Genomic DNA, 70,609 nt, shown 5'->3' on the forward strand with positions numbered 1-70,609 from the left:
TTTGGGATTATTTTGGAGTGGCAGGGTTCATTGGGGACTGTGCCTTGGGGGCCAACCCTTTGGTTTTGTAATGAGGAGATGGATGGTTTTGTTTTCAAGCAGGGGAGCCATGGTTGCCTGCTACCAGAGATCCATAAGTTGATTCTGATCCCAAAACTGGAGGTGCTGCATGCCTAGAACCATTTAAAAACCTCTGTAGCTTGACTGTCACCTTATCCTGAGTGATTTCTTGGATTGTCTGGTGATCTAGAAAAGAGAAAGAATGCTAATTTCTTTAACAGAAAGAAATCTATCTTTCAAACTTACTCCCATCCCCGACCTCTCATTTATGTTTTCTTTTGGTTCCCCTAACAAGTGAAAGGCAGAAGACACCGATTTAAATAGGACTAGACAGAGAAGGTGAAGGGATTAGTGAAATTATATATACATAACACATAATACAGGCCACAGGACAGCAAATCCTGGAAGGAAGAGGGAGAGGGCGTGTCGGGGGAGTGAGGGTGTTGTATTGAGTGGGACACTTGAATCCGTGTTAACACAGTAAATTCAAATAAATAAAAAATATTTTAAAAATAAAATGAAATAAATAGTACTAAAAACTTTCAGCCATAAAAATTCTTGATGTGAATGGGAAGATTGAGGGGTCGGGGGAGGGGAGGAGTGGGGAAGAGTATAAGCTGATGATCTCTGAAGTAGGATGGGGGGTACAGAAGTAGGATGGGGGGTACAGAGGAGTGAGAGGTTTCTGAAAAACCACAGGAGATGGCCAATTCTAGGACCTCAGAAATCAGCACTGAGAACTCCCCTTTAACCCAGCAGCTGGCTGAGGCAGGGCTCACCTCATGTCCTTCCTTGGTCGCCAATGGATTACTTTGGGTTCAGGAAGAAAATATTACAACTTTGCTTTCTATTTATTTTTAACACATTCCTTTTTTTTTTTTTTAGAATGTCATAAGTTATTTTATTTATTTATATTTTTAAAATTAATTTTAATGGGGTCACATTGATCAATCCAGGGTACATAGGTTCAGAGAAAACATCTCCAGGTTATTTTGACATTTGATTATGTTGCATACCCATCACCCAAAGTCATATACTCTTCCGTCACCTTTTATCTGGTTTTCTCTGTGCCTCTCCTCTCCCCCCACCCCTTCTCTTCCCCTCCCCACTCTCAGTAACCGCCACACTCTTGTCCATGTCCCAGAGTCTCATTTTTATGTCCCACCTATATATGGAATCATATAGTTCTTAGTTTTTTCTGATTTACTTATTTCACTCAGTATAATGTTATCAAGGTCCATCCATGTTGTTGTAAATGATCCGATGTCATTATTTCTTATGGCTGAGTAGTATTCCATAGTACAGGGGTCAGGAACGTTTTTGGCTGAGAGAGCCATGCCACATATTTTCAAATTAATTCCATGAGAGCCATATAATATGTTTAACACTCAATACAAGTAAATGTGTGCATTTTATGTAAGAACAACACTTTTAAAGTACAATAAGTCTCTGAATTCTTTTTAATAACATTGTTATGCTGTTGCTAACCAATGATGAATAAAGTACTTCTTACCATTAATGCAACTTCTGGTGCTGCTGATGACTTTGTAGTCTGGTTGATACATGGTGAGGTTAAGCTTCATGCAGGCGTTGAGACTTCCATCCATTAAACATGATCATAGGTTGGTCTTACCATTCTTTAGATGTGAGAAAGACTGCTCACATGCATACATAGAGACAAACATTGTCAGTACAGCAATACTCACACGCTGCAGTGTGTGGTATGTGATGGGAAGCGCGTTCCAAGTTTTGACAATCAGCTAGTCTGCGGGTTGAAGTTTTTTCATTTCTCCCCACTTGTGTTTGCTCGCCAACTCTGCTTGCTGTCGTGCAAGTCTTTCCAAATCTTCATTCAGTGACTTGAACTTATTCACTCATATATCTGAGGCCTTCAGGTCAGCAGCTTGTAGCTCAAAATCTCTGACAGAGACACTGTGGATGTAACTCAGGTTGGCGCTGTCCACTGCACACTCGTGTGTATGGGTGATGATCTTAAAAAGACGAGTGAGCTTACGAAATTCTCTAAAGCACACTTTGAATGACTGCAGGAGATTAGATGTGAAGCCCGCTCGCTGCTGGAGATCAAGATGTTGAGCAGGGTCAGTTACTGTGCATGCATCTTTAAACTCTCCCAGTTTTTAAAAGTGTAGAAAATGACCTGTTTCAATGTTGGCGATGAAGAGTTCCAGCTTGTTTTCAAATGCAAACACTGCTTGTTGAAGGGATAAGACTGTATTTCCAACGCCTTGCATTTTCACATTGAGCTGGTTCAGATGTTCAGTCATGTCCACAAGATAAGAACTTCAGGAGCCACTCAGTGTTAGCTAACTCAGGATGCTTGACGTTTTTCATTTCAAGAAAAATCTGGATTTCACTCAGACAAATCACGAAAAGGCTGAGCACCTTCCCTCTTGACAACCAATGCACATTGCTGTGCAGAAGCAGACCAAGATAATCATTCCTAGCTTCATCCAGCAGTGTTTTAAACTGGCGATCATTTAAAGCTTGGGCAACAATAAAGTTGACCACCCAAATGACCAGAGACATCACCTCACCAAGCTGTTTGCCACACATCTGAGCACAAAGCTCCTCCTGATGTAGGATGCAGTGAAAACTTAGGATGGGTCTCTTTTCATGTTCATGAAGAAGCACTATGAATCCTCTGTTTTTCCCCACCATGCACGGAGCACCATCAGTACACACCGAAATAAGTTTATCCATCAGTAGATTTTTTTCTTTAGCAAACTCAGTGAAAGACTTGAATAAATCCTCTCCTCTTGTTGTCTCTTTCATAGGCAAAACAGCAAGACTTTCCTTATGTAATGTGTCACCGACAGCATACCTTGCAATCACACTGAACTGGGATAAATGGCTTACTCTGTTGAGTCTTCTAAAGCGACAGAAAAGAATGGTGCTGCATTTATGTCCTTCACTTGTGTTGCCTCAATTTGATTTGCCATCATGATGGTACGATCATGAACAGTTCTTGCTGACAGAGGTATGTCTTTTATTCATTTGATTATCTTGTCTTTATCCGAAAAAGCATCAAAAAGTTATTGGCAACATCAAGCATGAATATTTTGGCATACTCCCCATCAGTGAATGGCTTTCCATTTCTCACAGTTGCGAAAGCACCAGCAAAGCTAGCCAAATTACAGTCACCTTGTTGGGTCCAAACACGGAGTTGCTGCTGACTAGGTTGCACTCTGCACAGTAGCTCTTAACATGTTTTCTTCTTGCTGCCTGCCGCTGGATATTTCGATGCAAATGCAGTGTGGTGTGTGTCGAAGTGCCGCTTTATATTTGACCGTTTCATCGATGCAATTTTATCATTGCATATTAGACACACTGCAGAACCCGCTCTCTCCACAAAGGTGAATTCCTCTGTCCATTCCTGCTGAAAAGTACGATACTCCTCTTTTTTTCTTTTAGCCATCTTCTTTATCAAAAGGGTTTCTGCAATTAGCTAGCTGACTACTTGACTAAAAGGAGGAAAGTTTACTTCCTGACCTCATAACGACCCGTGTATGTTATGCATTATCCAATAAAAATTTGGTATTGTCCTGGAAGACAGCTATGATTGGCTCCAGCCACCCGCAACCATGAACATGAGTGGTAGGAAATGAATGGACTGTAATACATGAGAATGTTTTATATATATATATATATATATATATATATATTTTTTTTTTTTTTTTAACCACAGAATTACAAATATATTTGAATCTCAGACCTGGGAAACGGACTATACACAGCCTTCTAGGGGAGAAGAGAAGCGCCTTATATGTTCTGACAGCACTGCACCTTTGGCTTATTTTCAGTGGTTGGTGGAACATGAATAGGAACCACATTGTTGCTTGGAGACATGTCATTTTCACGTCTGTCTGACATTTGCTTCTGGGAAACAATGCAGTATATCTCTGTCAGAATAGTCTGAAAAGCAGCTTCTACATTTGCAGAGTCTAAAGCAGATGTCTCAATGAATGACAAACCACTCTTTTCTGCAAAAGCTCTTGTTTCATCTGTAGGAACTGCCCTGAGATGGCGCAAATCACTCTTATTGCCCACAAGCATGATAACAATGTTACTATCGGCACGATCTCTCAGTTCTTTCAGCCATCGCTCTACATTTTCATATGTGAGGTGTTTAGCAATGTCATAAACCAATAAGGCACCTACAGCTCCACGATAGTATGCTGATGTTATTGCTCGATATCACTCTTGCCCTGCTGTGTCCCATATCTGTGCCTTTATTGTTTTCCCATCAACTTGGATGCTTCTGGTGGCAAACTCTACTCCAATGGTGCTCTTGTTTTCAAGATTAAACTCATTTCGAGTAAATCGAGACAGCAAATTACTCTTTCCAACACCAGAATCTCCGATAAGGACAACTTTGAAGAGGTAGTCATACTCGTCGTCGCGGGTGCCTATTGCGCGGCCGAGGAGTGAAGGGGCGGGAGCAGCAGTGGTATCGGTGGGACCAGGGCGCGTCGCTGCAGGGGTAACCCGAGCACCGAACTTCGGCTGCCGGACCGGGTGAAGAGAATGTTTTATATTTTTAACATTATTTATTTTATTAAAGATTAGTCTGCGAGCCAGATGCAGCCATCAATAGAGCCACATCTGGCTCGCAAGCCATAGGTTCCCGACCCCTGCCATAGTATATATGCACCACATCTTCTTTATCCAATCATCTATTGAAGGGCTTTTTGTTTGTTTCCATGTCTTGGCCACTGTGTACAATGCTGCAATGTACATGGGGCTGCATGTGTCTTTACGTACCAGTGTTTTTGAGTTATGGGGGTATATTCCCAGTAGAGGGATTGCTGAGTCATATGGTAGTTCTATTTTTAATTTTTGAGGAGCCACCATACTTTCTTCCATAATGGTTGTACTACTTTACAGTCCCACCAACAGTGAATGAGGGTTCCTTTTTCTCCACAGCCTCTCCAACATTTATTATTACCTGTCTTGTTGATAATAGCTAATCTAACAGGTGTGAGGTGGTATCTCATTGCAGTTTTGATTTGCATTTCTCTAATAGCTAATGAAGATGAGCATCTTTTCATATATCTGTTGGCCATTTGTATTTCTTCCTGGGAGAAGTGTCTGTTTATGTCCTCTTCCCATTTTTTTTATTGGATTGTTTGTTTGTTATTGAGTTTTATGAGTTCTTTGTATATTTTGGATATTAGGCCCTTATCTGTGCTGTTATTTGAAAATGGCATCTCCCATTTACTTGGCTGTCAGTTTATTTTGTTGTCAGTTTCTCTTGCTAAACAAAAACTTTTTAGTCTGATGTAGTCTCATTCATTTATCTTTGCCTTCACTTCCCTTGCCTTTGGAGTCAAATTCATAAAGTGCTCTTTGTAACCAAGGTCCATGAGTTTAATACCTATGTTTTCTTCTATGTAATTTATTGTTTCAGGTCTTATATTTAGGTCTTTGATCCATTTTGAATTAATTTTAGTACAAGGGGACAAACTGTAGTCGAGTTTCATTCTTTTGCATGTGGTTTTCCAGTTTTCCCAGCACATTTGTTGAAGAGGCTTTCTTTTCTCCATTGTGTGGGTCTCTGTGACTCCTTCTGGTCTCACATTAGACCTGGTCTCATAGAACAGACCAGTTGTTTACATCCTTACACTGATTCAGGTCTGTTTACCAGAAGAAATCAAGACCTCCCTGACCTCTTCCTATCTGGCCAGATAATCTACTTTCTCAATCTGTGGTACTGGTCCTTAGGAAAGTCACCATGTCCCTAGCACCTGGTGTGGCCGTGTCACACAGTGTTCAGGCAGGGCACCTTTGTACACAGCTCAAGTTCTGCAGAGTGAGGGCTTCTACTGCCCAGGCTGACCTCCTGGGCCTGCTGCCTGGAGCTGCCTGCAGTCCCCTGGCCATGCCAGCCAAGACCTGAGAACCAGTGGGCAGGTGGATTTTTGTCTTTGAGAAGCCAGACTGGCTGACACTGGACTGCAGATACCCAGCTGACCAGAGCAAGGGCAAAAGCTTGGGCAGACAGGGGTGAGCCCTAATGAAGTCTTTTCTCCTTGTTTTATGCCTCTTTCATGAGGTAAGAGTAATGTGCTCAATTTGGTGTGGAGGGGTCTCCTCAGCTATGCAGCCAGTGTTCCTCTTCTGCTGCCCGTGCTGTGATGCCAATGTGTGGTCCCTGTGGGCCTGATGGACAGCTTCTGTTGTGTTTCTTTTTAACCGAGATGAATTGGCCCAGCTACTCTACTCAGGCACCAGTTTCACCTCTTCTCTGGTTCCCATGCAGACGGGAAATACCTCTTTTCAGTTGGGAGAAATATGAGGATGCTGCATAAGTGGTGATAAGTTAACAACAGTTGTGAAATTTTATTTCAGTCTTACTCTTTCAGTCCTCCTGCTCTTCCTCGGCAGCTTCGGATGCTTCCCGGTACAGAATGCTAGGTATAACAGTAAATATCCCAATGTATCGAGCACTTATGACATGCCACACTTTGTTCTGGATATGAGCACACATTCACTCATTCAGGCTTATGGAGTAAGGATCCCCATTTCACAGATGGCGTAGCTGGAGTATGGAGGGGGATGGACTGGCCCAGAAAGATAGCTTGTCGCTGCTTGAACTGGAACTTTACCAAGGCTGTCTGGCCCCAGGGCCCTTATCTAGGAGATGGTTTTGTTCCTGTACGTGTAGATACACAAAAGTCACTGTGGATAAAGAAAAACCAAAAACCAAGCCAACCCAAAATAGCTTATGTAATGCTGGTGGCCAAGGCCAGGCAGGTCCACACTGGATTCGGGCAGTGAAAAACTGTGGAGCCGGAAAGGATTGGGCTGTTCCGTTTAAGAAAGTCTCACAACAGCGGACAAGCACACAGGCAGAGGAAACTGCCCCTCAGGCAAACAAACAGCAAAATGGCCCCTCACAGTGGCAGGCAGGCACCCTGCCATCCACAATCCCCCATCTCTCTCGAGCACAAACACCCATAGCCTTATACTGTATAGGCCCTACACACGTGCCTCTGCCACTGTGCTCACGCACTAACAAGCAAAGTGCTTGCAGCTGTTATATCAGTGAGCAGGCCCAACACAGCTGCCCCACAGCCTAAGAAAACACAGTTGTACATCTATGGTGTTTATAAAAGAAAATATCCAAATGGCCAATAAGCAATGAAAAGTTTCTCTGTCTCCTTGATCATAGGAAATCCAAATAAAAGCTACAATCAGATACTACTATATATGTATTTTAGCCAGAATGGCTAAAAAAGAAAAAGACCCAAGTATTGACAAGACTTTGAATATTAGAAATTCTCATGTGGGAGCAAAAATTGAAATTATCCCTTTGAAAAACTATTTGATGATGTTTACTGAATGTAGGCATGCACTGTGATCCAACAATTTCACTCTTTGACATTGACCCTGCAAAAGTTTTTGGCATTGACCCTGTATGTGGCAGCCCTGGCCGGTTCGCTCAGTGGTAGAGCATCGGCCCAACATGTGGAAGTCCTGGGTTTGATTCCCGGTCAGGTCACATGGGAGAAACACCCACCTGCTTCTCCACCCCTCCCCCTCTCCTTCCTCTGTCTCTCTCACGCCCTCCTGCAGCCAAGGCTCCATTGGAGCAAAGTTGGCCCTGGCACTGAGGACGGCTCCATGGCCTCCCCCTCAGGTGCTAGAATGGCTCTGGCTGTAGCAGAGCAACACCCCAGATGGGCAGAGCATTGCCCTCTGGTGGGCATGCCGGGTGGATCCCAGTTGGGCGCATGCGGGAGTCCAGTCTGACTGCCTCCCCGCTTCTAACTTCGGAAAATACAAAAAAAAAAAAAAAAGCTTTATGTGGCTTTAAGATATGTATAAGAATGTTCCAGCAGCATTACTTGTGATAGCCCCAAAGTGGAAACGATTCATTGTTCCATCACATGGATAAATAAATTGTGGTATATTTGTACAATGGGATACTATAGAACGATGATGACGAAGGAACCATGATGACGAAGGAACCGTGGCTATAAGAGGCTAACAAAATCTTGTGAGCAAAATGTTAAGTGAATAAAGCTAGACCCAATAGAATAAAGGTATGTAATGCCACTGATATAAAGTTCAAACCATACAAGCTAAGTCAAGATTCTGGTTACCAGAGGGGTATGTGACCACACAATGCAAATATTGATGATGTGGTGTAGAGTTGTGCCTGAAACCTGTATAATTTTATCAACCAATATCACCCCAATAAACTCAATTAAAAAGAAAAGATTCTGGTTACCTTGGGGGTGATGACGGGGAGGGAGCACAGAGGCCTCTGTGGCCTGGCAGTGACCTAGTTCTTGAGGGGGGCAGTGGTTGTGCAGGTGTGTTAACTTTGAGCATTTATCAAACTGTGCATTTTTGTATGTGTGTTCCACTTAAATAATGTGTTTATTTTAAAAACCTGGGTGCCAGTCTTAACTGCCACTACCTCCTGAGTGCCCCAAGCAAGTAACCTTTCTCCAGAGTCACTTTTCTGTAAACTTGGTGGCTTGGATTAGATAGTGGTATCTGTCATAACCACAGATCCGTCTCTTCAAACAAAATCTTACCTGAAATCTAAGCTTATGAAACAGATTAAGTGAGTTGTGATGAAACTGGGGATGAAATCAGCTTGGGCGATTCAGACAGCTGTCTGGCCAGGGCTCTGGAAGCAGGTGGGAGCACCCTGACTGCAGAAGTGGGGCCTCCGGCCTCGGGGCAGCCTCCCAGGGCCTGGCCAGCTCAGAGAGCCTGTGGCTCTGGGTAGGGCTTGAGCCGTCACAGAGCTCTTTCAGCACTTAATTGTTCTGTAATGACTCCTTTTGTGACATATTTCTTAGCTCTACAATAAACTCTAACAGGGGAGAGTTTGACTGATTTGATTGGTTTTCTTCCTAGTAGATGGAACAAAAATTCACAATCTACCTGATAATTGAAATTTAGTCATTTACATCTTAGTGTGAATTCCTCTTACCAGATTCTCCTCGCCACACACACACCGCACACATAATAAAGTTCAATAAAATGGAGTTAATGGGAAGTTTCTGAGGCAGGGATGGAGTGGGATTGTTTTAGGAGCATGGAAAACTGTGAGACTGAGCTTTGGGTGCCCGGAAGGATGGATGTGAGAGTAGGTGCTGGGGGTCAGGGGGCGGCTGGTGTGAAGACCAGTTACTGGAGGGACCAAGTTACCCAATGAAATTCTTAAGACTGCAGAATGATGTGGTTTCAGCCTTGGTCAGATGGGGAATTTAAGGAATCTAAAGTCAGTGATTCCCAGACTGTGGGGAGAGCCACATTCACTCAGATCCCAGTTTACCTTTGGTCCAATTGCTTTAGGCCTGTCTGTGAACTTGAGGGTACACACTGACTTGTACAGCCATTATTAGTTCCTTCCTTCATGCATCCACTTAAACATTTACGGTGTACCTACTCTGGACTGGGGATGCTGCTAGTCACCACCTTGAAATCCTTGGAAAATCGTCTCTAGTCCCAGTTTCCTCTTCCCTACCTAGGATAATGTCTATGAAAGACCTCCATCAGCTCCACACTCAGTGTCCTATGGCGAGTTGTTTAATCTCTACGATTGCTTGCTTATCTCTAGAATAGCAATAGTACCTATCTGGTTGGGTAATTATTAAAGATTAGAGATTATCTGTTTAAAGTACCTAATACAGAGCCTGGTATATTCTGTAAGAGGTAGCTGTTATGAATTTATCAGCTAAGAATAAAAATGGTACACTTGAGCTCTATTTTTTTTAAAGGCCTCATATATTTATTACTGATCCAATGTACTAGAGCAGAAACATGTTAACATAAAATCATTCTTCCAATAATTTCTCAGTGAAACACACCAAACTGTCCAGATAGTAGTGATCTTTTCAGTGACGGGTAAAATGCACGCAACCCAGATATAGCATAAATGTATGAGCCATTTGTGTGCGATACCTTATAAACCCAGCTCGGTTCTTCTCCAATGTCTCCTCTTGGAATTGTTCCTGATTTTATTACCACTTTGTATCTGAATCCACTGGGGAATGGGCCAATTTTGCTTTTGTTTCTTGGCCAAGACCTTCTGGATCATGAAAGTTTTGTGAGAAGACATGGTGAGAAGAGTCAACTGCACGCACCGTGATAGCAGAGAAAAAGAGATCTTCAGTTCTACTATTTCCTGTTTTACCAGTGGAAAAGAGAAAGGTAACGAGGAGTTAAGTTCTTGGTCCAAGGCCACACAGCTGGTAAGTGGTGACATGGATTTGAACCAGACAGTTTGGTTTCCATGGGGGAGAGTAGTAGATAAAGGGGAAACAGGCAAAAGCTTGAACTTGCTTGGCACTACCTTGCTTTTGGGCTATTTATTTAACTCTCTTACATTTTGCTTAAAGCTTTCTGATCATTTATCAGCCAACAGTTTGTTCCCTTCTATGCTGAAATGCCATGTCAATGTTGATGTAAGAAACATCCAAATCTGTAGGGAATTTTTATAAGAATTTGAGCCAAGCTGACAACATACTCTGGGGAGCAAGATCTCAGATGCTCCGTGGAGTAGCAGTTTTGCAGCTTCTTTTATGCATTTGAAATTAAGGAGCAAGGATTACGTGGAGGTGGGAACAAGCAAGGCAATGGATAGTTAACAAAATTATGTGCTTACTTGAGGGTGGTTACAGCTTATTTCAAAGATGTATTAACCTAGATGCACAGAAACAATGAACAGGGCTTTGCTCAAGGCAAAGATAAACTCTACTAAGGGTGCCTGGGGCGTGACTGCCTACCACAACTTGCCCAGTTAGAAACTTATGATCTGATCACCCTGTGAAGTTACTTTCCATAGACTCCTTTTATTATCCACAGTGCAGATAGGCCAGAGCTCCAGAAACGCTGCCAGTGTGGCATCAGATATATGAGGGGTGAGACCAGGTAAGATGGGCAAGTGTGAGAGTAGTCTCTACATCATGAACAAGAGGAGGGTGTAGGAAGGAAAAGCAACAGACGGGAGTCCAGTGCACAAGTGGGGCAGCTTGGATCCCAATGCTGCTCCCAGGAGAAGCGGAGCCTCCTGAATTACAGGCCTGACCCTTTCCTCAGGATCTCCACGAGCCAGCTCTCCATGCCAGGTTCTGTTTCACTCTAAAATCAAGTGGGACAAGCAGAGCTGCAAGCTTCTGTCTGGGCACCTACAAATGGACATGCAGCATGCCCTTGGGCCTCCTTTAGGTTCTGCCAGACCAGGCTGTATATGGAGCCTTGGTTGCGGGGCCAGTGTGAGCCAGTGGACGAGGGAGCTGAGACCGCCTCATACTTTCACTGTCTCAGCTGAATGAGGCCCAAGTGTGGGTGAAGTTTGCTGTCCAGGCCAGGGGCCAGGGCCAGGAGGGCAGAGGGCTTAGTCTCTGCCAGACAGTGCAGTTCTTCACCAGTGCCCCACAGACCCCACTTGCTCCACAGCAGGGTCAGCCAGAGTGGCTGTTTGTCCCCATGGACCACCTTGTTCTCAGGCTCAGAAAGTGGACATGGCTGTGGAAGATGGCAGCGGAGAAAGTGGACATGGCTGAGCCCTGCAGTGTCTAGAATACCAGAGCCGTGAATGTACACAGGTAGGCACACGGGCATCGAAACTTATCCCCAGGTGACTTAGTTCTTACACGTCACACCTGCTGCTCTCACCTGGGACTTGCAGTCTCTGATAGGTGCAGGGACTGGGTGGGGTAAACAAGGTTTCAGGGGACTTTTTCATCCTATAGTAACAGGCAGAGGGAATGTTTTCTGGAAACTACCTAGTAGTTTAATATACTAAAAGTTTATCCAGCCTTCCTTCAGAAGGTCAACCCAGTTCTTCCTTCTCAAAAACAAAACAAAACAAACAAAAAAAATGTTTCAAGGCTGCTAAATGGTTTGCTGCTGCCAGCCAGAAAAAAGGCTGCAGGTGCAACAGAAACACCAATTCCAAGGGGCTCACTTATTCTAGACTCTTGATTTTTTTTGTTCAAAGATCTCTCCAAACCCCTCCAGATTCCACAGCAATTTGGTTTATTAATAGTTTCCCATGAATATATCTTGTTTCCTCAACAAGATATAAAATATTTGTAGCCAGGCGCCATATATATTTATGTATTCCCATAGGCCCAGCTTGTGGCTGGCCCTGTGGCTAGGTGTGGTGAAAATCAGTTGGAATCCTTATTGGCTAAACACTGGAATTGCTTGGGAAGCTTAAAAAAAATTGCAAAACCTAAGCCCCACCCAGCAGTTCTGATTTCATTGCTCTAGGATGGGGTATACACATTGGGTACAGTTGGCTCTTGAACAACATGGATTAGAACTATATGGGTCCAATTATAGGTCCAAAAATACAATAAATATATTTTTTCTTTATGAGTTTCTTAATAACATTTTATTCTCTCTAGTTTAATTTATTGAAAAAATACTGTACATAACATATACAACATACTGTATTTCCCCATATATAAGACTCTCCCATGTATAAGATGCATCTTAATTTGGGGGCCCAAAATTTGAAAAAAAATGTATTACATAAAGTTATTGAACTCAATTTTTATTCATCATAAAATTCATACAACTCCTCATCTGTGCAAAAAAGCGGGAAATGCAAATAAAAAATCTACAACCACTGTATAAGACACACCCAGTTTTTGGACCAAATTTTTCGGAAAAAGGTGCATCTTATACATGGGGGGAACATTGCACAATATATGTATTAATTCACTGTATGTTATTAGTAAGGTTTCTAGTGGACAGTAGGCTATTATTAGTTAATTTAAAAATTTTTAAATTGATTTTAGAGATAGCAAGGAAGGGAGAGGGAAAACATCGTTTTCTTGGTTCCATTTATTTACATATTCACTGGTTGATTCTTGTATGCTTCCTGAGCGGGGATCGAACCTGCAATCTGGGCATATGGGGACAATGTTCCAACCAACTGAGCTACTTGCTAGAGCAGTAGTTAAGTTTTTGAGGAATCAAAAGTTATACGTGCAGTTTTAACTGCACGGGAATTGGTGTCCTTAACTCCCACCTGATCAAGTTTCAACTGAATTTTCTAAAAGTTCTCTGATAATTCTTGTTTGTCACTGATTTTGGAAACCAGTAACCTATATCATGGTTTCAGTTAAATACTCATATTTGCATGTTTACTCTTTTTCCTCCCTCTAGATAACCTCACATACCAACCTGGGATCTCAACTTATTGAAATCTAAAATATAAAAAATCTATTTTAAATAACCAGGAGGCCAGGTTTTTGCTTTACATGAGGAGTCTGGTGGAACAAATTCTTAGCTGAACAGATTATGTGCCAGCTGGCATCCTGGTGAATCTCGTATCCTTCCAGTTTCTCCCATACACCCTCATTTGGCCCTAATTGTTTTTGGAAACAACAGCTGGGTTAACCTGTAACCCATTTACAGAGCATCCCCCGATGGGCTGTTTTTGCAAGTGACTCAATGCATCTACTTTATACTGCCGATTAGTGCCCAGTGGTCAATGTGTCTGACCTGGGTCCAAGTTCTGGGGCGCACACTGTTGGGAACCTATGGTCTCTGTTTACTACATAATACATGTGTGATAGCCAATTTGGAGTCATCATTGTAGACAAAACCCTCCAAATTGTACTCCCAGAGTTAGTTCATGATGTGATAGGGGCCAAGGAGTTCTGTTCTCTATTTCATATAGAAAGGGCTAGAACTGGTCCATATATTCTTCCAACAAAGGTACTTCATCTCTGAGACAACACACAGGGACCTGTCAGTTATGGAATCTTTTAGAAGAAAGCTCCTTTTAGTGTGATGTCAATACACCTGGACACATTGCAGGAAGGGATAGAATTCCCCCATCTAGGCACAGCCTTGCTCTCTCCCTGGCTGACCCAAAGCTAAGCTGCTGGGACCCAGGAATTTCTTCTTTTGGTGCCCTTCCTCCAATGTCCAATGAGGGACTCCTGAGTTTTCTGGCACAATTACCACCTCATCCCCCCAAAAAAGAAGGACTCAGAAAACACCCTCTTTTATACTTATTAGTTGTTAATTGGCTAGTTACATGTTTACTGTATCTTTTTTTTTTTTTTTGTATTTTTCTGAAGCTGGAAACGGGGAGGCAGACAGACTCCTGCATGCGCTGGACCCGGATCCACCCTGCACGCCCACCAGGGGGCGATGCTCTGCCCATCCGAGGCGTTGCTCTGTCGCAACCAGAGCCACTCTAGCGCCTGGGGCAGAGGCCATGGATGGGCCCCAGATGGGCAGAGCATTGCCTGGTAGGGGGCTTGCTTAGAGGATTCCAGTCCGGGGCATGTGGCGTCTGTCTCTTTGCCTCCCCACCTGTCACTTAATTTTTTATATATATATAAAATTCAGCATTAGGGCAATTAAAAATTACCATTTTCAAAACATGAAACCCAAATGTCAAAAAGCGCCCATCCCCAGCGCCCGGGGCCAACTTTGCTCCAATGGAGCCTTGGCTGTGGGAGGGGAAGAGAGAGACAGAGAGGAAGGAGAGGAGGAGGGGTGGAGAAGCAGATGGGCGCCTCTCCTGTGTGCCCTGGCCAGGAATCGAACCCCAGACTTCCGCATGCCAGGCCCACACTCTACCACTGAGCCAACTGGCCAGGGCTGTTTACTGTGTCTTATCATTTGAGTAAAGTGATATTTAACCAAAATTTGCATTGGAGGTCAAACTGAGAAGTGACAGCCTCCTTCATCCACCAGGCAAACATTTCAGGACCTGAAAATAGGTGAGAAGGAGAAGTGAAGGTTGCTGACCTCAGACTCACTGGCTGGGAAGTTAAACATCAGGGGACTGGGGTGAGGGGGCTCCCAGATGGCCTCTTCTTCTGGGTGACATGGGGGCTCCCCAGTGGCCCCTCCTTCACGAGGTTCCCTAGCAGAACTTCTCTACCCCAGATGTGCCGATCTTCCTCTTTTCTTGTCCCTTTTAACCAGATTCATATGTATGATCCTTAAAAATGGTTTTATTTTATGAGGCCATTGGGGAATAATGGTGAGTAGCATGGTTAATTTCAATTTTGTGATCCAACACATCTGGATTAGAATCCCTTATACGTTGACTTCTCACTTAGAAAAAGAAAAAATAGAAAAAAAGTTATTGTTGGCACTTTTTGACATTTGGGTTTCATGTTTTGAAAATGGTAATTTTTAATTGCCCTAATGCTGAATTTTATATATATATAAAAAATTAAGTGACAGGTGGGGAGGCAAAGAGACAGACGCCACATGCCCCGGACTGGAATCCTCTAAGCAAGCCCCCTACCAGGCAATGCTCTGCCCATCTGGGGGCGCTATTCTGTTGCTCAGCAACTAAGCTATATTAGCACCTGACGCAAAGCCATGGAGCCATCCTCAGCACCCGGGCCAACTTGCTTGAACCATTCAAGCCATGGCTGCAGGAGGGGGGGAGAGAGAGAGAGAGGAAAGGGAGGGGTAGAGAAGCAGATGTTTGCTTCTCCTGTGTGCCCTGAATAGGAATCGAACCCGGAACCTACACATGCAGCAACAGTAAAAAAGCACCTATTATATTCTAAGGCCAACACCTGCTGAACATTATTACAACGAGACCAGTGGATTGCCAACTTGACATGGGGCCTCTTGCCCCCACTTGTCCCCATTAGATAGGTCCTTTGGCCTTCCCCCTATTCAAACTGGAATAATGGGTCTTGAGGATCCCCCTCTCTCTCAGCTGTCTTTATCATATAATCTTGCAACTATGAAACCTGAATGCCAGCCATTTTCTTGGCCACTGCTGGGGCTGGCGGCTTCCCCTGCCTTCTCAGCAGCTGGAAGCTCTGTTCTGGCTTAAGCTGCTGCCAAAGCTCTAACAGGACTCTATGAGACCTGCTACCTAATTTATTTTTATCTGCCCCAGCCACAATCAAGTATACCCACATCTATGTTAGTATAAATTTACAGGCTTGTTTCTTCTGTTAGTTTGGGGGGCAGCACAGGCAGCAGCCCACATATCCTATGACACCATGCTGCCCCATCTCCCCCAAATTGTCCACCATCTGTGTAACAGTATTGATGGGCTGCCCCACGTAGGGGCTCAAGGTAACATTAGTGACCCAAAAATGGCGGATAGGACATTACAGAGAATAATATCCCTCATCCCTGCTGAAAATACTTTCTCATCTGGCCCATAGGACCTCAGGTTGAAAGCAGCATTCTTCATAGCTAGTTCCTGGAGGACCTGCTGCAGCTCAGTATATGACTGCCACTGACTCATTGCCCCCAGCAAGTCTCCATAATTCTGCAAGATGGTATGAATGGCAGCCATCACCCATTCTAAGAGGGTATGGTTTCCTGAGTTGTCCTGGCAGTTCTGAAGATGATGGCTTAAGGAGGAGTGCATGGTAATGGTGGCTAATTTCTCCATCTCTGTTCCAGAGAGCGTGATGCCATCCACTCCTATGTCCCATAACTGCAACAACCAAGGTGCCAGGGACTCAGTGGGTTTGTGCCTGAATTTCACCCCTAACTCCACCAACTCTGTCTGGATGGAGAGCCAGATCACAGAGTGCTCTACTACTTGTGGAGGGGGTTGTGCCTGCCCCTGAGGTATGTACTTTTGTCTTCTGAGTTTTATCTTTTGGTGACCACTGGCTAGGCTCTGAGTCTGCTGACAACAGTTTCAGCCCAAACCTTCTCCTTCTTCAGCGACCACTTTGGCTCTGTAGCTGCCAGTCTTGGCCTGAAACTGAAACCGGAGCTCTTGAACCTGCAGCTGTGTCTCTAACACCTACTTGTGCCAGTGTTCTGCTTCTAGGGCAAACTGGAGTTCTCAAACATGGGTGGCCTCTCACACAGAGCTTTCAGTTTCTTCTTGCAGGGCTGTAATAAACACCCAGCCCACTGCCCCCAACAGGGTAGCCACAGGGAACCACATACTCAAGAACAATATACACTCCTCTATCCCCCCATCCAACAGTACCGATCTTACCCAAATCCTGCCCACTACACCTAATGTAATGCTGTGTCTGAGGCCAGGCAGATTTACGTTGGATTCAGGTAGGTGGTAGAGGAGTTGTGGTTCTGGAAAGCGTTGGCCCATTCCCGTTTTATAAATTCTTGTAACGGCAAACAAGCAAACAGGCAGGGGAAAACCACATCTCACAGCAGCAGGTGAATGAACAGCAAAACAGCCCCTCACAGTGGTAGGCAAGCCATCCACCAAATCCGCCCTCAGTGAAAGAGCCGTAGCCTTACTCAGGCTTTGCACACGTGGCTCACGCACTAATCATGCAAAGTGCAGGTGAGCAAATCTAACACAGCTGTTTTCCCTACACCGATTAAAACATTAAATATTGAAACAAAACTATTTCTTTTTGGAAGGTGAAGCTTCAGATCACACTTTTGTGACTCCCTGAGGTTTCAGTGATCCCTAGATAGGGAGTACTGGGATAGATGTCAAACTTCTGGTCTGGAGTTTTGATTTGACTGAGAGGTATCATAATAACCTCCAAGTGTCCCAAGATATGAATGGAAAGAAACTGTAGCACAGTTCACATTGCAATGCCAGCAGGTTGCACTTTAAGGGGCTTCACAAAGGAATGTCTCACCCAATTCATGGCTCCAAGCCCCTTGTCCACCCAAGTTCATTAAATGTGTGACTAAATACAAGACCAGCAGCTTTATATCCAGATTCACTTAATTTTCAGATCTAGACTTTACAACTTTACAGCAGAAAAGGACCGTTGAGATCAGAGATCATTCCAGACTTGATGTGTAGAGAAGTGTCCTGCTCAAAGTCATAAAGTTGGTAAGCTGGGTCATCAGGTTGGTGAGTTGGGACTGGCAATCAGGCCCCCACAGAATCCCAAGGTCCCCCATCTTCAGGGCTAGCCAGAGACCACTAGTTTGATTGCCAGCTGTTGTGGGAACCTTTACAAAGTTTTTGACCACTGCACATGTAGCTGTTGCTGGGAATTCTAATGGGGGAGGCAGTTGCTATTTTTCTATCTTATCGTTGTTTGTTGCGGGACAGTAAAGTTAGAAAAGTTACCTCCCTTGTGTCTTCTAGCAAGCAATTTGGTTTCTGCTCATGGGAACAACACAACACAAGTCATTTTTGTCTATATTTGTAAGTGGTTATAATTTTATCTAATAATCTTGTCCTCACATCTAGTTCTTTAGCTATTCCTCACAGAGCATGGCTTCCACAAGGTTTGAGCATCTAGATTTTCTTTCTTGTGAGGAATATGAGTTTTTAGCATTCCCTTAAAAGGTGTCACCCAGAACTGAACATAGTACCACAGTGTGGTCTTAACACTGGTGATTACAAAACACCCACTAATTTGAATGTTATGCATGAATACAGCCGAGCTGTGGTAGGTTTTTCCATATCTAGTTAGCAATGCTTTCTAAAACCTGAACTAAAACAAATATTTTTCCATGATTGGGCGCTATTCTAGACTGTTTTCCCATGGGAGAAGAAAGAAGTATGAGGGGGAACAGAGAAGGGAAAGAATGCCAGTTTTGATGTGTCAACCCCGGAGTTGCACCACTCCACAGCCTTGCATGCACCACACTGTGTAAGCAGGCTTTGCAACATAGTGCCTGTTCCCCACTTTCTCAACCCTGGGCTCAGTCAGCGCAGCACCGTGGGCACTTCCTGCACTCAGCAGATAGTGGTTCGGTTGTCAGGTTTTTTTTTTTTCACCAAGGTCCTGGGGCAGGCACCTCAGTAGTTTCGCCGTGTGTGTAGTGGGGTGAGGTCATCCATCTGTTGAGGAAATGAAGGGAGAGAGACCAGATCCCAAAACAGTCAAGATGAGAGAATGTGTGTTCGGACATCTCAATTACCCAACTTGGGGAAGGCCCGGACAATTTCAAAATGCTAATTTTCATATATTTGTTGATTGCTTCAAAGTGTTTCCAAAGGTACTTTTATTCATATCAAAGTTAGTCGTTATGGCCCTGGCTGGTGGCTCAGGGGATAGAGTGTTGGCCCAGTGTATGGACATCCCAGTCAGGGCATACAACAGAAGTGACCATATGCTCCTCTTCCCCTTGTCTCCCTCTTTTCCGCCCACATTCAGTGGCTCAATGGGTTTGAGCATGGCCTGGGTGCTGAGGATAGCTCAGGTGGTCTGAGCATGTCAGCCACAGGCACTGAGGATAGCTCAGTACTCAAGCAGCAGCCCCAGATGGCGTTGCCGGGTGGATCAGGGTCAGGGCTTATGTAGGAGTCTGTTTCTCTATCTCCCCTCCTCTCACTTAAAAAATAATTATTATTATTTGGTCCTTATTATCACCTTCTGAGGTAGGCAGGGCAGCTATTATCCTCATTTTTCATATGAACCAATTGATCATAACAGTGAGTGACTATATGTCCCCTCTGAACCCTGTGGTCCCTGAAGCAGTATGGACATCCCTCCCTTGATGTGAGCCATACTGGTTCATTGCAGATATAATCATTCTTCATCAAACAAATATATATTGAATACTTCCTATGTGCCTGACATTATAGTAGGTTCTGGTGATACAAAGATGAAAAGCAGTGCTGTTTTGAGTCACTTCTAGTTTAGTAATTACTGTCAAGTTTATACTAATATTTCACTGAGGACAATAGAATCATTGTAGAAGTAGACGTGATGCTTACAGAACATCTAGATCAGGGGTCTCAAACTCGCGGCCTGCGGGCCACATGCGGCCCGCCGAACAATTTTGTGCGGCCCGCAGACTAATCCACGAAGTTCAAAATATTTTGGATAAAATTAAGTAAGCCTAGGGGCCTACTTGTATTTTTCATTTCTCTAGCATCCTAGCTAGATATTAGCTTAGTTAACAGCAGTTGTGATGCGAACTACAGTTTCTGGTCGTTTTGTGACACTGAGTAAACTGCATGTACGATTGTGCTTGTTGTACTGATTTTTTTTTGTTTTCAACTGCAGTGAGAAAAGTGTTGCGTAACAGTTGCCTTTTGTAGACCTACTGCGGCCCGCCAAACGGCTGTGATCTTGCTCTGCGGCCCACATGCTGAGTTGAGTTTGAGATCCCTGATCTAGATGGTTCACCAGCTGATGAGGCAACTAAGATCTAGAAAGGGAAGTTCTTCTACCTGGTATAGACAAGATCAATTGTAGGGTCCAAGCTCCTAGCTCCCAACCCAAAGCCCCTTCTACACACTGTACTATTTTGTCCATGCTCCCTACCACAGTGAACAAGCTTTGGAGTTCAAACACGACTAGTTCTCAGTAGTTGAAAATCTAATCCTACATTATCCATAAATTCATTAGAATTGCTTTCTGCTAGTCATTTGGATTATTTGCCTCATTTTGGTATTTACCATAGGCTTAATGATCACTCAGCCTAAACTTCTCTCTAGAACTCGAGTCTTCTAACATCATGAAGCAGATTCAGTCTTTTGCTTGGCTTTGCTCTGTGCTGTTTACGCTGTTTTAAAGTACAGGAGTGGGCTTCTTAGCCTGAACTGTGCATGTTTTAATGGGAACTTGCTAGCTGTTTACAAATGCTTGAGGGCTGGAAGAGGACACAGGCAGGGTTGATTACAGGAAGATACATTTGGCTCAGTGTAAGAAATGTCTGTCTGGCTAGTAGCACTAAGAATAAAATGAAGGTGCCTTATTAGCGCTGTAGGTAGTGCGTCAGAAGGATAATAATAGAATGAACCTTCTTCTCTAACCCTACCTTACCCACTCAGCCATGTCTAACCTGCAAGTCTAGAAATATCATTCAGATGGATAGCTAAAAACTGAAGTTCTGCTGTGAAGGAAAACTGGAGAGTGGCTATTAGAAAATGTGGTGGTGGTGAATTTTTTGAGTTAACCTGACAGGGCCAAATGTTGGCCATTAAAACATTATTTCTGGGTGTGTCTGTGAGGATGTTTCTGAAAGAGATTAGCACTTGATTCGGTGGACTAAGAAAAAGCAGATGGTTTTCCCCAAGGTGGTGGTCATGATCCTATCCGTTGAAGACCTGAATAGAACAAACAGGCAGTGAGTATGCTGTCTCTGGTTAAGCTGAGTGTGGGGAAAACAGTTGTGGTTAGGCTTGCTCGCTGGTTTCCCTGCTGCACTTGGCTCGCGGGTTTCCCTGCCGCAAGCACTTTGCACAATTAGTGTGTGAGCATGTGGCAGAAAGCCACGTGTGTCTCCAGAAAAGCTATGAGTGCTTTCCCTCGCCTCCCAGATTGTTTTCCCGCCACCGGGAGGTGAGGTTCCCTGATTCCCTCAGAGGCCACCATGATGAGCAGTTTTCCTGATCCCTTGTCCTTACCTGTGTAAAACGTTTTTTCTTTGCTTATTTGCTCACCCATCTCTGGGAGCCTTTAATAAACGAGAATAACCCAACAATTGCAGGCTCCGCAGTTCCTCTACTGCCCGCTCGAATTCAGTGTGAACCAGCCTGGCCTCGACCACCAGCATTACACTGAGACATCCATCTCCTCCTGTCCTTGGGCATCAGAACTTCTGGGTCTCAGACTCAGATCAGGACTTAGACCAGCAGCCCCTACATCTCAGGCCTTCAGACTCAGATTGCAACACACCACCACTTTCTTGGGTCTTCAGGTGCCGACAGCAGATGTGGGACCACTTGAGCTCCGTAACTGCATGAGCCAATTATAATAAGTCTCCTCTTAGCGTATATACATACACATATGTTTCCCTGGAGAACCCTGACTAATACAGGAAGAAGTGAAGACTCCCAAGTACGTAATTGATTTCAGAGTTGGATGGAGTGGGAGAAGCAGGAATCAGGGAAAACTTCTGTTTTCTAGCTTAGATGCCACTACCTGGTTTGAGTTCAGGGAGAGACAGTAAGTAGTTCTATAGAAATCTGAAGTCTTGATTTGCATAGAACTCCTGGCTACCAAATAGTGAGCATACTACATGCCAGGTTCTGTGCTATGTGGTTTTCACAGGAAACCCCTATTTTATAGGTAGGCACTGTCCCCATTTTATCTTGGGCAAAACCACTCTGGTGTAGCGGTCAAACCCACACTCAGGGTAGACACAGCAGTGAAGGTGAAGAAGGTCCCCTCCTGATTTGGCAGATCATCCGTTCTACTGCTCATTGATATTAGTTTCCCCTGCTTCCTTTCTCCTAGGAAATCGTCAGCCAGGAGTGTGGCTCCTATGGACTGCACCACCCCGGGGCTCACGGACACGGCAGGCTGTGGAAAACCTGGGGAGGCCTGCGTTTTGTGAGAATGTGTTATTAACAATATAAAGTTGAGATTTATCTAACAATTTGAATGATATTGGAGATGCAGGAGTATTTCTTCTTTTTCTTCTTTCCCTTTACTAATAAATGAGGACATCTTACAACCTTTCAAGTACACAAAAAATCCAAGAGCTCCTCCACATCTTTTTTTTTTTCAATTTTAAAGGCTGATTCAGGCCCCGGCTGGTTGGTTCAGCAGTAGAGCATGAGCCGCACCTGGTAGGGGGCTTGTTGGGGGGATCCCAGTCAGAGTACATGAGGGAGTCTGTCTCTGCCTCCCCACCTTTCACTTAATAATAATAATAATAATAATAATAATAGAAAAAGAATCAACCAATGAATGACTAAGTGGAACAATAAATTGATGTTTCTCTCTCTCTCTTTCCCATCCACTCTCTCTAAAATCAATAAATAAAATTAAAAAGGAAAGAGAGAAAGAAAAAGACCAGCCTTGGCTGGATAGGTTAGTTGGTTGGAGCATTGTCCCAAAGCACTGAGGTTGTCATTTCACTCTCCAGTTAGGGCACATACAGAAACAGATTGATGTTCCTGTCTCTCTCTTTTGTCCTCTTTTGCTAAAATCAATACATAAAATCTTTAAAAAAAAGTTATAACTTAAAAAACATTTATAAAAAAAAAAAAGACCAGGTTGGGGTAATGTACACATATTAGAATAAAAGTAAGGAACTATGATAGAGGATAGAAATGTGAGGTAAGGCAAGAATATGCCAAATGCAGGCTAGGGATAAATCCATATTGGGCCAGTAAGAAAAGTCTGCCCGTAAATGGGGGCAGATCAACCAAGAATTTCATATCCATCTAATTGTTCTTTATCTCTGCTGACTTGAAGAGAACACATGGAACTAAAGGTCAAGGTCTCTCATTTCTTTGTATGTTCAACAAGTATTCACTGTGAGCCGGTGTACCAGGGGCTATAAGTCAAGTAAGATGTGGTCATAGTCAGAATTATGAATTCAGTTTTGAATTTCATAGTGTCTTTTCATATGTCTCTTTCTCTCTTTCTCCCTCTCACCTACACACTCCTACCTTGTTTCTTTAGAGGTAATGAAGCTGAGACACAGAAATATTAACTTAGTTGCCTCAGATCATATAGCTAATAAGCCAAGGAATCAGAGGTGGATTAAGGTCGGTTGAGGCTTTGGGCACTGAAGAAAATATTGGGCCTCTTAAAAAAAGAGAGACAGGAAAAATAAAAATACATGTTAACCATAATTTTAAGTAAAATAAAAATATTATGTACTATTAATGTTAAAATTGCACATATAAAACCAAACATGGTATCATTAGAAAAAAGTGTAAGGTTGGGATTTTGCAAGGCCTTTCAGATGTAGGGCCCAGGGCACACACCTGATGCGCCCGCCATTATATCAGCCTCTGCAAGAAATAACACAAGATATTCAACCAGCCTGGTATCCCTTCAAGTTTCTTGCAATTAAGTTACTTTCCAACTAGAATGCTCAGTGTTCCTCCCAACACCAATGCCCAAATCAAAAGTTTTCATTCAATGGTTTCAATGACAATCTATAAATTACTCAGTATTTGGTTAAAATGTGAGAATAAAACCAATCTTAAGAAACTAGTACAAAGATTAAGAACTAAACACTTTGAAATGACTCTGCAATGAAAAGCCTTACTTATACAAAACAAAGAGCTAGCCTCTCAAAGATTCACAGACCTTTACGTTTCAGCAGTCATACCTGGAGAACTTTCTCCCTTATGATGCAGAAAAGGCACAGTCACCTATTACAGTAGAGCCAATTTAAAAAGAATTAAGTTTTATGAGATGAAATTGAATCAGCCTTTTATTACTATTATTATTATTAAGTGAGAGGTGGGAAGGCAGAGAGACAGACTCTGACATGTGCCCGACCAGGATCCACCCAGCAAGCCCCTTACTTGGAGATGTTCTGCCCATCTGGGGCCACTGTTCTGTTGCTCAGCAATCGAGCTATTTTAGCACCTGAGGTGAAGCCATGGAGCCATCCTCAGCACCTGGAACCAACTTTGCTAGAACCATTCGAGCCATGGCTATGGGAGTGGGAGAGAGATAGAGTGAGAGAGAGAAGGGGGGGAGATGGAAAAGCAAGTGGTCGCTTCTCCTGTGTGCCCTTACCTGGAATCGAACCCATCCACACACCAGGCCGATGCTCTACCACTGAGCCAATCGGCTAGGGCCATTTGTTGATTCTTGTATGTGACCTGACTGGGGATCAAACCTGCAATCTTGGCATAATGGGATGATGTTTTAACCAACTGAGCTACCCAGCCAGGGACTCCCCCATCTGTGCTTAAAATATATGCTCTTGAGCCTACAAGCTATTTCTTTGTCAAACTCAGTGTGAAGCTCAGCACAGAACACCATGATGACAGCTATTCAATCACCCACTTCTCTTCCTTGACTGGGCCCAATATGATTAAGATTCCAGTGTGTCTTGCAACCTCCAGTGTAGTGGTGTCTGACACACAGCTAGCCTTGTGAGCATCTAATAAATGCTAGCTACCAGAAGAAGATGACCAGAGAGCTTCTCTAGCAGTTATTCATCGTTGTGCCTGGAACATCAGAGGAAAAGGCTCAGCTTTGACCTCTTGGAGTCCTCAATGCAACTTTGAATGATTTTTTCTTCCTCGTTTTGTTTAAAATATGCAAATTGGTGACAAGGACAAGACACCCATCAATATTCTCCCAAAGATCTATATAAACCTCAGAAATAAAATCATCTCCCCTCAATTAAAAACTAACTTGAACTTGATTTCATTTTTTCACAGGTGCCAGATTTGTGCAAATTCTTTTTGTATGTGTCATTTGCAAGAAGTAAAGGTATAAGAATCACCTGCAAATTTTGACCACCATTCTGACTGTTCCCTTCTCCCTCGATGGCTGGATTTACACAATCTATGCATTTTTTTTTTCAGGATTTGAGCAAACTAAACTATCACTGATGTTAATTATTTAAAAAAACTTTTATTTTGCAATACAAGAAGTTACAAAATAGAACATAGAGTCCCATGAACCCATCATCTAGCTTTCTTTAAAGGTAATATTATTTGACTGGAGTAAAATATCAAAACCAGGAAACTGACATCGGTACAATACTGTTAACTAGGCTACAGAATATCTCTTGTTTTTTTAAAGCACAAATATTTTGAAGTCATACAATAATACTTCTAAAGACAAATATTATATGTCTTGATATTGGGTGAAGAGTTTGACATGAAGTGTAAATACTTTGAAAGCAGTAGGCAGGTGTGATGCTGGATATGAAACACCAACAGGCAGTTTTAGGACCATGCTCAGGGCATGCCCTAAGAAAAGGAAAGACATGCAGGAAGTGGAGAAGCGTGGACTGGGCAGAGGGAAGTGGAAACTTGCTGGGTGGTTCAGTGGGACTTCAGTTGCACAGTTTGTGTCTGTTAATCCGGAGCCATACTGTGGCCCCAAAGAAACAGTCCTCACTCCCCCATGATATAACATGTAAGTCTACTTGAATGGAGAAAAGTGTATATGACATTTGTAGAAAAATAATGATTTTGTAATATAGGCTTTATTTTTTAGAGCAGTTTTTGGTTCACAGCAAAACTGAGAGCCCCTGTCTGGTCAATGCACAGCCACCCCCAAAATCAACATCATTATTTTTAAGGATACATCTTTTTTTTTTTTGCAGTGCTTTATTTCTTTTTTTTAAAATTTTTTATTTAAATGTATTGTGTTTACATAGATTCTAGTGTCCCCCGAATGCATACCCCCTCCCCTGTGTTCCCCTCAACATCCCCTTTGCCCCCCTCTGCACAACGCCCTCCCCCATTTTTTTTAAGGATGAACCTACACTAGAACATCATCATCACCCAGAGGTATAGTTCACATTAGGGTGACTCTTGGTGTTATGCATTCTGTGGATTTGGACAAATGCATAATGACATCTATCCACCATTATAGTATCATATAGAGTAGCTTCACTGCCCTAAAACTCCTCTATGTTCCACTCATTCACCCCTCCTTCCTCTCTAATCCCTGGTGATCACTGATCTTTATACTGTCTCCATAGTTTTGCCTTTTCCAAAATGTCTGAGGGTTGGAATCATACAGTATGAAACCTTTTCAGATTGGGTTCTTTCACTTAGTAATATGCATTTAAGGTTCCTCCATGTCTTCCCATGACTTGATGGCTCATTTCTTTTTAGCACTGAATACTATTTCATTGTCTGAATGGACCACAGTTTATCTTTTCACCTACTGAAGGGCATCTTGGTTGCTTTCACATTTTGGCGATTATGAACAAAGCTGCTATAGAGCTCATTGTGCAGGTTTTGAATCAGGTTTTCAATCTGCCCTTGTGATATTGTGTGGATGTCTGTGTCTGTGCTGTATTCCCATTCATGTATAACAGATAAACTTTTTTTTTGTATTTTTTCTGAAGTGAGAAGTGGAGAGGCAGCAACAGACTCCCCCATGCCCCCGAGATCCACAGGGTATGCCCACCAGGGGGCGATGTTCTGCCCATCTGGGGCATTGCCTTGTTGCAACCAGAGCTATTCTAGTGCCTGAGGCAGAGGGGTTGGAGCCATCATCAGCCCCTGGGGCCAACTTTGCCCCAATGTAGCCTTGGCTGTGGGAGGGGACAAGAGGTAGAGAGGAAGGAGAGGGGGAGGGGTGGAGAAGCAGATGGGCGCTTTTCCTGTGTGCCCTGGCTGGGAATTGAGCTCGGGACTTCCACATGCCTGGCCAACACTCTACCATCCGATGCTCTACTGCTGAGCTAGCCAGCCAGGGCCAAGAGACATTTTTTAAAAAGTTGCTCTCTCCTGTCTTTGGATGGGTGGTGAGGTGAGGGTTTATTTTGGTCTTTTATTTGGTGTCTCACTGCACTCTCTTTGACTTAGGATGGTTCATGAGAGCAAATCATGACGCTTTGTGTCTAATTAGCAACTCTGATTGCTCACAGCCTGCCACAGCTTGTTCCTTCTCCTACTCTGTCCCTGGGGAGGTGGGTACTAGCATGGTTTAACTGTTTCAATCTGGCTAGCTGGCACAGAATCATGTTAATGGGGCTGCTTTCTGTTGTTATTATGGCAGCATCAGGGAGTAGGGGTAAGGGTTAGGAATTGGTCAGCAGAGGAAACCGGGCAGAGAGAGGTCCAGGAGAGAAACTACTTCCACCATCCGTTCTGTGCCTCTAGACCTAGGTAAAGAATTCTCTGTAAGCGCCTCCACCAGGCACTGCTCACTGCACAAGAAGCTCTCTCTCTGTGCTTTCCTGCCAAACAGCTCAACCACTCTGGGTGAGTTGTGCTGAATCAGTGTGGTCTCCCCCCTCAGGACCCCACTGAGCACCCCCTAGGGTTAGGCTGTGTTCATCATGAGCCCTTTGGGGAAACTTGCTGTGTCGAGTAAGGGGGAAAAGTTCCTAATTGGCTGTGTTTCTTGACCTTTGACCTAGTTCCTGGAACTCCTCTCATCTCTAAATTTCCCTTTACTCACTTAAAACATGACTGGATTACCTAGCCTTAATAGTGCCATGGATCACAGCCTCCCTGGTACTACTTGGAGCTGTCCTTTCTTTTAAAATATCTTTGTATTAGAGAAAATTTTACACTCTCTGTAGCCTTTTCTGAAGGAGTGTCTGATCACTCACTTTCTGTTGGGAAGCAGAAAGTTGATAAAAAGCCTTAAGCAGTTGGGTGAAGATAAAGCCATTAGCAGAATTAGGCAAAGAGTTACACAGTAAACCATAAACTCTGAACACGGACATTCAGGTGCTGTTCGGTTTACAAAGAAAACGGTTTTGCAGTGAAGTAATTTTATCTCCCATAGGGCCTACCCTAATTTTCTTGGGGGCTGCACATGAAACACCAATTCTAGCTGTCCTCTTTATTCTTATAGTTATTTTAAAATGTCAATTCATCCCTACCCCCCACACATTCCGTTTGTTTGCCATTAGGTGTCAGAAGTGGGAGGGGGATTAAGTGAACTTCCGTTTGCCTGCTCCTCCTCAGGTGTAGGAAGTGATGAGGAAGACCTCTCACTCTTTGCTCAGCAGCAATGGTCGCCTAAGGGGTTACTGACACAGAGGCAGGGAAAGCGCAGGCTCTTTGTGGCGAATGCGAATGTTTAAGCTGGTATCTCTGAATTATGCCTCCTGCTTCGTCGTCAGAGCTGGATCCTGGATAGACACGATATTAAGTCAGGTTCAAGATGTGCCTCCGAAGTTTCAGACCTCTCGCCCCCTAAGCTGAAACACACTACATCTGTTTTCAAACTTAAAGGCTGGAAGAATGCAGCCTCGTCCCTTTGCCCTGTTCATAAGTGTATGTAGAACAATCCAGTGGTAAAGGAGCAGGCATGCAGGTACACTGGGTCTTCCCAGGGAGGCAAGTGTGCAGGTAGCTAGGGGTGCTGCCGCTGTCACAGACACAGCCCCTTCGTGTCTCCAGGGAAACCTGGGCAGCAACTATTCCCGGAGGCTCGGGCTCTGGCTCGCGAATGCTTTTCTCTCTGGATCAGTGCATTCTACTTCAAGGGTAGAGTGGACTCTTTTGAGGTGTTATAGGGTGTCATGTCTGGCATTTGCTCCCGTTGCAGAAACACGTGTCCAATGCAATGCACTTAGGTTTCTCAACAGTTGCCAAGCAGTCAGAATGCTATGAGAGGGACAGCAGGGACTCCGGGGAGGGCTGGGCGTTAAGAGGAGAAGGCGGGGAGATCGAGGGCCCCAGCCTGGTGGGAGTCATTCGGTGCTACAGTCCCCTGGGCGGGTTGGAGTGCAGAGGAAAGGGGAAGCCCCAGTGGGGCGGGGCAGGAGCAGTTGTGCCGGCCGCAGCTGTGCTTGGCTGCAGGGGAGCCGGCTCCCTCTCAGCAGAGCCATGCGGGACGTGAGCTACGCGTGGCAGCCTCTGTTCAGACTATTCCACTGCAGGGTGGGTTCCAGGGAGCGCCGCCTACTTTCTTGCAATCACAGCGCAGCGTGAGGTATGCACCTATGCAAGGTGGTGCAGTGTTTCTGTGCTGATGCGTGGCGCACATTCATGTAATGCCATCCGGCAGGACATGCTAAAAGCACCCCAGATCTTCACAGGCAGCCAGTGGCCTGACTGCACGATTGTCGGACGTTGTGGGCTGGTGCACAACTGCGAGCACCGGGCAGGCAGAAAGTACACAACACACAGCACACACACACAACACACACACACACACACACACACACACTGGCGAGGAAGAGATGCAGTTGAGTTGTGCCTGATAAATGTCATGAATTTTAGGGTTTTGCATAATGAAGGTGCCGCCCTCTCCCAACAGTTATTCTGGGGTTCATAGTCCGGTAATCAATTGCAGGTCTCAATAAGATCTAGTTTTATTTTCGCTTCTACTAGGAGAGATAAAGGCAGATTGAAAATACCGTAAATGGTGACTGGGAAAACCAAAATACTCGGGTCCATCTGGGTCCTGCCTCCGGGGCCTTCCTGCCCCCTCCTCAAGAACGGCCCGGCTTCTAGATCTTGCGACTGGGTGTTGGGAGAGGAGCGTTCAGGACAAGTCAAGGATTCTAAGGGTTTCAGGAAAATGGGAGGGGAAGAAAAAACCAGGGGAGCCCCCTTCCCACGGGTGGCGGGGGTTCGTGGTGTGTAAACTCACAAGTATTGGGCAGCTCTGGCAAGAAGACTAGGAAAGCTCTGCCCCACAGGCGCTCTCAGCATCCTCCCTCAGGCTTCCCTCTCTCCCACCTTTAACGCTAAGCCCGAGTCTTCAACTTGACTGTGCCTGACTGGCGCACATTGTGTTAAGAATGCAGAGTATTGGGGTCCCACTCCCAGAGAGGCCATCAGTACGATGCATTTTAACCAGCATCCCAGGTGATTCGGCTGCGCGGGTCCGTGGGCCACTGGACGGCGCCACTCCTTTCCTCCCAGGGCAGTTGAGGTGATTACTCTGGGAAGCCGTGCCGGTGGTCTTTAGGGGATGATAGGAGGAGGCTCAGGAGCATAGGACCTTCCGCCAAGGCTGGGTCTAAGGGCTTTTATCTGCAGAAGGAGGTACGACTACTGATGCTGGCCTGAAGGGGGCACCAGTAGTCGGCCTCCCGGCTTGCTCACGGCCCCTCACCGCCCGCTCCCCACGTGAAGGCGGAGGAACAGGGCTGGAACCCGAAGAATGCGTCCCCGCCCAAAGGCTCACGTCTGCGTCGCTGCCAGACGGACTTAAAAGCCCAGGCGGAGCACCAGGCATCCCAACAGAGCTAGAGAGGACTCCAGCTGGCGCATGTGGACGGCGGCTGTCACTGGTGTCCAAGCTTCCCGGAGAGTTCCGGAGTGGACCAGAAACCCGGCCCTGCGGAAGTTGCGCGTGCAGCCTCAGGACCCCCGCCTGTTTCGAAGCGCTTGTGGAGCCTCACCCCCGGGGCGAGCGTTCGTCATTTAGCACAAAGCACGTTTCCAAAGAGCAGCGCTAGGCAGAGAGCCCGGAACCGCGCTCCAGCGCACAAACCCCATCTTTGCCTTTGTTTGGGGGGTCGACACGCTGCTTTCTTTCCTAAGTCTGAATTCTTCGCAAAGGGAGAGCCACCGAGGCTAGGCCGTGAAGATGCCCCTGGAACTGACTCAAAGCCGGGTGCAAAAGATCTGGATACCGGTGGACCACCGTCCCTCGCTGCCTAGATGTGAGTGCAGATGTGCGCCGGGGCCGGGCTGCAGGGGAGCGGCGTGCCGAGCAGAGAGGGAAGCCATTGTGCGGCGAGCGCTTTTGTGCCGACTCCTCTCCGCGCGCTCGTGTAGAGCCAGGGCCTCCCTCCACGGCGGTCTGGGTTCACAGGGACCCTGCGCCTTCCGCTCCTTCCCGGCGCGGGGCGGGCGGGGCGGTGTTGGCGGCGGCGCGGGGCGGGGACGGCATAGACTCCTGCGCCGGCGCCGCACCTCCCAGGCCCACGTCGGCCGCGCTGTGGCCCGGCGGCAGCACAGCTGTGCTGCGCTAGGCTCGTATCGCGGTGCTCAGACGGACCCGGAAACGGCGAGTGTGCCCGGGCTTCGGCGCTAGCGCAGGGCACTGCAGAGAGCCTCGGGACGCTTGAGAAGGGATGCCCGCGTATTCCGGCCTCGGCCATCGTCCTGGGCGCCCGCTGGGCTGAGTCCCTCCAAGGGACGCGGCCGCTCCTAAGCGCAGCGTCACCTTGTATCTCTCCATCTATCTCTACCTCCCTTCTCTCTGTCCGTTTCTCTCTCTCTCTTATTTCCATCGCTTCTCTGAACTCCTCTCTATATTCACCACCTTTTCTCAGTCCCCTTTTCTGTCCATCTTTGCCGCATCTCTGTATTTTTACCGCCCGTGTGTCTCCTCTTTATTATATGCTAGATTTGTAATTTTCTCCTCTTTATATTTCTTTTATCTCTCTCCCTCCTTCCCTGTATATTTCTATCCCCCCCTGTGCTGGGGGGCCACAATAGAGCTGGCCCTGGAACCAAACCGTTGCCCCAGTTTTGGGGAAGGCCCATGGATCCGTGGCTGCACGGTTGGCAGCGTTTTGCACGCGCGCACAGACCGTGCACCGAGCTCAGAATTTGCTGGCAATTCACCAATCTGCCCCTTCTGTCGTAGTCCGTAATTATTTTGGAAGGCTATACCTTACGTTCTGTCTCTAGCTATGGAGAGTCACTTCTTAAAAGGGTGGTTCTAAGGTTTGAAGGCAACTCTGATCCTCCAGGTAACCTGCCTAGAAGCGCTTTAGGTGTAATAGGATAGAAGTCAGTGAGTGGTGTTTTGTTCCAGGCCAGCTTAGATTGCCGGAGAGGTGAAACAGATCCCAGGTGCAAATCCTAGGAATGCCTTCTAGGCATCAATGGTGGTTGAGGAGGAGGTATAGCCTGCTGGCCTTTTTTGCTGCCACACGTTTTTCAGAGAATGGTCATTAAGGCCACGTTGACATCTCACACAGCTTACCCTTGGACTTTGTCCAGGGCTGAATCACTGCCCCCTCCTCCCACCTGTCCTAGGAGGTGGGGGAACTGGCTGTGGTGCTCCTAGGCCAGGGGTTGGGAACCTATGGCTCGCGAGCCAGATGTGGCTCTTTTGATAGCTGCATCTGGCTCACAGACAAATCTTTTTTTTTTTTTTTTTTTTGTATTTTTGTATTTTTCTGAAGCTGGAAACGGGTAGAGACAGTCAGACAGACTCCCGCATGCGCCCGACCGGGATCCACCGGCACGCCCACCAGGGGGCGACGCTGTGCCTCTCCGGGGCGTCACTCTGTCGCCTGGGGCAGAGGCCAAGGAGCCATCCCCAGCGCGGGGGCCATCTTTGCTCCAGTGGAGCCTTGCTGCGGGAGGGGAAGAGAGAGACAGAGAGGAAGGAGAGGGGGAGGGGTGGAGAAGCAGATGGGTGCCTCTCCTGTGTGCCCTGGCCGGGAATCGAACCCGGGACTTCTGCACGCCAGGCCGACACTCTACCACTGAGCCAACCGGCCAGGGCCGACAAATCTTTAATAAAAAAAATAATGTTAAAAATATAAAACATTCTCATGTATTACAATCCATTTCCATCCGCTCATGTTCATGGTTGTGGGTGGCTGGAGCCAATCAGAGCTGTCCTCCGGGACAACACCAAATTTTTATTGGATAATGCATAACATACACAGGTCGTTGTGTGGCTCTGATGGAATTACATTTTTAAATATGTGGCGTTTATGGCTCGCAGCCAAAAAGGTTCCCGACCCCTGTCTTAGGCCATACTAGTGATGGCCCTGTCAAGGCACTCCTGACACTGGGGGCCGTTTCTCCACCAGCTTGTCACTTCTGCTGGACCTGAGGATTTTGGGGGCCTCAGAATCCTTAAGAAGAACTAGGTTTCTTTGCAAGGTAGCTGCAGGCCAGGGTGTTTCAGATGTATTCTTAACTGGCTTTTGAACTGGGCTAGCCACAGTCTACTTGTACTGTATTTCTATAAAACCTATTTGTGGTGAGGAATATAGTCCCTCAAATCCTGAGGGAGCTTTTTAGCCATGGCAAGATGTGGAAACAATATTGCCCTTTGTGATTTGGAATAAAACATATTTGTGGTCTGACCAGACAGTGGCACAGTAGATAGAACATCACACAGAGATGCGGAGGACCCATATTCGAAACCCCAAAGTCACCACCTTGAGCACCAGCGTGAGCACGGGGTCACTGGATTGAGCATGGGATCAGAGACATAACCCCATGGTCGCGAGCTTGAGCCCAAGGCTTGAGTTGGGGTCACTCGCTCTGATGTACCCTTCCCCCCCAGTCCAGACACATATGAGAAAGCAATCAAACAAATAAGGTGATGCAATGAATAATTGATGCTTCTCATCTCTCTCCCTTCCTATCTGTCCTTGTATGCCCCTCTCACTGACTCTCTGTCAAAAAAATAAAAATTTAAAAAACCCCACAAAAAACGTATTTGTGGAGCACTTTATAAACTGTAATTGGTCATGTGAATATAGATTTGTTCTATATATATGTGTGTGTAAATGCATGCATTTGTATGCATGTGTGCACACACACACACACATTTAGTAGTCTCTTGAGGTTCATGGTGGTGGGCTGAGGTCTGGGAAGAATGACCCTCAGGTTCCGCGCAGAGGGCACTGAGATTGGCTGCATTTGCTCAGTCGTGTGATTCTGGAGAGACAAGTGTACAGTGATGCTTTCTTCCTCCAGGAATCAGAGACCCATCCATTAGACTTTGTCAATCTGCACGTCTCACACGCAGAGGAGAAATCTGCCTGAAAATCCCTGTCAGAACCATTCAGAGCCTGGGGGGCGGGGAATGCTAAAGCTGATGGATTAATTCCCTGTCCCCACCTACTTCTGGAATTCTGAGTGTGGTTCTGAGGTGTAGACTTCCTTATAAAAATATCTGTAGCCCGAATAGTTATTACATGCCCTTATTTCAAGGAGCGGTGTCAATTTTGGTTATATAGCCACATTTGTCGGAATAAAGAAAATAGTGCATTTTTTCTAGGCATCTTTCCTGATTACCTCCCACCCCTTTTTTAACGATATTTGGAACACTGGATCGAGTTTCTTCCTCCTAAACCTGTTACCATCTTTCTAAGGAGTGTCCTTATTGGGGGGGTGTACAGCAGATATCTCTAAGGGCATAGGGAGCATTACCATTCATGTGCAAAGAACAATAACACAACAGAAATCCCCAGGTTAGTTTGATGATATTTCTGCCTCTGAAGAACACCCATTGGATGCCCTGTTAGTATGCCCACACTGTGGTAAATGCTTCTTACGAAACCTGCAGCTTCCTTCAAATACAAACCATTATTGGGACTTACTGAATTGGTGAACCAGCTTCATTGACAAGGATTTCAGTTACTGACTGGCAAGGGCTGCCTGTCTTCTCTTTATCATCAGTTCAATTGAAGAGCCTTTATGTGCAAGTCCCTACTTCTTTACCCACTCAGAACTTCAGTTTTGTCATAAGGTCAGTTACATAGTGTCTTTCAATGAAAGGCTTTCCATTAAAAGCCACTGATGGTATTCTAACTTCAGGAAGAAAGATGAGGGGCATTTAAGAGAAATCTCTACCTATCCATGGGTGGCTACTACAGTCCATACTCGGCCCTGGCTGCACATTAGAATAATTTTGGAGGGGAAAATCTACAGTGGTACTCCAAACCAAGTTAGAATTGCAGCAGGAGAGGCTTGGGCATCCTATTTTTAAACAGCTCCTTAGGTTCAGTCAGTGGTAGAGAACCACTGATTTAGGAAAGAGCACTTAACGGATTTCAGGTGAGAGAGACTAAGGTGAGCTCCAACCCTGTCCCTTACTTAGTACTTGTGCAGTGGGCCCTCTCCTCAGTTGTGGGTCTTAATTTCCTTGTCTGGAAGGTTGAAAGCCATACAGGCTGATGCTGATGTAGGCCGCTGTAGAAAGCATTTCACATGCATTACATTGTAGATAATCTTCCCAAGAAACTATGAAGCATCCCTCAGTTTCACAGAGAAAGAAAATGAAACAGTGAGAGATCATGTAACTCTTGGAAGGAAGGTCCAAGGAAGCGGTGGGAACTGGCTTTGAACCCTGTGTGTTTGACCCCGGCCCTGCCCTCTTAGCCACTGTGCTATTCTATTGTTTGCTCCCAAGTTTGTCAAATGATTCACTAAAATGCCTTGTTCCCTTAGTGTCACTGGCAGAGACCGTGTCCTGTTGGGAGAGCCATTCCTTGGACAAATAAGTTAGGCATGCATTAAAATGGCATGCAGGGTAATGAATGAGTATGGTCTTCTCCAAATAATACAGAAGAGCTTTTGAAAAAGAAGGTTGTCCTAGCAGGGTTCTCACCACCACTCAAAGCCTCAGGCATACCCCCTGGGCAAGCTCACTTAGAAGTTGGTTCTTAACGTCAACTAAGCAGATTCTTTGGGCTGATGTGATCTCAAGAGAGGGTTTATGTCTGGTAGACAATGGTTAAATGTTTGTTTTATTCTCCCAGGGCCACGTGTGTGCAGCCAGTTTCCCAGAGAACCCTTCATAGGTGATAGTGTAACTGCAGGGTGACAGCAGGTCTTTCTGTACCGAGTTTGATGTGCCCTTGCCTGGCAGGAGTAGGTTTCACTGGATACTGTAGACATGTGACGATCAGAATTCTATCAGGCAGTGCTGAGGACTGGCCCTATCTGCATGTGTCTATCTTAAACAGCCTCTTCCATTGTTCCCCTGGGATTTGTCATTGAAGCAATAACTTACCCCCTTGTAGAAAAGAATGACTTGGCATCTTTTTGAGTTTTCTGAGGTTAGCATTTTGGAGTGTTTCTGGGCAGAAGAAAGCTTGTAGGAGAGATGGGAATAGCAGCAAAGTGTCTTCCAACGGTTTTATTTTCTGAGCATGCGTTGTTGTGGATGTCAGTCTGGTGGGTGAGGACAGTTGTTGAGTGACTGCTTGTGTCAGTGTGTTACATGGTATCAGACAAGTTATCAGCTTAACCTGGGTGGTAGGGCTGGAGTGGAATTGCAGCCTCTGTCCTTCTGGCTGGTTATTTTTCAGGATTGGTACTCAGGTCACCATATGTGCTGTTCCTGGCACTCTCTACTGGCCTCCTGGTTATCATATGCTTCCTCTGTCTATTTGTGTGTAGGGAGCTAGCACATGCAACTAGTGTGCATAATATACTAAGAAAATGGTGCGCTGGCTGTGCATAATCAGGTTCATTCAGGAGCTGCTCAGACGCTGACTCTGGCTACCCATTGAAGTCCACCCCTATGGTCACTAACTGTCCCATTTCACTCTGAAAGGACCTTGTGCTTTTTTTTGCTCGCGTGTCATCTGTTCCCCACCCCAGACCAGATGCTTCTCAGCACGGAATGGTGTCCACATTTGTTTTGTGCTTACAGGGTACCTGCACATGTGACCTTGAGTGAGTGTAATGACACTAGAGCAGTGAGGGTGAACTCGCAGAACTTGGTGAGTCTCTTTGAACTTACTCAAGGGATGGCCTTAACCACGGATGACACTTTTAGCCAGAGCACCCCTTTTAGTTTTGATCAAGGTGTGCATAGTCTGTTAACCCAGTGGTCTTAAATTCTTGCTTCTTTACCCCTTTACCATAGTGAACAGCTACACGTCCACACATACACATTTACATTGCTATCTAAGTTGATGTCTAAAACATCTAAGTTAAAAACATTTTGTCAAAAAGACATTAAAACGTTAATTTGTATAAAATGAAACACACTAGTCCTTTTTGGAAAATCCTATGTTGACCCTGGCCGGTTGGCTCAGTAGAAGAGTGTCGGCTAGGCGTGCAGGCGTCCCGGGTTCGATTCCCGGCCAGGGCACACAGGAGAAGAACTCATCTGCTTCTCCACCCCTCCCCCTCTCCTTCCTTTCTGTCTGTCTCTTCCCCTCCTGCAGCCAGGGCTCCATTGGAGCAGAGTTGGCCAGGGCGCTGAAGATGGCTCCATGGCCTCAGCCTCAGGCGCTAGAATGGCTGTGGTTGCAACAGAGCGATGCCCCAGATGGGCAAAGCATCGCCCCCTGGTGGGCGTGCCAGGTGGATCCCGGTGGGGCGCATGTGGGAGTCTGTCTCACTGTCTCCCCGTTTCTAACTTCAGAAAAATACAAAAAAAAAAAAAATTTTAAAAACCTGTATTAAAACTCACTGCTTGGGGTCCCTAATCCCTGTGCTGTTGGGGGAGAAGAAAAGGCCGAGCCCCAGGGAAGGTGGTATGAGAGGTGGGAAGGGGCTCTCTTTCCCATAGGTTAAAGAAAAGTCTGCAGAGAAGAAAATGAGGGTCTGTGAGGAACTGAGGCAGGGCAGGTGACTACAGGACAATGAAGGCACTTGAGATGTGCTGCGACTTTAGAACAGAAAAGGGAAGGGTGAAAGAGACTAAGACTCAAAGATTTAGTCAGAAGGTTGTGTGGTTTCCGGACTCTGTTTGAGACCAGATGTGCCTGGGCCCAGGGACCACGGGCACCTTTGGCACTCCCCCTGGCAGTTCGTTTGAGTCTTAGGCACGAAGCCAAAGGAAAGGAAGAATGGTTTCTGCTCTGGCAAATAAGGTACTGACGGTTTGTTTGGGTTTGAGATTCAACCTGATTTTTCGATTTAAGATATTACTCTGCTACGTCTTTGTGTCTTTTTCCTGTGAAAACATCTACTGACAGGAGGTTTGGAGATTTGTGCGTATGATTAGTGGATAGAACTAATCCCTGATTTGATAAATCCATCTCTGTCTCCACTTCCTTGGCATGAGTCCAACAAAAGTATTCTATGCCTGTGCACAGCTAGAGATGGTGTGTGTGTGTGTGTGTGTGTGTGTGTGTGTGTGTGTGTGTGTGTGTCCAGCTGTGTCTGTGCATGTTTGGATAGTCTCAGGAGCAGTAGCTTGGTGGGGACATCAGATAAGACCAGGGGAAAACCAATGGCTTAGGGGAAGGATTAGTAGAGAAAGTATTGTTTTGGGGCAGGACTGAGAACACTTTTCTTTTCTTTTTTTTAATTTATTTTTATTTATTCATTTTTAGAAAGGAGAGAGACAGAGGAGAGAGAGACAGAGAGAGAGAAGGGGGGAGGAGCTGGAAGCATAACTCCCATATGTGCCTTGACCAGGCAAGCCCAGGGTTTCGAACCGGCGACTTCAGCATTTCCAGGTCAACGCTTTATCCACTGTGCCACCACAGGTCAGGCCAGAGAACACTTTTCTTGTGTGTCACCTTCAGCTGCCACAATGCATACAGTAGCGTGTGTCTTATGTCCCTGCTGGTTGTCAAGGAGCCCATCAGCTTTTTCTGCTGCCCCTTGGGACTCATGAAATCCCATTGGCTCTTCTTTGCTCCACTTGTGTGCTCATGTGGAGCAGGGAAATGTCTCTGTTTTCTATTTACTTGATTGTTCCTGGCCTCTGTGATCTGAGGAATCCTACCCCGAACTTTGTGGTTGCTTAATGTGCCCCGGCCTCCTAATGACCTTTCTTTCTGCTCCTCCCCTCTCTGCATGGAGGTCACCGATGGTCTGAAACCATGAAAGGAACAGCTCCTGTATATTGTGTTTGCTTCCTCCTTGGCCTTAGCCTGGAGGTCGAGAGGGCAGGTCCTAGCATAGCATGGTGGGCGTTTGTAAAGCTGTCCTCAGTTTGGTCACCAGGCCGAGGAAGGGACTGTGTGGGGGCACATCCAGCCCTAAGAGGAGGCGTCTTCCTTCAAGCTTGTGCCTGTCTGTAGCCTAGTGGCTTTCTCTCCTTCCCTATCTTGCACTCGTGGATGATAGAGAGAAAGTGAGAGAGCGCGCCCCTGTCAGAATCGGAAGGCTGCCTACATGGGGTGCAACCTGAATAGCTTTGCCTGTACTCTTCTGGCCAATGCCTGGGAAGCAGTGCTGCATGGCTGATGAGGAGAGCTGGGCTGACCGTGGCACTCAGTGAGCTCTGGGCAGTGCAGCCAGAGGGGAGCTGGCAGATGGCCAGTCTCTTGCTCCCAGTGGGCAGCCCTGGCTCATGTGCACTCATCACCAGGATGCTGGAGTTGCCTGAGAGCCTCAGGGGCAAGGTGCCAGCCAAGGAAATACTGTGTTTTAAATGGTTAAATGTCTAGAACAGGGCCCTTTAGACTGTTCACAGTGAAAAACCTTTTTCCCTGGTGTTTTCTGTTGCTGAGATTGGAAGGAACATGGGACAGTGGTTAAGCGGTGAAGCCAGGGGGAGAGTCACAGAGCAAGGCCTTCTGGGTTTCACGGGGCTCTGCCTGGGGCTAGTGATATGGAGCATGAGGGGCTCGGTGCTCTGCCATTTCCTGAGCAGGTCACTGGCCTCAGTCAGAACTGGGCAGAAAGGGACGGAGAGTCTCAGGGCCAGAGGAATTTATCTGTCGCCTGTATGGGGGCAGGGCAGCTACTTCATTTGATAAACTTTCATTTGTGTGTGTGTGTGTGGTTGTGTGTGTGTGTGTGTGTGTGTGTGTGTGTGTTTTTGACAGAGAGAGGGATGGATAGGGACAGACAGACAAGAAAGGAGAGATGAAAAGCATCAACTCTTTGTGCGGCTCCTTAGTTGTTCGTTGATTGATTTCTCATATGTGCCATGACCTGGGGGGCTACAGCAGACTGTGTGACCCCTTGCTTAAGCCTGTGACCTTGAGCTCCAGTTGGTGAGCCTTGCTCAAACCAGATGAGTCCACGCTCAAGCTGGCGACCTCGGGATTTCAAACCTGGGTCCTCCGTGTCCCAGTCTGATGCTCGATCCACTGCGCCACCACCAGGTCATGCTCATTTGATAAACTTTAGTTTTTGAAACTGTCTTCTTTAGAAAGAATTTTTAGGAAAGTCACCGAGACCTACTGTGTGGAGGTTGAGAAATTGATGATTGGCCTCTCTCTGTATTTCAGTGTACCTTTCCTAACTGCCACCTTAATTTACATAATGCTTTTGTAAGTGCCTCTTCTACTGTTAGCCTCATCGTACTTGGTGTTGGGGGAGTCCCTTCTCAACACACCCAGGAGTGCATTTCGCTCTGGAGTTAGTAACGGGGTTCCCAACAGGCTTTAGGGCCCTATGGTGTCAGTCCAGGGTGTGAGGTCCTTGTCACTCATCCCTGGAAAGCAAGATGGAGCTGTGAGGTGTGACTGAAGGGCTCTGGCCACCAGGGGGCGATAGTCCCGCTGGTTTGTATAATGCCCAGGGCTTTAAGGTGGGAGTGAAATAGGACTTTCTGTGCTTTTTAAAAGTTTGTTGTGGGGCACAGGACTTTGTCCGTGCCTGAGCGCTGTTCATCCATGGCCCCTTTCTTTGTTGTCTTCTCAGCTTGTGGGCCCAAGTTGACCAACTCCCCAACAGTGATTGTCATGGTGGGCCTCCCAGCCCGGGGTAAGACCTACATCTCCAAGAAGCTGACTCGCTACCTCAACTGGATTGGCGTCCCCACGAAAGGTGAGGCCGTGTCACAAGGCTGATAGTCACACTGCCTGCTGAGGTCGTGCTCTCCCACCGGCCCCGCCCCCAGTCTTCTGTTGGCCTGGTCAGTCCCTATAGTGGGGTGGCGGCACCCTATTTGGCTGTGTCACCCACCACACTGTCTGTACACCCTTTCTTTGTCTTAGGATCTTTTCTCACTGGCCGCTGTGTTATTCCCACTGCCCTGAGTCCTGCCTAACTCAGCCCTGTCCCCTTCTTCAAGAAGCCTTCTCTGGCCACCAAGTCTATGCTGATCCTTTTCCTTTAAATTCCCATCTCTTCGTTGTGACATTCCTCCACTGACTGTCATAAAATGCTCCCTGCTGTTACTGTGTTTGATTAATCTTAGCCTGCTCTTCTCAGCTATACGGGAAATGTGTTAAGGACAGAGACTAATTTTTACATCTGTCCCCTGCTGGGCCCAGCACAGTGTCTCATACACTAAGTGCTCCCAAAATAGTCAGTGTTTCCCGTGGGCCCGGGCTGCTGCGTAGCAGAAGAATGGCTGGTTAGGACCTGACCGTGGGGTGCAACCCCACTCTCCTGAGGCAGCATCGGCGGAAGTCATTGGCCCTCTTTTCGCTAGATGTGTGACTGCCACCTGTTCCCACAGTCGCAGTGAGGCTGGACTGGAGATGGAGCCTAGGAGACAGCCTGCAGGAGAGCAGGCTGCCCGGAGCCGTGTTTGGTCTGGGGGAAGCAGGGCTGCTTCTAGGTCAACCATGGCACTGGACGAGGAGGTTCACTTTCTGGGTTCCATGTTTTACCAGGATCTTATTTAAGTTCAAGTGTGTGTGTGTGTGTGTGTGTGTGTGTGTGTGTGTGTGTGTGTGTGTTGGCCTAGTATCCTTATTTTGAGAGTGCTCCCCGCTGTGAGTGACCCCTTCTTCCTGGGGGCCAGCTAAGTGCCCTGTATCTTCCGCCCACAGTGTTCAATGTTGGGGAGTACCGCCGGGAGGCCGTGAAGCAGTACAGCTCCTACAACTTCTTTCGCCCTGACAATGAGGAGGCCATGAGAGTCCGAAAGTAAGGTCCTGGCTGCCACAGGAGGCTTGGGGTTTTGTTTGCTTTAGAAAACCAGGTTCTATAAGAGAGAGGAAGTGGCCTGCAGTCTGGCTCTCTGCAGGTGGCCATCAGCTCTAGCCCCGCCTTCGTGTGTAATAAGAAGTTTCCTGGCCTCTCTGAGTCTTCTGCTTTTATCTGCTGGGTTGGTCTCATCCAGCTGATGGGAAATGGATCATCAGCAATGTTTCATTAAGAATGAACACAATTGTTTTCATGGAAAATTAGCTCTTTACACTGAAAAGGATTTTTTTTAAAACTCCAGATGGTCATGAAACCCAAGTATAATGGTGCTCAACACTGGCTATAATTTAGAATCACCTGGAAGCTTGAAAGCTGCTGATGCCAGGCCTGCCCCAGGGCAGGGTAGTGAGAATCTTTGGGCAACAGCTGAGCTTTGGTTTCTTAAAAGCTCCCAGGGAGAGATCAGTGTGCAGCCAGCATGAGCACCTGGTCCAGAGGGTAACTGCAGCCCCTGCGGGCTTGCATGGGATGCGTGTGGGCCTGCGGGCGCTGGGCCTGGCGGCCCTGGCCGGCCTGAGCAGGACAGCAGTAGAATCGCTAGTCAGCACTCTGTTGGTCTGGGTCTGATGTGTGTTCTCTTTCTCTGTGTTCCAGGCAGTGTGCCCTCGCTGCCTTGAGAGATGTCAAAAGTTACCTGACAGAGGAAGGGGGCCAAATTTCAGTAAGTCTGGGGAGTGTGCTGGCTCTGTCTCCTGTTCTGTAGAGGGATGGTGCTCTGAGGAGTGAAATAGAAATCCTGGCCCAGGCAATACCGAGAGCCATGGTGGGGACACCTCAAATAGGGACAAGTGCTTCTCTCTTGAGAGTCGAGGGAAGCGGGTGGCTAGAGTAGCACAGGGACCCAGGGAGGTGGTCAGTGGGCAGCCTGGGGGCACAGCCACCTCTGTTCTGTATACACTCGGCCCCGCCCTTCCATATGCTTGTTCCTCTTGTGCACTTGCTGTTAGGCCTGTTCCTCTCCCTCCCCTTTCCTCTCCAAGTCGTGGAGGTGATGGAGAGAGCAGGGAGCAGCCTCTCCTGGAACCACTTTCCCGTCTTCTACCTATGAGCACAGGCCATTTGTGAATCCTGCTAAATGCAAACATGGGTTCTCTTCACTCGCCTCCTTTCTCCTTGTCAGGTGTTTGATGCCACCAATACTACTAGGGAGAGGAGACACATGATCCTTCATTTTGCCAAAGAAAATGATTTCAAGGTGAGCCAAACTTTCGTTTGTGCCCTGGAGAGCTCAGGGAAAGGAAGACCCTCAGGAATCAGCTGATTTTTCCTGGTCCTTACGCTCCCACTGCCCTCGTTTTGCTACATATGGATAGCTACTTCCTGGTGCTTGCTCTCAGGGTCTGGAATGGGGACTGGGAGGCATCTCCTTTGGGGAAGGACTTAGGATTGAGTGAGTGGTTCTTTTCTCTTTTCTTTTATGTTTTGAGGATCCATGGTGCCATTCCTCCTCAAATATGCTGATAACATCTCAGTGTTACCAAAGGTGGCCCTTTGTGTTACCACATTGTTTCTTCAAGTTTCTGTCTCTCTTATTCCTAGGTGTTTTTCATCGAGTCAGTTTGTGATGACCCTACAGTTGTGGCCTCCAATATTATGGTAAGATGACATGGAGTCCTGTTGTAGTGGTACAGTCTGAGCAAAGTAGGGAACCAGGGACCAGGTCAGGCCCAGAGATATAGCTAGACAGAGCGCAAGCTCTCTGTCTCAGCTTGTTGATTCTGCCTGAGAGATGGGACCTGGGCAGGTCAGAAGAGCAGAGTGGGATTTAACTTAGAAGATGTTCTGTGACCTGGCTGGCTTTATCCTGGACCTTTCAGACACTTAGCAGGAAGTGTTGTTTGTAGGATATGGGAGGTAAGGCAGGGTGTGGGAACAGTTTCTGTGGGTGGCAGTAACTTGGTGGTTGGGTGGTGTTCGAGTTGCTTGGGACAAGGGCCACTCATAATCCAGATGAGAAAGAAGGATGCAGGCTCTTTTACTGTTAAGGGCCCTAGCAGGTAGGACTGGTCCTGTATTGATAGTGGCCATTGGACTCGGTAGACTAAAGGCAGAACTCCCAAGTTTGTGAACAGGGGGGTCGTCAAACTGTGCCAAAGGAAGATTTTCCAGATAAATTGAGGGTAATGAGCAGCTTAACTTGACTAATTATTCAAGTCACCATCTCATGTTGTAGATAATGTTCTATTTAGCTTAAATACATCAGAATGTATAAGAGAAGCAGATCTGTTGTTTCTACAGGGAACACTAGTATTACTACATGTAAGTGTGCATCCTTTTATTTTAGAGAAGGAGGAAGAGAGAGAGAGAGAGAGAGAGAGAGAGAGAGAGAGAGAGAGAGATGGAAACATCAATTTGTTTTTCCGCCAATTTATGCATTCATTGGTTGATTCTTATATGAGTCCTGACTGGGGATTGAACCCGCCACCTTGGGATATTCAGATGACGCTGTAACCGACTGATCTACCCGGCCAGGGCCATGAATGTGCATCTTTAAAAGGATGCTGAGTGCTTGTTAGCTTCTGGTATTGGGCCTTTTCTCCAAGGCATTGGGAATATTTACAAGCATTTCTAAGAAATGAGTTCATATTCCAGGAAGGGCTGTTCAAATTGTGGACAATCTGTCCAGATTGCTTTCAGAGGAAGAGGCTGAAAGGACGAGGAAACAGAAGTTGCTGCAATCTAAACAAAGGGTGTTGCTGTATTTCATTGGTTCAGTTCTCTTAGTTTCACTTGGTTGTAAAGGACAGCAGCTGCAAAGTCACTTTCCCCGGGAGCAGTCACCGGGTGTGTGGCCGGAGTCACTTTCCCTGACCTTCTGTGCTCAGATACCTCTGTCCCTGTTGAAGCCTCCAGGTGACTTTGCAGCTAAGGCCTGTGCACTGTGCTTTTTATGTGACTGTGCTAGAGAGAAAGGACTTGTTTTTAAGTGTTTGTTCCATGGCCTTCAACACAGTCCCATGGTTGTGTGGCCGCCACCACCATCAAGCCCTAGACCTCTTTTATCTTCCTAGACTGAACGAAGCCCGCACCATGAACTATCAATTCCCCATTGAACTTGGATATTTTTAATTTTTAAAAAAAATTTTTTTAGTGAGTGGGAGGTGATGTTGGCACAGACAGGGACAGACACGCAGGAAGGGAGGGAGCTAAGAAGCATCAGTTCTTCGTTTTTGCACTTTCGTTGTTTATTGATTGCTTTCTCATATCTGCCTTGATTACGGGGCTCTATAAGCCAAGCCAGCAACTCCTTGCTCAAGCCAGTGACCTTAGGCTTCAAGCCAGCGACCTGTGGCTTCAAGCCAGCGACCTGTGGCTTCAAGACTGTGGCCTTTGAGCTGAAGCCAGTGACCATGGGGTCATGTCTATGATTCCATGCTCAAGCCAGTGTCCACGTGCTAAAGCTGGCGAGTCAGTGCCCAGGTTGGATGAATCCGTGCTCAAGCTGGCAACTTCAGGTTTCAAACCTGGGTCCTCAGCATCCCAGGGTGATGCTCCATTCACTGAGCCACTATCTGGTCAGGCCAGCTTGGACATTTAAACAGTAGCTGCCTCTCCTTCATGGCTGTGTAGTTGTTGAGGAAGAAAAAAAAACACAGGCATTAAAAGACGCAGTTTCTCTAAAGTTGGCCAGGTTGCTCAGAGACCTGTATGTTCATTTAGAGGGGGTGGCAGGCCCGAGAGTCGGTTCTCCTCCATCTCCTTTTCATAAGACAAACCTTGGAAGGGGCTGGGCACGGGGTCCAGGTAGAAAGCTGTCACCCACGGACCAGTTAGTGTGCATGCTGCCCTGTCTATGGGTGATGAGGCAGGAATCCTACCTGGCACACTGAGCTGGCCATCGCCAGCACCTGCTGTGTGCAGCTTTGCTAACTGACAGCCCGCTGTTGGTGTGCGTAATGTCACGGATGCTTACATGGAACTTAGTTGAATAGGGGTCTGGGATATGTGTGAGTGACACAGCTACTGGAGTGATCCCAAATCATGGTCCGTTCGGAGGCACTCATTAGAGCCGTGGTGGGTCTCCTGCCTCTGTCCGTTCAGGCTGCGATCCTTTGTCTGTGGTGGTGCCCTCTCCATGTAATCGTCGGGTTATGACTCGGCACCAGCGTATTTCTTTTTTCTCTTAAACGCTGGGTCAGGTCATCATTATTCTGTGTCTGTCTGTGCTTTCCCCATTTGCCAGCCCCAAATCCTGTTTCAGCTAAGCCAAAGCCTCCAGCATTGTTCATCAGCTGCTTCTTTGTGGTGTTACAGGAAGTGAAAATCTCCAGCCCAGATTACAAAGACTGCAACTCAGCAGAGGCTATGGACGACTTCATGAAGAGAATTAGTTGCTACGAAGCCAGCTATCAGCCCCTTGACCCGGATAAATGTGACAGGTAATTTCTAAGAAGTGATCATCTCTGAATCTCCTACCTTAGGGCTTTTAATGTTTTCTTGACATTCCCAGATGCATTTACTCTGACATATTTTCAGAAACTCTCTTTTAAAATATCTTTGTTAAAAAAATCCTTGATTACCCATTCAGTGGAACTCTTTCAGACACTCTGTAGAGGTGTGGACAGTGAGACCTGAGCCCAGTCTTGCTGTGGCCCCCGCGGTACTGCCTCTCTTTCTCTCCCCCTCTTCTGAGAGGCCAGCCAGCCTCTCCCACACACACTCAGCTGCGCTCCTTCCACGCTCACACTCTGACTCTTCAGTCAGATACGTTTCAGCTGTACCCTCAAGGAGCGTGCAGCCAGATGGGGTTCTGTTGGGGCTGATGCCTGCTGTTGGCCCGGCTGGGTGATTTGACTCAGGCTGTGATGCTGGGGGAGGGTACTTGCAATCAGCTGTTCACCTTCCTGTGCAGGGACCTGTCCCTGATTAAGGTGATCGACGTGGGCCGGCGGTTCTTGGTGAACAGAGTTCAGGACCACATTCAGAGCCGAATTGTGTACTACCTAATGAACATCCACGTGCAGCCCCGCACCATCTACCTGTGCCGGCACGGCGAGAGCGAGCATAACCTCCAGGGCAAGATCGGAGGGGACTCAGGCCTGTCCAGCAGGGGCAGGAAGGTAGGAGAGGCTCAGGGGGCTAAAGGGTGGCTTGTGTGTGGATGTGTCCCTGTGCATGTATGTGGATGTGTGCGCCTGTCTGCGTGTGGACAGGAAGTGAGTCTCTGGGGCTGAGGAGGGGGCCGGGGGCGGGTCCTCCGGTGCCCTCAGGTTCCTCCTCACCACTCTAGTGACAAGGGAGCGACCCTCCCCGGTGTGGAGTGGGAATGCGCCCTACACTGCTTCTCGGGGAGCCACAGGAGCCTGGAGTCCAGCGTGTGTTCCTCTTGTCCCCTGCCCTCTCAGTTTGCCAACGCCCTGAGCAAGTTTGTGGAGGAGCAGAACCTGAAGGACCTCAGAGTATGGACCAGCCAGCTGAAGCGCGCCATCCAGACGGCAGAAGCCCTCCAGCTTCCCTACGAGCAGTGGAAGGCGCTCAACGAAATCGATGCTGTGAGTTGCGTGTCTGGTGTGGCCATGGCGGTGGGAGTGAGCGGACAAGGAAGCCTCTTTTTCCCAGATGTGACCGGATGTGCTGGCAGTCGCGAGCGCTCTCTCAGACCCATTGTGCCGCATGTTGACCAAGTGGAGGCGGCCCTTGGGGTGTGTTCCCTCAAGTGACCTTGGGTGTTTTCTCCAGGGGGTCTGTGAGGAGATGACCTACGAGGAGATCAAGGACACCTACCCCGAGGAGTACGCTCTGCGTGAGCAGGACAAGTACTACTACCGGTACCCCACCGGGGAGGTGCGTGTGCTGGCTCCGCTCCCCTTCCACCCGGGGCCCCTGTCCATTCAGCGAACAGGGGTTGGGTGCAGCTTCTGGGAGCTGTGCTTGGAGGGGCTCACAACGGTCCTTCAGAGGCCGGACTGTCAGGCGAGGCCAAGAGAAGGCTGCTGGGCACCCTGGGGACTTTCCTAGTCACCAGGTGTGCACAGTGAGCCATGCCCTGTCCCAGAGCTTGTTCCTACACTCATTCCTTTGAATTGGGTCTTTCTAAACTTAGCCTTGTGTACAACTCCAAGAGAAGTGCAACTGTACTTTCTTGTGAGCAACAGTAAGATAAGTGTTTCTCAAATGACATACGTAAGTGTGGAAAAAACAACAGTCGTGGGTGATTATTCACTCAACGTAAGTGTTCTCCTCTTGACTGCAAGCGAGATGGCAGACTTGTCATCTCAAGTCACTTGTGGTGACTGACTTGACACTGATGGGGGCGTTCCCCAAAGGCCATGTCTCTCTGTTCTGATGAGTGAGCAGCTGCTTGGAGCCCTGGGCAGAGAGTGTGGGATGTAGGAGAAGCTCTGGGGGTCCACTGCGTGGTGCCACCTGGCGGGAGTCCTTCCTGTCTGTGGCCTGGCATCGCCCAGTTCTCCCAGAGCCCCAGGTGTTGTCCTTCCTTTTGTCTCATCCGGGCCCTCGTTCCCTGGGACTTGGTTAGTAAGAGAAGAAAGGAGACAGAGAGAGACTGGTGTAAATGGGAGCCTTGGTGGTCTCAAAAGTCATAGGCCTGCCTCTTCTTTTTTGTTTATTGGCATTAAATTTATATAAAATTCACTCTTTTAACCACTTGATGGTACACAATCCAGTGGTTTTTAGTATATTCACAATACTGTGTAACCATCACCACTAATTCTAGACCGTTCCGTCACTCCACAAAGAAACCTCAAGCCGATTAGCTGTCTGTCTGATTCTCCCACGCCCAGGTCCTGGCACCCACAAATCTCCTTTCTGTGGAGTTTCATGTTCTGGACACTTTATATGAAAGGAGTCGCAGTATGTGAACTTCTGTGCCTGGCCTTGGCCACTAGGTGCAGTGTTTTTGAGGTTCATCCACATTCCGGCATGCTAGGACTTCTTTCCTCATTCCTGTGCAGAGGGCTAGGAAAGGGAATGGGAGGGGGAGGCCAGGTCTGTGTCCTCTCAGGATGACTTCTCCACGTCCTTACCAACACGTGGACGATATGCCTTTTCCAGGGAGCCATTTGAGTGGGTTCCCCAGGGCCTATAAGGGCTGCAGCACTTAAACACCCCTGTGTTCTGACGGTCAGGTGATTGCTTGACTGTTCTCTAGCTCATGATGAGGGGTGGCCGAGGCCCAAAGCTCTTAGCTTCCTGCGTGTGCTGCTCCAACATGGTGTCTGTACCTCTGTCTGGCAGTCCTACCAGGACCTGGTCCAACGCCTGGAGCCGGTGATCATGGAGCTGGAGCGGCAGGAGAATGTGCTGGTCATCTGCCACCAGGCCGTCTTGCGTTGCCTTTTGGCCTACTTTCTGGATAAGAGTGCAGGTGCTGCCATTCCCCAAAGCTTCCCAGGGGCTTGGGGGAGGGGATTGGAGCTGGTTGCGGTCCCTGAAAGGAGGGAGGGAAACCAGCCTCTTGAGTTTGGGGTGGCTCCTGAACTCATCCTCCTTCCCCAGCTCACACACAGGTTGTTGTGTGCTGCTGAGGACGAGGAAGACCCTCGACCTGCTGAGGGCCCGCACACCCAGCCCTTCCTTGCCAGACCCTAGGGAAGCTCCTCCTGACCCAGCACAAACTGAGGCACGGTGGGCCAACAGCTTCATGAAACAGCCTCCTACAAGACCTTTGTCCACTTGCTTCTCAGGGGTTTAGGAGAGAGACCAGCTCATCTATGGAACAGACAGCCCCCAAAACTCTTAACTTAATATTTAAGTCTGAGTCTGCTCAAGGTTCGGCTGAATCCTCACACACCCAAGTTGTTTGGTGAATTACTTTTATTTTTCACTTTAACTCATTCTTTCAGAGCAGGGGTAGGGTTTGTTTTGATTTTGTTCTTAGGGCCAGGTGTCTTTTCTAGGGCCGTCTGCCTTGAGTGAGGATGTGTGAGAGGAGTGCCTGGCCAGGTCTCTGAGGGTCCAACCTGGTGGATTGCTCACTGAGGACATGGGAATGTCCATCCCCAATTCTTATATCTAATCATGGGGCCCTTTCTCTATTTTTCAGAGGAGATGCCTTACCTGAAATGCCCCCTTCACACGGTCCTGAAACTGACACCAGTTGCTTATGGTGAGTATGGTGATGCAGCCCAGGCCCAGTGAGACGTGCGGCCCTGGGATGGTGGCTCCTGCAGCTCTGGGGCTGTAAGCAGCTAATCCCCTTTACCAGAAGCTGCTCTCTCTCCTGCTAGGTTGCCGTGTAGAATCCATCTACCTGAATGTGGAGTCAGTGAACACACACCGGGAGAGGTCAGAGGTGAGTGGCATCCCCATGCTGCCCCCATCCCACGTGACAGCCCCAGTGCATGTGGATTCTCGGGAAGTCCCCAGTATTGTGTTGCTTGGAAACAGTGATGTCTGTCTTTCAGCGGGTTCTCACCGAGGTAGTGTGTGGGTACTGGAGGCCTGGGTGACTTTGTCCCCTCCCTGTGCTCAGCATCTGTGTGCTGTCTTTCTTGTGACTTCTTGGCGTCTTTTTTCTCTTTCTGTGCATTCTTCCTCCATTTCTACTTGACCCAAGAAATGAGGATTAACAAGGGCAACATATTGTGCTCTTAAATGTAACCGTAGCACAAATACTGTTGCCTTTTCCTGGGGGCAGAGGGGGGGGCACAGCTAAAACGACTTTCGAGTTCCTGATTTACTGGTTAAAACGGGACCAGCAGATGTGCTCAGTCATCTCTATGCACTCAGGTACACAATTACCAAAAAAATGGTAACAGTGAGAAAGGAGTGAGACTTTAGAAACATCATTTGCAAATTACAGACACGAGGGATGGCAATTTCCTGAGACCTCAGTGCCTGCTGGCGTCTGATTTCCCTGTGGGGAGGTCTGAGATTTGGGGGCCAGCCTGGCAGGGTCTCCCAAGGGCAGACCCAGTTTCCCTCCAGGCATGTGTTGTGGAGGGAAGGTGGAATTTACTTTGTACCAGCTGTTGAAATGCAGGGCTTTGCCAGCATCAGTCCGACACTTTCCTGTACACTGGGTGTGACGTTCCTCTTTGTGCAAGGGACTTTCCTATTCCCAGGGAGCTTGGCCAGAAGATTCTGGCATTAAAATCCTGGCTTCTCCCGGCAGTTACTTGGCTGGTTGGCTGACATGCAGGAGGACGGTGTCCCTCGGCTCTGCGATGCTCCTTCTGAACGTGTGTGGGTGGCAGATGCTGCGCTTCCTCTAAGTTTGTGAGGAGCCGCCCCCCAGCCTGACCCCAAAGCAGTGGGGCCCTGCTGATTGGGACTCTGTTGGTCCCTGCACACAGTACGGTCTAGAACTGGGGCAGCTTCTTGGTGGACACAGACCCCAACTCAGGCTCCTGGGTCACGAGCGAGAATGATAGGCTGTGGGGATGACTCCAAACATATTGTCACTTGATTGGAATGCTAGTGTTTGGCCCTGGCTTGCCGTTTCTACCTCCCTGAGGTCTTCTCTGTCTTCAGTCTCCTGGCTAGCCTTGAAACCCGCCTTTCCTGTCCTGAACCAGCGTATAGCTATGGGACACAAGAGCTATACATGTCTGTTCTGCAGACACCTCCTCCTCCCTGCCCTCCTGTCTTGAGCCCTCAGCGGTTACCCAAGCCTCATGCCGGGGCCTCTCCCCTCACTCCCCTCTTTGAAGGCAGGCAGCATGGTTCTTTTCTCCCCCCTCATTACTGCTGCAATTGTATGACTGACTGTGCAGAACCCGTCTTGCTGTTCTTCCCTCATCTGCTTTGTGAATGCTGTGTTTATCTGGGTGGATGTCTTGGAATGATCCAGAAAAGGGGCTTGGGAGGAGATTACCCATTGGTCTTGCTGATTGGGAGATGCAAGACAGAACAGCAATCCCCTTGTCCCAGGGCCATTCACCTGGTGTTCAGCCTTCTTGTAGCAGTAAAATCCAGAAGCAAAGACATGTGTTTTGTTTGGTTTTGATTTTTGGGGCTTATTTACCTCCCCTCTCCTTGTAACTGTCGCCTTCTCTCCTTTGTCTTTGTCTCGCTTAGGACGCAAAGAAGGGACCTAACCCACTCATGAGACGCAATAGTGTCACCCCACTAGCCAGCCCCGAGCCCACCAAAAAGCCTCGCATCAACAGCTTTGAGGAGCATGTGGCCTCTACCTCCGCTGCCCTGCCCAACTGCCTGCCCCCGGAGGTGCCCACGCAGCTGCCCGGACAAGTGCGTTACCCCCGTTTTCCTTCCTTGCAGTCGTGTCTTCTGTCTGGGTGGGGAGGAGACCACCCGTGTGGCCGTGGCCATGGCCTCCGACCAGGCCTGCATGTGGGTGGTGGGAGGAGAGAACAGGGGACAGACAGCCTCTGAAGTTTGTGACCCCTCGGAGGCCCACGGGCAGTGCCTTCCAGACCGTGGTTGTGAGTGTGCACACTGCCTTCTGAGCAGAGCAGTCTTCACTGGGAGAACCGAGCAGAGCAGTAATGGTGGTGCGTGGCCCTGCCCATTCATGGATAGGTTGTTCTAAAACAGAGTTGAAGGCAGCGCCCCGACTTCAGGACCTCCGTGCAGCTCAGTGCTGCTGGCTTCTGCGTGGCCTGAGGACGTCTTGGCTGCCCCATACCCATGGCTGAGTATTTTTCCTTGCTTTCTTGCCACGGCTCGCCATTGTGGGAAAGCTGTAATCCAAGGGGGCCCGTGGAGTGTCCTCACCTGAGTCCACGTGGCCCAGTGAGAACCCAGGCAGTGTGACTCGGCTGTGGGGCCTGCACACAGCCACTTTCTCACATGGAACAGATACTTTAGCAGGCAGTCAAAACACCAAAAAGAAAAACAACAACTAGGTTTCACTTACTTTATTCACTATGAAGTTCAAACACTGGGAGATCTTCGCTGTTGGACCTAAAATTTGTTTTTAGAAAACCATTTTCTTCAACAACAGCTAAAAATCTGTGAGATAGAAATCTCTGGGCACAAATGTGGTTCTTCCCAGGGGTTTCCCCCACCTCCACTCAGCAGGCCTGGTCTCTTACTGATAAGGCAGGAGCACATTTTGAATTGATTTGTTGCCAATGCAGAGAGGCCTACAGACTCCCTGCATTTTGCTGGAGCTCATTTAAATCCTGTGTCTGGAAATGTGATACGGGGGCCAGTACTGTGCAGCCTCAGGGCGGTCGCTGAACCTCTCCGGGCCTCAACTTCCTCATCTGTGGAATCGGGAGGCAGCACCTACTACCAAAGCAGGTCGAACGAGGGAGTGAGTGCTGAGCGCTGAGCACAGTGGTGTCTGCGGGGCACTCACTGTAGGAGTTTACTGTCAGGTTACCTCCCTCCCCACTCATTTAAAATGAGTGGGTTGTACTTGGAGATAGTGAATTTATCCTTCTTTCAGGTCTAAAATTAGAGGTGTTTTTTATGAAAACTGAGAACTGAAGTTATACGTGGTGTGCCTGTGACACTGTTTTGGTGTAAACTGTGGGGTCGTGGTTGGAAGTTTAGAGGCCCCTGTCACCACCACTGGGGGGACTGGTGCGGTGTGATGTGGGGCTTCACTGTCCCAGCTTACAGAGTTCTCAGAGCTGGAGCCTCCAACTTTGACAGGACTGTCCTTCAGGGTTGCAAGCTGAATCCTCAGGGAGTCTGGAAGCTGGGCTGGACTGGGAGAGTCCCACCAGAGCGTGTCCTGATTTCTCTTGACTCTGGCTTTGTACCCTGTTCCTCTACTGACCTTTCTCTCAACCTTTTCTCTCTGCAGCTTTTGCTAGGGAAAGCCTGTTTGTAAGTATTTTTCTCTGAATAATTTTACTGCTAGCACCTCTTTCTCCTTGCTTGCCAGTGTGGCCTCTTGCTTGTTAAAATGTCGAGGATAACGATGGTTTTTTGAAATCTGGCAGAGGGAGAAGGGGGTTCGTGAGTTTTTAGCTAAGGACCAAGAAGTAATTATGGCTCAGCTGCTTTCTGTGTGTGTGTCCTGCTGCTGCAGTGGCTGCAGCTGGCCCCTCCTCACTCCCTCTGGAGTCTTGGGTTAGCACTAAATCTCGTGCGTCCCTCTGAGGTCAGACTTTGGAGGTCAGGTCAGGTCTTGTGCCTGCTACCATTGTCTTTTTGGTTCTGTGTCTCTCCTGGAAGAGTGCTTTCATTTTGAGAGGAACTTACCCAGAGCCTAGTCTGCAAAACAAATAGACCCTGCTGCCTCCCAGGGACACCCCCACACCCCCTCCTCTGACACACACAGTACCCCCAGGGCAGGATCCCCACACTCTGGAGAAGTTTGTTTGGAACCCATTGTTTGGGATCAGGTTGTCCTATATGGAAACCTGATCAACCTTAATAGTCTTCTTCAGGACTGGGAGCAGCTTTCGAATTAGACCTACTTGGTTTCCCCTTTCCTACAACCAGAGCTCTCTGCAGAAAGCTTGGTTAAGTGTCACCTAGTGTTTCCATTGTTTCTGTGGTCCCCAACTACAGAGGGAACCGAGGCTTTTATCTTGCAGTTTTAGTAGTGGCCACCATGAAGTTTCTCCCTCCCCACCCCTCAGATCACACCTGCCCATGTTCCCCTTTGCTGATTGGGGTACCTTGACTAAATCACAAAGAAGCAGAGAGAGCTTGAGGAGTTCAGCCTAATAAGCTTAAAAGCTTGGTTTGTTCTGGGAAAATAGGCTTGTTTGGCATCATGCTTAGATTAGGTGGCAGCACCTGTAGTGAACTATATATATTTCATCATGCTCTACTGCTCGTGGAACATGTGCTTGTGCATATCTCGTGTCTTTGATCTTTAAAATAAACCCAGGATGTCTGCAGAGAAGTTCCTATCCCTGTTTACCAGATGAGGCCCAGGTGAAGTCGCTCGCGCATGGTCATCCGGCCAGTCATTAGCAGAACCAGGACTTACCCAGGGCTCCAGTCCTGAGGGCTGGCTGTCTTCTCGAGGATGGTTTCCAGGAACAGCCTGCCCCTGGCCTGGTGCGCTTGCAGCCTGTGAGGCAGTCCCTGGAGCTGTCTGATTTCCTTGTCAGCTCTTGCAGCCGCTCTCATGCAGCTGCTTCCCATGGCTGAGCTGTGTTGACGCTGTGGGCATGTAGCAGCCCTATAATCTGTGCATCTCCTGTTCCTTGACCTGTGGCCTGATGTTGCCTGGAAAGAAATCTTTCTGCTGCGAGCGGGCCATTCAGACACTTCTCCCACCTACTAAGGTTGAACTTGCCCACCTCTCAGGCTAATGCCCCTTTGGCTAAACTCCATCTAGTTCTCTGGACCCTTCAACCTGCATTCCACTCTGGGTCTCAGTGTTCAGCCCAGACTGGGAGTACGAGCCCTTGTCTGGGGCTGCTGACCCCAAAACATATATTAGAGTTACACTGAGAGGTTGGGATCATGGCTCTACTCCCCCGTCTCTCAGGAGCTCTGGGCGAGGCAGTGCAACTCTGGGACTCCAGTGTCCTCACCTATAAAATGGAGGAAGGAATGTCATGAGATGTTTTGATAATGTAGCACTTAGAGCATCCCCTGGGATCTTAAGCGTTGTGGCTTGAGACTGTCTGAGTGTGGTTTCCCGGTAAAGCGGGCATGTCAGCCCAGCCTCGTGTGGTGCCCAGCAGCCCTTTCCTGGGGGCTCCTTCAGTGCTTGGGGCCAGCCACTTCCCACACAGCCTTGCTTTTGAGATTTCAAATGCACGGTAAAAACAAAATAGTACTAAGGATGTTTTGTTTTTCTTTTCCAACATGTTTCTTCCTTTACCCCCATTATGCTTGAAAGACGAACTGTCTGTTACATTTTCTCAAAGTTTTCTCCTTACTAATCTTGGAAAGGTAAATGGCTCGGTGCATGCCTCTCTTTGTCCCCTCCACATCTCTCTGAGTCATGGCATCTGCCTGGCAGGGCGTCTTGGACTGTGTGAAGACTGGCCATTGTCAGATATGTGACTCATACACCCTGTGCCAGAGAACTTGTGAATTTTCAGATCAGCGCCATTGTCTTGAGGTCCCCTCTCTTGCTTCCTTCTTTCCCTCCATGTGTCCTGAGCCAGGGCCACCATGAGTGAATGGTTTGACATAGCCTGTGCCTGCAGCCCCCAGTGTCATTGTTCCATTGCCATCATTTGGGGGTGCCTGGAGCCTTGGGTTTGGTGTGTGAGGGTGGGTTGGAGCCCGTGGGGCAGAGGGGCACGGCAGCACCTTGCTCTCTAACCCACGTTGGCTGGGTCCTCTCTGCTTGCCAGATTATAGGGCCTTCCCCAGCACACTCCCCCCATTCTTAGAGGCTCTTTGATGCACTCGTGGCTGGAGGGTCGGGTTGCCCGGGCTCCTGAGTCTGGCTGAGAGCAGGCTCAGATCTGGGCTTCAATACCACCAGCCTGGGGTCCTCTTCTGCAGGGATTTCTGCACCAAGGCCCTGGGTTCTGCATGGGAGAGGAGTGGGCTGAGGTGATCCTTGCGTTCTGTTTGCCTGGGTTCTGCTGTCTCCTCTGCTCCTTTAAGACAGTCTTGGTGTAGACACTCAAGAAAGGAGAGAATACTTTTTAAAAACTGTTTCCCTTTTTTGCAGGTAAATTAAGGAGGTTAGATAATGAGACTGCTGCTGTTCAGTGGCAGCTATTTCATCTGTCCTCAGCTGATTGAAAAACATTTTTAAGGGGTTTTTTATTCTGGCCAGCTTCTTATGGGTGAGGTTTCTGGCTTGGATTACTTTTATTAGAACAGGAAGAGAGCTTTAGTGACAGTGCCCACATCCAGCCAGCTTTAGCAACTGTGCTTCCAGATGCTGAGCCTGTGTTCCTAGAATCTGGACCCCAAGGGCCAAGGTGTGTGGCCCTGCTTGAACCAAGTTGGGAGGAGAGTTCTTATGCTTCTTTAGACGGCCCCCAGCACATCCTCTGCCTGGTGTGGCCAGCAAGACTGACCCGGGTCCAGACAGGGCAGCCCCAGGGCTCTCAAGGGCTGTGAGCTGAGGGTCCCTCAGGTGCTGGCTCCGTTGCTCCCCAGAACAGCTCTAGCCTACAGAGCTCCCTGCTGTCCCTACCCTCCTTTCCGTCTCCTGCAGACAGGTATCAGGTCTCTGCTACAAGGCCCTTCTCCCGTACGACTCTGGCTTTAACCTCCACCTGTTCTGGGGCAGCTACCACCAGTTTGGCTAATGATGGTCTTCCAGGGCCCTGCTTTTGTTCAGAGGGGAGGGAGAGTGAAGTCTCAATTGCATGGCTTTAGTCTTTTGCTTTAAAAACCTAGTCAACAGAAATAATCATTCCCCTTTCCCACCCCTTTTTTCTCCTGAAAATAGAACATGAAAGGCTCCCAGAGCAGCATCGACTCCTCGCGGACGCACTGAAGCAGGCCCATCGGTTCCATTCCATTTCCATTCCGGCAGCGTAGGTAGGGCTCTTCTCTCCACCCGAGGCTGGCGATCCCAAGGACTTCTCCTGCAGTGGGGCAGGGTGGCATAGAAGAGGGGTCTGCTGGTAAAAGCAAACCCATGCCCCCAGCAGCATTGGTGCAGCCAAGACCACAGCATGCCTTTTCTGTGCGAGCGCAGAATCCATGCTTCTGCATCCAGCTGCTGCTTCTGTGTCCAGCTGTGGCCACAGCTGGCTCTGCCCACTGTTTAGGGCTGCGTGACCTCACTGACTCACCAGTAGGCTTGATGAGGACAAAGAGAAATGGAGGAAGTGAGAGAAGGCCCTGAGGAGGGGACATCAGGCACCTCTGGGCTGTTTTGTTTCATTTCTGTGATCTTGGCCTGGAATATTTCTAGCTAGGGAGATGACACTGGTCCTGGAATTCTGAAATGAAAAGGTCCTAGATTTCAGTTGCTGAAGGTTCAGGATGTTGAAAACGTTCACAAGGCTCATTCATGCACCTTGGCCTGGAACATTGACTTGTGAAGACAGGATGCATGCTGGGATGGGGCCGTCTGGGAGAGCCAGTCTGGAGGTGAAGACAAACCCCTGAGCTGGACTTGCTTGTCGGCTAAGCAGTGGCCTCCGCATGACCACACCCTTCCCAGGCCTGTGCTTAGCCTCACCCGGTACTGAAGGACAGTATAGCTAAGTCGGCAAGAGGCCGTAGCCCCGGGGCCTCACCCTCCCGAGGAGCTACGTGGTTCCTCTACTCTTGGGCCTGGATCAGTGGCACCTGAGACACGGCTTCTTGGGGCTGCTTGCCTTTGCCTTTCTTCTGGCAGAACATGAAAGTCACACCTTCTCTTCAGGATTTTAGATGTTTGGGTTTTGGTCCTTAGTGGCTGGAGCTCTAAAAGAATGTGGAGAGCCAGGCATGCCCATGAGATTGGGGAGCTCAGAGGGACCCTGGCAAGCCAGCTGGGGGCAAGCGCTCACATCAGTGCAAGACAGACGCTGGAAGACAGCACGAGAAGAGTAAGAATCTGGCCTCCTTCCTTCAGGACGTTCGCCACCTCCCATGTTTCCCAGGCCAGGACAGTGACCCAAGCCAGGCTCACTGTAGGCCACTTGCTCCAAGAGGCTGTTCGTGGTCTCCTGGCAGTATTCATCTCAGTTCTGCATGTTTTCCTCAAGCTTCTGCTTTATGCGAGGCATGGTGTTGGGTCCATTAGGGGAATGTCCTCTCTTGCCTCATCTGGCATTGGGGGGGGGGGCGGTCAGAGCAGGGGTTTGGGGATCTGTGACTGAATACCTGTAGTTTCTACCTGCTGGTTTCTCCTTGTTGTCTCCAAGTACTGGAAGGGGAAGGGTGTGCCTGAGGCCCAGAAAAAAGGATTTGGAGACTCACCGTTTGTCCAAATGACTTTTTAAGGATCTTTCTAAAAGCTGGTGCCAAAGGTCACTTTCCTTTCCTGCCTTCTGCTTTTAAGCCTGACACCCTCACCGCTGTCAGCCCACCAGACAACTGGGAGGGGGGGTGCAGGCTTGGACAGCTAGAGCTGGGAGTGGAGAGAACAGCTATTTTTATTTTTGTTTTGTTTGAGACGAGCTTTTAGAGAATGTACATTTCTCTTGTTGGGATTACATGGGAAATGGGACATGCTTCAGATACCATACAGTCAAGTTGGATGTTTTCACACCAAATCATTCAACCTCTGTTCCCTGTACTTGTCAGTCTGCCTGAGAGGATGTCTGTATGCACAGCCCGCGCAACTGCAGACTTGGGTTACTTCCCCCTTTCCGCCCCCTTGAGTCTAGTTGACATGAGTGTGTGTTTGTAGGTTGGTCTTGTTTTTAGATGGAGGGGCCTGCTGTTCTGTTCTTGAGAATGACTCGATTGTGTCTACTTTCCGTACTTCTCTTCCTGTCAGAGCTCATTCTGGTGTTTGACTCTCACAGCTGAGTTGAGTGCGTGCCCCTCGCCTCTGACAGCCTGAAGTCAGTCCAGACACAAAGGAGGCGTTGCCTACCCCAGAGCACAGTCTGTAAGGACCCTGGGGGGAGATACACATAAGCAGGACACATGGATAGAACCTGGATGGTGCAGAGTCCTGCTGAGGTGCTGCAAGCTGGTGGTCTGAGCCGAGGCAGCGCTGGATGGAGGGCGTATGGGAGCTGTGGCCACGGAGCGTCTGCTGCATTGCTTCTCACCTCCCACCCCCCCAAAAATATCTGGGACCAATTTTTTTACCTTTGCATATTTGTTTTTGGGTAGGTATACCCCCCATCTCCTTTTTCTGTCCTTTGACCACGGATGAAATTCTTCATTTAGGGGGATAGAAAAACTGTTCGAACCACACCAATGATGATTTTGTTTGTAATACTTGAAATTTATTTTTTTATTATTTTGATAGCAAATGTGCTATTTATTTATTTAATGTGTATATGGAAGCCTGAAAAGAGAAAGCTTTTAGGTTTGGGTTTATCGTTCATCAGTGTGTGACTTACGACTCCTCTGCGTCCTGTATATTTGTCTGAATTAAATTACCTGGGATGAAGCTGTGCCAGCTTTCAGAGGCTGCCTTTCAGAAATTTGTATATTTTGCAGTTGCCAGAAAAATAAAATACTTGGTTCAAATACACTGAAGTGCACCTCTGGTCCTTCTTGGGGGAAAGAAGAATCTCTAATTGACATTGTGGTCAGCACACCAAGTTTAGGCTCTTTATTATTATATTATGATGATGATGATGATTGATTTTAGAACAGAAGGGAGGGAGACAGACACATTGATTTGTCGTTCCACTTATTTATGTATTCATTGGTTGATTCTTGTATGTGCCCTGACTGGGGATTGAACATGCAACCTTGGTGTATCAGTACGATGCTCTGACCAACCGAGCTACCTGGCCAGGTCTACCCCTCAGCTCTTGACCTACCTTTCTACCCCCTTGCTTTAAATAGGACATGCAGATACTGCCAGCATTTGGGAAATAAGCTGTGTCAACTTCTTAAAATGTTTTGTAACAGACTTCATTTTTTACAGCAGTTTTACGTTTCCAGGAAAGAACAACAGGTACAGAGAGCTTCCACATGCCCTCCTCTGTCCCTGCACAAAGTCTTCCCTATTATTAACATGTTTTGTTAGTGCGGTGCATTTGTTACAATTGATGAGCCAATATTGATACATGATTATTCGTTAGAATCCACAGTTTACACTAGGGTTTACCCTGTGTTGTATGGTTGTATGGGTTTTGACAAATGCATACTGATATGTATCCACCACTACAGTATACAGTATGCCCATCAATTTTTATTCCCTTCATTCCATACCTTTTCTCCCTCACCCTTTTTAACAGCAGCCGTTCTTACACAAACAGCGGGGCTTGGCTGTGCCTGCCTTTCTCACCCCATGTGCTCTGCAGCCTCCAGCCAGACTGATTTCCATCTCACTTTGCCCTGGGCTCACTCACTTTCCACTTTTCTCACCAACACGGTTAAGAATATTTTAATTTGGAATTTTTTAATAAACTACCACTGCAAGAATTGGTAAACTGCCTGACGAGGTGGTGACGCAGTGGATAGAGCGTTGGACTGGGATGCGGAAGACCCAGGTTCGAGACCCCGAGGTCGCCAGCTTGAGTGTGGGCTCATCTGGTTTGAGCAAAAAGCTCACCAGCTTGAGCCCAAGGTCGCTGGCTCCAGCAAGGGGTTACTCGGTCTGCTGAAGGCCCGCGGTCAAGGCACATATGAGAAAGCAATCAATGAACAACTAAGGTGTTGCAACGCGCAACAAAAAACTAATGATTGATGCTTCTCATCTCTCCGTTCCTGTCTGTCTATCCACTCTCTGAATCTCTCTCTCTGTCTCTGTAAAAAAAAAAAAAAAAAAAAAAAAAAGAATTGGTAAACTATTTGGAAAGGAAAAGCTAATGAGATTATATCATTGCACCATCTATCTTGACCTATGTGTTAAAAAAAAAAAAAATTAAAACTATTTTTTTTTTTTTGTATTTTTCCGAAGCTGGATATGGGGAGACAGTCAGACAGACTCCTGCATGCACCCGACTGGGATCCACCGGCATGCCCACCAGGGGGCGATGCTCTGCCCATCTTGGGGAGTCACTCTGCTGCAATCAGAGCCATTCTAGCACCTGAGGCAGAGGCCACAGAACCATCCTCAGCGCCTGGACAAACTTTGCTCCAATGGAGCCTTGGCTACGGGAGGGGAAGAGAGAGACAGAGGAAGGACGGGGGTGGGGGGGGGGGGTGGAGAAGCAGATGGGCGCTTCTCCTGTGTGCCCTGGCCGGGAATTGAACCCAGGAGTCCTGCACGCCAGGCCGACGCTCTACCACTGAGCCAACCGGCCAGGGCCAAAAATTAAACTATTAATAAGGAAAAAACATTGGTGAATACCTAATTTTTTGAGGGACAGAGGCCAAGCTTAAAAGCAATTAAAAACTACAAAATAAATACTCAGATTCCACAATGTAAATATTTTAAGTTCAAGGTCATCATAAACCATAAGCAAAAGGAAAAAACATGCTAAGAAATATTTGCAACAAATTTGACCCCCCCCTCCATATTATCCTAAAACATGCATTGGAACACATCCAAAGCAAGAAGAAAAAGCATGGAGATTCTTCTAGATACCTGGACAAAGTCTCTTATTTAATCCTTACCACAAACTTTTTCCATGTTTTAAACAATAAAGACGAAACAACTGAAGTTTGTTGGCGTTAAGTTATAGTGTTTGTTTTATAAACTTCATTTTGAGCTCCCTTTTTCAACACAACTTGAGTGGGTTGAAAAAGGTTTTGGATCTAGTTTTCCTCAGTGTGAGCAGGTCTTCCCAGTCAATGTACTGATGGTTTAGGTAGTCTAAAGACATTGGTTTCAACCTACAGGTTCTGACATACTTCTAAAACAATACTAAAAGAACCCTGTAAAGACAACAAAAGCACCTCAAACATGGTACTTTGGCTACTTAGGACTAAAGAGGACCCTTTGCTCACTCACTCAGAGGAGTCAGAATATACTTAATAGTGTGGGTGGCAGTGGCAGAAGCTTCATTTCCTTTTCACACACACGGATTATTAGCCACATGAGATTCATGCATAAGATAAAGTGAAGCCCTGGCCGGTTGGCTCAGCAGTAGAGTGTCGGCCTAGCGTGCGGAGGACCTGGGTTCGATTCCCGGCCAGGGCTCACAGGAGAAGCGCCCATTTGCTTCTCCACCCCTCCGCCGCGCTTTCCTCTCTGTCTCTCTCTTCCCCTCCCGCAGCCAAGGCTCCATTGGAGCAAAGATGGCCCGGGCGCTGGGGATGGTTCTGTGGCCTCTGCCTCAGGTGCTAGAGTGGCTCTGGTCGCAACATGGCGATGCCCAGGATGGGCAGAGCATCGCCCCCTGGTGGGCAGAGCGTCGCCCCTGGTGGGCGTGCCGGGTGGATCCCGGTCGGGCGCATGCAGGAGTCTGTCTGACTGTCTCTCCCTGTTTCCAGCTTCAGAAAAATGAAAAAAAAAAAAAAAAAAAAAAAAAGATAAAGTGAAGATTAGGGCCAAGCTGGGCTGGCGGACTGTTAGAAAGAAACTTGGTGGTGGGGATGGAGGTGGGCACAGTGGAGAAGTGTATTCCATGTATAAAATATTTTACAACATTGCATTGACCATAAATGCTCAATACAAGTTGTCCATTTTGTTCTTTGAGGCCTAAACTTAAGCTGTAGACATCAGAGGAACTCTGCCTCGGATAAGTCAGTTTAACTGAACCAAAGTAGTCTCACTGGATATTCTGACAACGTTTGCTGGACAGAGGGGCAGAGGAGGCACTCATGGCCTGGGTAGGACTAGGTTCTTTACCAAAGGTCCTGACTGTGTAGTAGTATCCAGAGGCTGAGAAGAGGGTAGGCACCACCCTGGTGTGTGATCTCCCCACATCCCAAATATGTGGACTTACACAAGTTACTTTATATTTTTTAACTTGTGCCCCATTCATAAAATGGCGAAACCCATGCTGTATATTTTATTACAAAATTCAACTTGAAGCCCTGACCAGTTGATTCAGTGATAGAGCATCGGCCCAGTGTGTGGATGTCTGGGTTCAATTTCTGGTGACAGGAGAAACTATGATCTTCTCCACCCCTCCCCCTCTTGCTTCCTCTCTCTCTCTCTCTCCTCTCCTCCTGTAGCCATAGCTTGATTGGAGCAAGTTGGCCCCGGGCACTGAGGATGGCTCCATGGCCTCCGCATCAGGCACTAAAAAATGGCTCCAGTTGCAATGGGGCAAAGGCCCCAAATGGGCAGAGCATCGACCCCTAATGGGCTTGCCGGGTGGATCCTGGCCGGAGCGCATGCAGGAGTCTGTCTCTGGCTCCCCTCCTCTCACTAAAATTAAAAAAAAAAAAAAATCCAATTTGGATGTATTAATGTAGACAACAATTCTGCTTAGAAGCAAAGAAATACCATAATTACTTTTCAGGCTTTTCATGAGGACTAACCCTTATAAATGAACAGTGCTTGACTGTTCCTGGATGCACCAAAATGATAGTTACTGATCTAATAATGTCTGCCAGGTGCTTTAAATGCCAGGTGGATACTGTGATCTCTACTTTGCAGATGTGGAGACTAGAAAAACTTAAGAATTCTGCTTGATTCTGCTCAGCCACAACTGGGAGAAAGCCCCAGGTCTGTCAGACTGCCAGTCACACAGTGTGAGAGCCTTACAGCCAAGCAAGGCCCTACTGGATGCATCATCCACAGGAACAGGACTGAGTCACATGTTTATTAGCAAATAGGTTTTTGTGTTCCTGGGGCTATGGAGAGATTTCTCTTCATCCAAATGAATAACAGGCTTTGTTCACCAGATGTCCAGTCTCTAGGGTTTTGTGTTTTCCTCTTCCTACTTCTTCCAAAAGAGGCCTGGGGCCAGCATCTTCTGGGAGACCCTATTCCTGGAGTACACGAAGACTTTCCCTTGCATACACCCACAAAGATAGTTTTAGAGGAATAGGTTTCTAGATCCTCAGCTTCTACTCTTACCCTTTCTAAAACAGCCTGGGAAGTTTACTTATAAGCATAATATATAAATAGTCTCTCTGGTTTGCTAACGGAAGGCCACCCCTCACCCACCCCAAAGCATTTACTACAGTTGAAACAATGTAAGTTAGTGCAGCAATACCCCCAGGGTGGAAACACCTCCAGGATACTCAACAAAGCTCCTTTAATGATTAACCCAGACACAATGATGCCAGGGATTTCTCTTCTCTCATCTTTTTGTTAAAGGTTGGACTGTTTTGAATTTAAAACAATTGAAGCAATATAAATATGTGCAGCAGTTTTCCAAATTTTTTATCTCAAAACTTCTTCGCTTCTCTCCCCCGGCCCAAACCAAATAAGAACCGAAAAAATTAGTTTCTTTTTTTTTTTAACGTGGACATTTTATTTTATTTTTTTATTTATTTACTTATTTGTTTTTACAAAGAGAGAGTCAGAGAGAGCGATAGATAGGGACAGACAGGAACGGAGAGAGATGAGAAGCATCAATCATTAGTTTTTCGTTGCGACACCTTAGTTGCTCATCGATTGCTTTCTCATATGTGCCTTGACCGTGAGCCTTCAGCAGACCGAGTAACCTCTTGCTTGAGCCAGCGACCTTGGATCCAAGCTGGTGAGCTTTGCTCAAACCGGATGAGCCCGCGCTCAAGCTGGCAACCTCGGGGTCTGTAACCTGGGTCCTCCGCATCCCAGTCCAATGCTCTATCCACTGCACCACCACAGGTCAGGCTAATCGTTCTTTTTTTAAAAGAAACTTTCTATAGGTATTGCTTTTATAATTTAAAGTCTTTTTAAAAAAATTATTTTAGAGAGTTCAGAGAGACAAAGAGGAGAAGAGAATGAGAGAGAGATATTCATTTGTTTTCCACTTAGCTGCGAGCTCATCAGTCGCTTCCAGTATGTACCTTTACCAGGTGTTTCAGGAGCTCTAACCACTGAACTAACCAGTCAGGGCCTTAACACCTTTTTAAAAAAAATGGAAATCTGATAAGTCTCATGCATAAGTTCTTTCAATGGTTATTCATTTCAGAAATGGGTGGGGGCAAGGCATTAGCATGTCAGACAAAGCCCCCAAGCCCAGGACTCTGAACCTCTGGCTTTATGAGTGTGCCTTTATTCTTGAACCTCTCCACATTCTCCTCTCTCTGCCTGGACACAAATCTTTCCCTGCATATTCAACCAAGTCCTACTAACCTTTTAAGACTCAATTTTGGTGTCAATCTCTTGGACTGTCCTTCATTCTTGGGATGATGAATTATGTGTTATCTTGATTGGGCCTGAAGGTGTCCCGATATTAAGTCAAATATTATTCTGGGCTCTTCTGTGTGGAATTGATATTTAAATTGAAAGACTGAGTAGAGCAGGTTTAAATATTCAAACAGCTTTTATTATAAAAATACATTCAAAAAGTGTCTACAGAATTGGCCATTTTTTCCTTGCTCACTTTACATCAGTATCTCTAACAAGGATTAGAAAAAAAGCACTCTAGTCAGTGTTTCTGAAAAAAATAGACACAGTGAAAACATAATTATGGAAGATTTGTCTTGGGTGTTTGGGTGGTGTCTTCAGGATGAAAGTACTCTCACTAATGCCCTGAAACTGGTTTTTGTGTATTTATTTGTTTGTTTAAAAAGCTCAGTTCCTGCCCATCCTAGAGGGGTTCATTTTAATTATTCCAGTGAGGCTTTTCCTGTGTTTTTAAATCTCAAACTGCATCAGTGGATGAAGTTAGTGAAGAATGATGAGTAGAGAGAGAGGAAAAGGAAGGGAAAGTACACCCATGGGGACAGCTTCAGAGAAACCGTCCCTCCCTCTGAAAGGTAGCCAGGCCTGGCCACCCTGGACAGGCTGGCCTGTGGGTGCTGTCACTGATACTTCATTTGCACATCCGAGCCATCAGCTGAAGGCAGCCGTTTTCCTGGGCTGCTCCCTCTGGGAGCTGGAACAGTTTCATCCTGTGGCTTGTTCTCTTTCTAATTCACTTTGCAATTCCTCAGCTGGAGTGGGGAGAAGGTGTTAGAAGTTGTTATTCGTCATTTTATAACTTCAGGGCTTTTGAGTCAAACATGTTAGCTCTTTGTTTCATCAGCCCGTGGAGGGGGCAACATGGCCCTGGCTCAGCTCATTGGGCCTTTCTGGGCGTCAGATAACAAATAAAGAGCACCACTCCATATCACTTGGAGGATAAGAAAGCACTACACAGAGGAAGACTGAGTGAAGCCATTTAATGAGGATCAGGCTTGAAGTCCTCCAACTTAGCTGAACCAACCTTAGGAAGAGGAGTTTGGTTCAGGTGGAAGGGAACTTCTGGAGAGACTATGGTCTTTCTAGAGTGACTGGCTTGCTCACTCTTTTAGAGAGACACTAATGACAATCCAATCCTGGTCAGGCCAGAGAGCCTGGGCACCGTGCCCAGGAAAAGCTGCACTCAGCAGTTGCTTTGGGTCAATTGGACCCTAAAACACACCTCAGTCCAGTCAAACATCTGGGCATTCTTCCACAAAAAACCTGTTCTGTGGCAAGATTATACCTGGATAAGGATTTATTTGTCTTTCAAATACACAGCTCACAAAAGATTAAGGTGGGTTGAGAAGCTGAAAAGGGCAGTTTAGGACAAGAACATACTGGGGCCCTACCACACCAAGATGGTGCTATGGGGACATGGATGAGCTGGGTTAGATCAGGTTCTTCCGTTCTTTTGTTCATTTGTTCATTTATTCATTCATTCATTCAGGAATAATGAAGTTCCTATTATGCTACAAGATTGCACTAAATGCTAGGAGAAATTTTACAGGTGATGAGAAAAACATTAATTCCTATCGAAGGGAAGCATAAATAAACCATAAGATGAAATTCTTAGTCTTCGAAGCCAAGACTGCTGTAGCCGCTATCTTCCAGGTCCCCTCGTTCAACTCTATAGCTTTACAGATAAAACTGGGGCTCACAGAGGAGATTTCAGGCACAACAGTGGCTGGGACTAAACTGACTTGACTCCTGATCTTGTTTTTTGTTTTGTTTTGTTCAGTGAGAATTACAGTGCCAAGGATGCTCCAAAGCTCTGTGTGACATTAAGAAAAAGGTTTTAAGGCCTGACCTGTCGTGGCGCAGTGGATAAAGCGTCGACCTGGAATGCTGAGGTCACCGGTTTGAAACCCTGGGCTTGCCTGGTCAAGGCACATATGGGAGTTGATGCTTCCTGCTCCTCCTCTTCTCTTTCCCTTTCTCTCTCTCTCTGCTCTCTGTCTAAAAATAAATAAATAAAACCTAAAAAAAATGAAAAGAAAAAGGCTTTAAGCTGCCAGATGCAGTCACTACTACTGACTGTGAAGAAGGCGTTTCCTTTCCCTCCTGAACTCTGACCCCTGGCTTCCCTTCTCAAAGTCACCACAGGATCCCTCAGCCTCCTACCTTTTCCTGCAGGCCCAGTGTCCTCTGGGGTTGCTTTTGGTGCTGGCTGTCTACGCTGCTAGATCCACAGTCCTTAAAGTCTCCTGTTTAGAGGGTGACTTTGTCAAGTGAGTTGCACCAGGAAAGGTGGGCAATATTTTCCAAAGACAGGACTGAAGTAGCTTACATGCAGATAAACCATGGAACACGATCTTTTAATCTCAGAGCAGACAGTGACAAGGAGAGTTCTCAGGAGCTCTCTAGAACAGTGGTCCCCAACCCCCGGGCTGCGGACTGGTACTGGTCCGTGGGCCATTTGGTACCGGTCAGCAGAGAAAGAATAAATAACTTACATTATTTCTGTTTTATTTATATTTAAGTCTGAACAATGTTTTATTTATTTATTTATTTATTTATTTATTTATTTATTTATTTTCATTTTTCTGAAGCTGGAAACGGAGAGACAGTCAGACAGACTCCCTCATGCGCCCGACCGGGATCCACCCGGCACGCCCACCAGGGGCGATGCTCTGCCCACCAGGGGGCGATGCTCTGCCCATCCTGGGTGTCGCCATGTTGCGACCAGAGCCACTCTAGTGCCTGAGGCAGAGGCCACAGAGCCATCCCCAGCGCCCGGGCCATCTTTGCTCCAATGGAGCCTTGGCTGCGGGAGGGGAAGAGAGAGACAGAGAGGAAAGCGCGGCGGAGGGGTGGAGAAGCAAATGGGCTCTTCTCCTGTGTGCCCTGGCCGGGAATCGAATCCGGGTCCTCCGCACGCTAGGCCGACGCTCTACCGCTGAGCCAACCGGCCAGGGCCGATGTTTTATTTTTTAAAAATGACCAGATTCCCTCTGTTACACTGTCTAAGACTCACTCTTGATGCTTGTCTCAGTCACATGATACATTTATCCGTCCCACCCTAAAGGCCAGTCTGTGAAAATATTTTCTGACATTAAACCGGTCCATGGCCCAAAAAAGGTTGTGGACTGCTGCTCTAGAACATCAGACAAAAGTATGTCAGTTTTGCAAAACTGAATGCCAAAGACACCTGAGTGGCAACGATGAGTACATGTCGCCCAGAGGCTGGTCTGAAATCGTAAATCCCAAAGGAAGAAAGAGGCCTAGACTGACCAAGCGGTGGCACAGTAAATAGAGCGTTGGACTGGGATGTGGAAGGACCCAGGTTCGAGACCTTGAGGTTGCCAGCTTGAGCGCGGGCTTATCTGGTTTGAGCAAAAGCTCACCAGCTCGGACCCAAGGTTGCTGGCTCAAGCAAGGGTTACTCGGTCTGCTGAAGGCCCGCGGTCAAGGCACATATGAGAAAGCAATCAATCGCTTCTCGGCCTTTTGGCTAAGATCAAGTGTAGAAAGCAATCAATGAACAACTAAAGAGTCGCAACACGCAAACGAAAAACTAATGATTGGCGCTTCTCATCTCTCCGTTCCTGTCTGTCTGTCCCTGTCTATCCCTCTCTCTGACTCTCTCTCTGTCTCTGTAAAAAAGAAAAAAAGAAAGAGGCCTAGGCTATTATGTAGATAAACCCAAGGCAAACTTTGCTTGTATTCATTCACTTCCAGTAGAGCCAAGATATCTAAATAATTGTCTTCATGCTCTGCTTGCATCATGGTTGAGTCAGTATTTCTGTCATATGGAAAACACCAGTTCAGTCTCTGAAGGAGGAAAACATTGTCAGCTAAAAAAAAAAAAAGAGGCAATAGTTCTTTTATTTTGGGAGCCAAGCCTTGATTTGAAATGGAAAGGCTTTGTGTCTCAGACACCCTGATTTAATTGCTGAACAAAGCTCTCTTCTTTTGGGGAAGAAAGAATAAAACTGCAACAATTAGCCCTCTCAAAATGTAGGTCTTTAAAAACAATTGGGAGGAAGTTGGCAATGACATCTATCCACCAGCTGGTTTTGGCGAGCCCATGGGAAGGCAAAACAAAGGAAGACATCCAGTTGGTTCAAGAGTTCAGCTCTCCCTTTATGAAGAGAAAAATCTATCTTTCTGTCCCCTGACCATCCAGACTTCTGTTCGCATTCCACTACTGTGATGTTTTATCTTCCAGACCCCTTTTAATTCAACTCTTTCTAGTTTTGATGGCAGAATGTTGTACCTCTTCAGTGGTCAAGGGTGTTAAAAGGGTTTTGGGAATCAGGACTAGAAGCAAGAACTTAAGTTGATTTGCTTATCAGGGCACATATGAAGAAATAGTCCTATAGAATAAACAAAAGTACGTAATTTTTGAATGCCCACTATGGCTAGGTGTTTACTTTTAGAACACACATTGAATTTCCCCCACAACTTTGTGAGGTAGTTATATGTTTTTCCATTTATATTCTTTGAAACAAAACAGCAGTCCCAAAGTGAAGTCACTTATGTTAATTTAAGTCCACGTCACCAACTCAAGACTTGGTCATGATTGTGGCTCTCCCAGAAATAGAACCTTACACCTATCAATCATTAATCACCTGATCAGTACTAGTTAGGTCTTCTGCCTGACAGAGCACACCCATCTTCTAAAGGAAAGTGACTGCAATAACCAACTGCTTTTTTGCCAATATTACTTCCTTATTCCCACTTCCTTCTGCCTATAAAGGTTTTTATTTTGTACAACCCCTTGGAACTCCATTCTATCTGCTAAATTGGATGCTACTGACCAATTTGAATTGCTTTTTGCTTAAAGTCTTAATTTCTTTTTTAAGTGAGAGGAGGAGGGGAGACGGAGACAGACTCCCTCATGTGGCTGACCCCACCTGGCAAACCCACTACCAAGGGATGCTCTGCCCATCTGGGAATGTTGCTCAGTAACCGAGCTATTTTTAGCACCTGAGGCAGAGGCTCCAAGGAGCCATCCTCAGCACCTGGGCAAACTTGCTTGAACCAATTGAGCCATGGATGTGAGAGGGGAAGAGAGAAAGAGAAGGGGGAGGAAGAGATGTGAAGAAGCAGATGGTTACTTCTCCTGTGTGCCTTGACCAGGAATCAAATCAGGTATATCCACACTCTGGGCTGATGCTCTACCACTGAGCCAACAGGCCAGGGCCTAAAGTCTTAAAATTTTTAATGTCTCAGTTTATCTTTTAGCAATATAGATGAGAATACTCTAGCTCAAAGGTAATAACTTGAGA

General features: G+C 47.2%; 2 protein-coding genes and 1 pseudogene across 5 annotated transcripts; 1 reads left to right on the forward strand and 2 right to left on the reverse strand.

Annotated features, from left to right (window-relative positions):
* Positions 1–3,757: 3,757 nt before the first annotated feature.
* LOC136406567 (ras-related protein Rab-11A pseudogene) lies at positions 3,758–5,961 on the reverse strand (annotated as a pseudogene).
* A 4,045-nt stretch (positions 5,962–10,006) lies between these two features.
* On the reverse strand, positions 10,007–10,162 carry LOC136405379 (large ribosomal subunit protein eL39-like). Its single transcript, XM_066384735.1, has one exon. The coding sequence runs from the start codon at positions 10,160–10,162 to the stop codon at positions 10,007–10,009; it is 156 nt and encodes a 51-aa protein (XP_066240832.1).
* A 19,394-nt stretch (positions 10,163–29,556) lies between these two features.
* PFKFB3 (6-phosphofructo-2-kinase/fructose-2,6-biphosphatase 3) lies at positions 29,557–58,301 on the forward strand. Of its 4 annotated transcripts, XM_066384732.1 has the most exons (16): positions 29,557–30,933; positions 40,538–40,663; positions 41,617–41,713; positions 42,368–42,434; positions 42,894–42,968; positions 43,313–43,369; positions 46,028–46,152; positions 46,626–46,833; positions 47,119–47,265; positions 47,453–47,557; positions 48,971–49,100; positions 49,779–49,841; positions 49,963–50,027; positions 51,755–51,928; positions 53,457–53,479; positions 56,982–58,301. In XM_066384732.1, exons 1-16 carry the CDS (start codon positions 30,858–30,860, stop codon positions 56,986–56,988), a joined length of 1,545 nt encoding a protein of 514 aa, XP_066240829.1. In that variant the 5' UTR covers positions 29,557–30,857; the 3' UTR covers positions 56,989–58,301. The 4 variants fall into 4 exon arrangements, with proteins under 4 accessions (XP_066240829.1, XP_066240828.1, XP_066240831.1 ...); XM_066384731.1 differs by lacking the exon at positions 53,457–53,479 and having other exon boundaries at positions 29,559–30,933; XM_066384733.1 differs by lacking the exons at positions 29,557–30,933; positions 53,457–53,479 and adding an exon at positions 37,715–37,803.
* The last annotated feature ends 12,308 nt before the right edge of the window (positions 58,302–70,609 follow it).

The sequence above is a fragment of the Saccopteryx leptura genome, chromosome 5 (genome assembly GCF_036850995.1).
Source record: "Saccopteryx leptura isolate mSacLep1 chromosome 5, mSacLep1_pri_phased_curated, whole genome shotgun sequence".
Classification (NCBI taxonomy): Eukaryota; Metazoa; Chordata; class Mammalia; order Chiroptera; family Emballonuridae; genus Saccopteryx; species Saccopteryx leptura.

Coding starts and splice junctions, on each gene's coding strand:
- PFKFB3 (XM_066384731.1), top strand. CDS start 30,858: ATGCCCCTGGAACTGACTCAAAGCCGGGTGCAAAAGATCTGGATACCG. Junction 42,435..42,893: donor AGGAAGGGGGCCAAATTTCA/GTAAGTCTGGGG, acceptor TCTCCTTGTCAG/GTGTTTGATGCCACCAATAC. Junction 47,266..47,452: donor CGCTCAACGAAATCGATGCT/GTGAGTTGCGTG, acceptor TGTTTTCTCCAG/GGGGTCTGTGAGGAGATGAC.
- LOC136405379 (XM_066384735.1), bottom strand. CDS start 10,162: ATGTCTTCTCACAAAACTTTCATGATCCAGAAGGTCTTGGCCAAGAAA.